At 41.9% G+C, this 70,937-nt stretch overlaps 3 protein-coding genes, 2 non-coding genes and 1 pseudogene across 9 annotated transcripts; 3 read left to right on the forward strand and 3 right to left on the reverse strand.

The window, feature by feature from the left end:
• Positions 1–5,370: 5,370 nt before the first annotated feature.
• On the reverse strand, positions 5,371–6,100 carry LOC141422687 (transcription factor Spi-C pseudogene; annotated as a pseudogene).
• Positions 6,101–7,972: 1,872 nt separating this feature from the next.
• On the forward strand, positions 7,973–8,075 carry LOC141422842 (U6 spliceosomal RNA). The gene has a single exon (XR_012447561.1). It is a non-coding gene; the product is annotated as a U6 spliceosomal RNA (small nuclear RNA).
• Positions 8,076–21,193: 13,118 nt separating this feature from the next.
• On the reverse strand, positions 21,194–21,265 carry Trnae-uuc (transfer RNA glutamic acid (anticodon UUC)). The gene has a single exon. It is a non-coding gene; the product is annotated as a tRNA-Glu (tRNA).
• A 1,045-nt stretch (positions 21,266–22,310) lies between these two features.
• Vma22 (vacuolar ATPase assembly factor VMA22) lies at positions 22,311–26,047 on the reverse strand. Of its 4 annotated transcripts, none has more exons than XM_074070434.1 (6): positions 25,798–26,047; positions 25,624–25,727; positions 25,454–25,536; positions 24,733–24,864; positions 24,214–24,335; positions 22,311–23,470 (listed from the first exon to the last, which is right to left on the reverse strand). In XM_074070434.1, the coding sequence occupies exons 1-6, from the start codon at positions 25,906–25,908 to the stop codon at positions 23,447–23,449; spliced, it is 576 nt and encodes a 191-aa protein (XP_073926535.1). In that variant the 5' UTR covers positions 25,909–26,047; the 3' UTR covers positions 22,311–23,446. The 4 variants fall into 4 exon arrangements, with proteins under 4 accessions (XP_073926535.1, XP_020012260.1, XP_073926536.1 ...); XM_074070435.1 differs by lacking the exon at positions 22,311–23,470 and adding an exon at positions 23,477–24,067; XM_020156671.2 differs by lacking the exon at positions 24,214–24,335.
• A 34-nt stretch (positions 26,048–26,081) lies between these two features.
• Imp4 (IMP U3 small nucleolar ribonucleoprotein 4) lies at positions 26,082–33,411 on the forward strand. The gene is made up of 9 exons (XM_074070433.1): positions 26,082–26,667; positions 26,766–26,874; positions 29,094–29,177; positions 29,742–29,851; positions 29,929–30,061; positions 30,143–30,297; positions 30,369–30,463; positions 30,579–30,652; positions 30,742–33,411. The coding sequence occupies exons 1-9, from the start codon at positions 26,665–26,667 to the stop codon at positions 30,852–30,854; spliced, it is 876 nt and encodes a 291-aa protein (XP_073926534.1). The 5' UTR covers positions 26,082–26,664; the 3' UTR covers positions 30,855–33,411.
• A 10,175-nt stretch (positions 33,412–43,586) lies between these two features.
• Ptpn18 (protein tyrosine phosphatase non-receptor type 18) lies at positions 43,587–56,015 on the forward strand. 2 transcript variants are annotated; one of them, XM_074070436.1, is made up of 16 exons: positions 43,591–43,720; positions 43,810–43,965; positions 45,616–45,724; positions 45,976–46,052; positions 46,138–46,233; positions 46,335–46,373; positions 51,750–51,818; positions 52,534–52,596; positions 52,895–53,037; positions 53,522–53,588; positions 53,665–53,742; positions 53,843–53,932; positions 54,147–54,235; positions 54,856–55,058; positions 55,524–55,598; positions 55,815–56,015. In XM_074070436.1, exons 1-16 carry the CDS (start codon positions 43,628–43,630, stop codon positions 55,880–55,882), a joined length of 1,515 nt encoding a protein of 504 aa, XP_073926537.1. In that variant the 5' UTR covers positions 43,591–43,627; the 3' UTR covers positions 55,883–56,015. The 2 variants fall into 2 exon arrangements, with proteins under 2 accessions (XP_073926539.1, XP_073926537.1); XM_074070438.1 differs by lacking the exon at positions 43,810–43,965 and having other exon boundaries at positions 43,587–43,720.
• Positions 56,016–70,937: the final 14,922 nt, after the last annotated feature.

The following is a 70,937-nucleotide window of genomic DNA, read 5'->3' on the forward strand; positions in this document are numbered from 1 at the left end:
TAGGAATTTAGTCTCCAGACTACAGTATCAACTCTTCTCTGAATTTCCAGCCTGCTGGTCCATCTATCCAGTTTCAGTCTTGCCACTGTCCATGATCACACTGAAAATGAACAGCTATTCTTACACCAAACCTCCACCAGAACTGGTAAGGAAATCAAGGCTGGTGGCACAGTAGATCAGATTAAAGTACCATCTCACAAAAACTCTGGCAGGCACTGCAGGTGTGGAATGATAGACACCAGCAGGCACAAAGTGAACAGACTCCAGAAGTGGGAATGTGGATCTTGGTGAGTGCAACTACAGTAGCTGAGATCTCCAACCCAACCTGGCCAGTCCTGTGGTGGAGACCTTCCAACCAATGGGACCACATCACCTGCATCACAGAAACCCCCCACAAAACCAGCACAGCTCTGCAGGAGCCACAGGTGTGTCTTAAAAACCTAATTATAGATGAAGTCAACAAATCCAGAGCCCAGCACTGGGTATCTAACCAGGGAAAGGTACATGCCTAGAGAACATCCCATGGAGTTTGTGAATCCATGGCAAAGAGTGGGACATCACAGTTTGGGGTGGGGGGGTATCTGGTATCTCAGACGTTAGGAACCTACACAACAGAAGTCAGCACAGGACTTTGCTATCAGAATTTAAGTGTAATTTTCTGTACTGGGGCACTGGGCCAGGGCTCTGAATGGCCACTCACCAACCAAGCTAAATGTACTTTTTTATGTCCACAATTAGAGAAGTTCTTTCTTATTTTCTTCTCTCTCTAGTCCTCATCCACAATCATTCTTTATTGTCATTATTTTATCAGACTGTTAGATTGTCAGATATTTTGCTTTTCTTTCTCCTTTTTTCTCACTATCCCTTTAGTTGAAACTTTTTTTATCTCTATCCACTTCTATTTTCTTTAGTCACATCCTCCTCCATCTGTATAGCACCATATAACTTTTATTATTCATTAGCGTTATCCATCCCATCCATCTTCTTTCCATTACAGTCACTACTACATCATGTTTTTTCTAGTTCATGAGATATTATGCTACTTTACTCCTCTAAAGATACTGAGTTGGTAACAGCAACTGTTCATAACTAAGGATTGCTGTATGCTGTATTCTCATAATGACTGTGTCTATAAACTGTGAATGCTTTGGCAGTTAATCTTCTTCCAGAGTGGACTATGGAACTGGATCCAGTGTTCTGACCACTGTGGGTAAATGTTTGACTATTGAGAAAACCCCACAGTCCAGTGATAAGAGGATGAAACACAACCTGGCCAATACTCTTTCCTGCCTAAACACTATGCATACTTCAAGTGAGATAGGGAAGATATCATCCATGATATGTTCTCAGTAGACCATGCGGGGAAGATCTGAGTCCCAAACATAGGCAAGCTGATTCTACAGGAAAGAATGACAGGACTTCCATAGGGGAGCAATGAGCCAATGAATGTATCAGTGACAACACTCACCCTTGACCCCTTGGCCGTACAGCACAAGATGTCAAAGAGCTCCTTCTGAGAGACACACATGTGAGGAGTGAAGCTAGAAGATTCAGAAGTTGGTCCTGAAGCAATAGCATTGGTTAATAACCCTCAGAGATGTCATAGCTACAATGGCAGAGAGACTTTGTATAGAATGAGGTACTTCACAAAGCCTTTTCATGCCCCCCAGAAGTGCATATATGCTATCCACATGCTTGAGGGATTTACAGACATCAAAGTGGCTGTGGTAAAGGCATCAGTTCAGAGGGAGTTGTGTTCTTGGTTTTTATGGGTAGAGGGATGTTTTCTAGAAGTACTTCATTCCAGTGGACAGCATCAGTTCAAAAGAGCAAATAAAAGATCCCTCAACTGGGATGGTGATGGCCTGGGGAATTCCATTTGAGAGTCACTGTTTCCATTCAGGCTATAATAGTCAATTAGTATTTTCTGCTGAGTAGTTAATAAATGAATTATTTTCCTTCTGAAAAAAATTGTTATAGTATAGCACCCCATAGCTAGGGTGTTAAAGGAAGGACTGGAAATGCTTCTGGGGATGCCCATGGAACAGGATTTCTGCAAAGAAAATATCATGCATGTCTACCTTGTGTTGCATAATGGCTCAGACACAGTTCTCTTATTGCCTGGTTCGGCACTTAATAGCTGTAATCTGGGGCAAGTTACATAAATTATACATGCTCAGTGTCATCTGTCAAATGGGAGCAATGATAGTACTTATTAAGGTTGTTGAATGAAATGAGTAATACTAGTGAAGTATTAAGAAGAATGTCTGGCACATAGCAAGCTCTTACTATGTTAAATACATGCTAATGTTATTACCTATTATGATTGTAATGGTCATCAGCATCTCTGAATGTTTACATTGGAAAGAATAAATAAGATGTAGTCAATCTGCTATTTTTCTAGTGCAAATGAGTGTTGACATGCTAATAAAGGTGCCCGAAATATAAAAAAAAAAAAAAAGAAAAGACACAAAAGACTAAAACCTCCAACCAAAAACATGGCATCAAATGTGTAAATCTCAATGTAGAAACACAAGTAATTTTAATAAGAAGTCTGGATGACTTTCTTGAAAGTCAACAATTCCACAATAAATGACTTGAATGACATGAAGTACATGAACTCCTTTGAGCTCAAACAATGAACTCAAAGAATGATTATAGGAATGATCAATGAAATAAAAGAGGACATATAAAACATGAAAATGAATTAAAACAGAATACAAATAAACAGCTGAATGAATGTAAAGAAAAATGAAATATATCTCTGAGTGAAATAAGAAAAGAAAAGCAGTATATGAAACATATAGAAATTCTGGAATAATCAAACTGAAATTCTGGAAATGAAATTTTCAGTAGCCCAAATAAAAAAAAGCTCAGTTAAATGTCTTGATAATAGAGTGCAGTATTGTGAAAACAGACTATCAGGGCTTCAAAATAAAGTAGAGGAATTAGCACACTGTGATAAAAACAAAAATACTAGGAAAGTACAAATGGAGCATGCAAGGTCTCTAAGACATCATCAAAAACTAACAAACTATGGGTACAGAAGAAGAAGACATACAAGTTAAAGACATTTACAACACATTCAATAAAATAATAGCACAAATTTTCTCCAATCTTAAGAAATAAAAGGTTATACAGGTACAGGATGCTTTTAAAATATCAAACAAACAAGATCAAAAAAGGAAGTTTCCCAAGACGTATTATTGTGAAAACATGAATATTCAGAATAAGGAAAGCATATTGAAAGCTACAATAGAGAAGCAACATTATCACAGAGATACAAACCCATCAGGATAACAGCAGATTTCTTAAGAGAAATTTTTAAAGCAAGGAGGGCAAGTAATGATACATTTTAAGTCCTGAAAGAAAATAATTGCCAAGTTAAATTACTGTATCTAGCAAAGCTATCTTCCTAATTGAAGGGGAAATAAGAACCTTATATTGTAAAGAAAAAATAAAGGAATTCATGTGCACTAAACCAGCACTGTACAAGATACTAAAGGAATCCTACACACAGAAGAAAAACATAAATGCAACCAGGAACATGCGGGAAAGAATAAATCCCACTAGATCAGTAGATTAAAAAATGAGGATTAGAAAAGAAGCAAACAACACAAAAGTAATAAACTGATGGGAAATGCCATGTACCTTTCTTTTTTCCAATTTTTAAAACTTTTATTAGCATATAATAGTTGCACAAGGGGAATATATTGTGATATTTACATATGTGTTTAAAATATATATTTACCCCCTCCATCATTCCCTTTCTTCCCCACTCTTTTTTTAATTAGAGTAAACTACTAATTTTACAAGGGGGTTTTATTGATATGTTTCCATTCATGAATATAATTATTAAACTCATCATCATCTCTATTACTCTTTTTAATCCATCCTCACCCCTTGAAAAAAAATTTAACAGGTTTCATTATTCTATTTTCATACATGCATAAAGTACTTTGATCATATTCACTCTCATCACCCTCTCCTTTTACCCTCTCAGTTGTTCCCCCCAGCCAGTACCCATTTTACACTCAAGTCATTCTTTTTTTTCTTAGATCTAGATTCCACATGAGAGATAACATATAATGTAGCTTTCTCAGTCTGGCTTATTTCACCTTGATGATATTCAGTTCCAACTATTTTCCTACACCTGTTTCATTTTTCTTAATGGCTAAATAATATTCCATTGTGTATACAGTACACATGCTGCATTTTCTTTATCCATCATCAGTTGATGGGCACCTAAGCTAATTCCATATTTTGTCTATTGTGAATATTGCTGCTATAAACATGGATGTGCTGGTATCTTTATTGTATGCTGATTTACATTCCTTTGGATGCATGTCAGGAGTGACAGGATCATATGGTAGGTCTGGTTTTACTTTCTATAGAACACTCCATATTGATTTTCATGTAAATTACACAAGTTTACATTCCCACCAGCAGTGTTTAAGGATTCCTTTCTCCCCCACATTCTCACTAATTGGTTTTCATGAATTTGTATGAAAATACCAACATCATTCTTCACAGGAATAGAAAAAAAAATCTAAAATATGTACAGAACCATAAAAGATCCTGAATGGCCAAAGAATTCTTGACCAAAAAGAACAAAACTGGAGGCAACATATTTGCCAGATTTCACAATATATTATAAAGGTACAGTAATCAAACCAAAATAATACTGACTTTAAAAAGACACGTTGAACAATAAAATAGAATGGAGATCCAAGACCAAATGTCAATATGCAAAAAAAAAAAATAAAGAGAGCTATGAAACAAATCCTCCTCTCTAAAGTCAATTGATTTTCAACAAAAGATGCCAAGAACAAAAAATAGGGGAAGAACAGTCTCTCCAATAAATTGGGTTGGGAAATCTGGATATCTACATACAGAAGAATGGAAATGGACCTTACCTCACCACTTATGCAAAAATCAACTCAAAAATGGACTTAAACATAAGCCGTGCATGGTGACTCATGCCTATAATCTTAGCTACTGGGGATGCAGAAATGAGGAGGAGCATGGTTGGAAACCAGCCCTGGTCTCAAAAATGCCCAAAATGAAAAAGGGATAGAGTGGTAGGGCACCTTCTTTACAAGTGTGAAGCCCTGAGTTCAAAGCTCAGTACCACCTCCAAAAAAATACTAATTCAAGGTAAATGATATCTAAATACTTGTCATACTACATCATTTGGGGAATAATGGCAAGAAAAAATGTCCATACATGGCCAGTACAGACACAATTATCTTTCAAATATTTTTGCTCTGTCATTAGCCCAATCCAATCCAGGGATATGGAATCTATTGGTAGAAGGCAAGGCTGTTTGCTTCAAAAGAAAAATCTTGAAACTTGTAGTGTAGAGTACATTTAATAATCAGAGTGGCTCAACTTATGGTAATTGGCATGCAGATTTTTGTTATAATTTGCATTCCAATTATTCAAACTGAGATATTCTTGATCAGGTTGCACATACTGTGAGAAAACAAGGTGGGGAGAGTCTTTGGAGAATGGCCTCACTGAATTGGCAGGTGAGCTTTTTCCTGATTTTGGTGATTTTCCTAGTCCTTGCATAATTCCTCAGGGCTCTGGCCATTTTCTGATAAATCATGATCTTCTGGTTGCCTTTTCTTTTTCCCCAAAATTCAGCAAGTTTTTCCTTGTTTTTTGTTACAAACTGAAACAGGCCTTTGTTTTTACCAACCCACTGGATAACAGCATGTCATCTCAGGATTGAACAGGGATTCCTAAAAGTATTAAAACAGTCACAGCTTCTTCTGGCTCTTTCTTCCCCTTTGGTGTAAACAGCAGATGGTAACAACTAGCTTTCAGTTATGTTCTGCAGAGACTGATGAATATTTCCTTCAACACAGAAGTCTGCATCACTGTTTATTACAGTTCTCTAATTACAGACTGGCTCCTCTACAGGGAAGATTCCTTAACAGTTGGAATTTCCTCTAATGTGGGAACAATAGTTAATGAAAGCCAAGCAAGTTCTGTAATCAGGAGAGTACTGAAGAGCCACAGTTGAATGTTGTCTCAGTACCTCAAAAGCATCCTCAAATGCTTGACCCAGCTTGTCTTGTCCAGTAGGACTCATGCTTCATTAATAAATTGGAATGTAGTGGTAGGGTTCTTGCCTAGCATACACAAGGCCCTAGGTTCAATCCTCAGTATTGTCTATCCAAGTCTAGTGTAGTGTCCACTTGTACAGGTGGAAATAAGGTCCCCTTTCTCTGACACAAAATGTGTCATTCCTCACATACCTTTCATTAATAACACTGAATGTAAATGGTTTCAATTCTCCAATCAAAAGATAAAGATTAGCGGGTTAGATCAAAAGATAAGGCCCAACCATTTGTTGTCTATAAGAAACACATTTCACTGGCAAAGACAACTATTATCTTAAAGGTTGAAAAAATATTTTCCAAGCAAATGGAGTCTGAAATCAAGCAAGGATAGCTATACTCATATCTGAAAAACAACTTCAAACCAAAATTAGTAAGACAAGACAAAAGTCACTGAATATTCATAAAGGGAACTATCCAGGAGAAAATAAAAATTAAATAAATATATGCACCAAACTTTGGTGCACCCAACTTCATTCAACAAACACTACTGGACATAGAAACACTGATAGACTGACAACAATAACATTGGGTAACCTCAGTATTCCATTCTCACCAATAAATTGGTCATCCAGAAAAAAAGTCTAAATAAATTTCAGAATTACATGAAAATATAGACTAGGTAGACTCAACAGACATCTACAGAATACTTCACCCAGCAGCTGTACCATAACACATATTTCTCACACCATGGAACTTTCTCCAAAATAGATCATATTTTAAGACACAATACAAGTCTTAATGAACACAAGACAAGTGAAATGAACTCCTATATTCTATTAGACCACAATGGAATTAAACTACATACAAATAATAAAAGAAACTACAGAAAATATTCAAACACATGACAATGTACTTGGACAATGCAGAAATAAAAGGGGAAATTCCTAGAATCAAATGAAAATGAAAACAATAATTATCTTTGAGATACAACAAAGGTGTGCTAAGAGGAAATTTTATAGCTAGGAGCACCTACATCAAAACAGGAAATTTCAATTAAATAACTTAATGATATACCTTAAGCTCTTAGAAAAACAAGTAAAAACCAAACCCAAAATTGGTAGGTAAAAAGAAATAATAAAGTGTAGGAAAGAAGGGAGAATAAAAAAGCATAAACCTGGCCCAAAAGACCAAAAATCTTATGTTCTCCCTCATATGCAGACATTAGATCAAGGGCAAACACAACAAGGGGATTGGTTGGACTTTGAGCACATGATAAAAGCGAGAGCACACAAAGGAGGGGTGAGGATAGGTAAGCCACCTAAAAAAGTTAGCTAGCATTTGTTGCCCTTAATGCAGAGAAACTAAAAGCAGATACCTTAAAAGCAACTGAGGCCAATAGGAAAAGGGGACCAGGAACTACAGAAAAGATTACATTAAAAAGAATTAACCTTGAATGTAACACACACACACAGGAAATTAATGTGAGTCAACTCCCTGTATAGCTATCATTATCTCAACCAGCAAAAACACTTGCTCTTTCCTATTATTGCTTATATTCTCTCTTCAACAAAATTAGAGATAAGGGCAAAATAGTTTCTGCTGGGTATTGAGGGGGTGGGGGGGAGAGTGAGGGGGTGGAGTGGGTGGTAAAGGAGGGGGTGGGGGCAAGGGGGAGAAATGACCCAAGCCTTGTATGCACATATGAATAATAAAACAATAAAAAATTTAAAAATTTTTTTAAAAAATCAATAAAACAGAAAGTTGATTGTTTGAAAAGATATGCAAATTACCCAACAGGAGGAAGAAAATCCAAGTGAATAAAATTAGAGAAGAAAACAATGAATACCAATGGAATTCAGAGGATCATTAAGCAATTCATCAAAATCATATTCAAATAGTGCTTTCTTCAGTAGTAGATATAGTAAAATTCTAATAACACAAAGAATATTAGCATCACCTCTGCACAGGAATGACATTCAAATTTGTGAAGGATTCCATATTTTTTTTAAAAAATCATATTCAAATAATCTTGAACATATGAAAGAAATGAGTAAATTTTTAGACGCATATGACCTAACAAAATTGAATCAAGAGGACACAAACCACTTATGCAGATCTGTAAGAGGCAAAGAAACTGAAGCAGTAATATAATCTTCAACAAAAGAGAGCCCTGGACCAGACAGGCTCACTATTGAATTTTATTAGGCCTTAAAGAAGAACACCAATGCATGCAAACTATTCCGTAAAATAGAAATGGAAGGAATGTTACCATATTTGGTAATACCAAATATTACCAAAAACAGATAAAGATTCACAAAAAAATAAAACTACAGACCAATTTCCCTGCTGAATATAGACACAAAAATTCTCAATTAAATACTTGCATAACAGGTATGCAACTGTTATGGAACTGGAGAACATCATTCTGAGCAAGGTTAGCCAGGCTTAGAAGACCAAAAATCATATGTTCTCCCTCATATGCAGACTTTAGACCAAGGGCAAATGAAGCAATGTGATTGGACTTGGATCACATGACAAGGGGAGAGCATACATGGGAGATACAGGAATAGGTAGAAAACCCAAAACATGAAAGAGTTTGATGTCCCCACTCCAGAGGAGTTAATACAGAAACCCTAAAGTGACAGAGGTTAACATGAGAAGGGAATCAGGAACCAGTGTAAAGGTCAGAGATGAATCAACTTGGGTTGCAATACAGGTGTACACGAAAGCAATGCTAGGAATATTTCTGTATAGCTATCCTTAACTCAACTAGCAAAAATGCTTTGTCTTCCTTATTATGCTTATGTCTTTTCTTCAACAAAATTAAAGATAAGGGCAGAACAGTTTCTGCCTGGAAGTGAGGGGGGAGGGGAGGAGGGGAGGGGAACGAGGGGGAGAAATGACCCAATGTATGCACATGTGAATAAATGAATAATTTTTTTAAAGTTGAAATAAATACTTGCATAATGAAAGTGCTAAAGAAACTAGGAATAGAAGGAACATACCCAAACATAATAAAAGTTATATAGTTTTGGGGACAAAACTATACCCCAAATCATAGTAAGGAAAAATTGAAATAATTTCCCCTAAAATTAGTAATAAGAATGTGTCTCCACAGTCTTCAGTATTATTCAATAGTGTATGAATACCTAGCCAGAGCAACAAAGCAAGAGAAAGAAATAAAATGGATTCAAATAAGAAAGGAAGAAGTCAAATTACGCACATCTGCAGATGATATGATCCTATATTTAAAAGACTCTAAAGATTCCACCAAAAAACTCCTAGATCTGATAAACACTTTCAGCAGTCGTAGAACACAACATCAACATACAAAAAAATCTATCTTTTCCATACACCACCAGTAAACAGACCTAGAAAGAAGTCAGGCAAACAATCCCATCTACAATATCCTGAAAAAAAAATCCTAGGAATAAACTTTACTTATTCAGCCACAAAGAAGAATGAAATTTTGTCATTTGCAGTTAAATAAATGGAACTGGAGAACATCATCTTAAATGAAGTTAGCCAGGTGCACAAGACCAAAAGTTGCATGTTTTCTCTCATATGTAGAATACACAGACCCAATACGAATACAGCAATACTATGAAAAATAAGTCATGCTAAGGGAGGGGAGGGTAAAAGAAGAAAGTTAAAAAGGTGAATATGATTGAGTATGAGGTGAACATATGAGAATAAATAATTTTTAAACCAGTTGAAACCACCATAAGAAAGAGATTAAAGTAAAAAGAAGAAAAATAGAGATATGAACCAAATTGGGCTTTAATACATATAAACAAGGAAGTGCCACAAGGAAACTCCCTGTGTAGCTGTCTTAAACAACTGCCATTTTTTCTTTCTCTTTTCCTATACAAAATTGGAGAACAGGAGGGCAGAACAAGTCCAGTCTGGTGCCTGGTGGGGTTGGTACCAATGGGGGACAGGGAAAGGTGGGGACATGGCAAAGAAGGGTGAATAGGGTGCAAATACTGTATACATATGTATGTAAATGGAAAAATTATATCTGTTGAAACTATTCCAGGAATGCGGAAAGGGAGGATGAAGGAGAATGGTGGAGGGAGTGAATTCAAGCACTATATATTTGATATATTGTAGTAGTGCAAGAACTTTTGTAAATGCCACAATGTACCCCCACTCAGCACAACAATAAAAAAAAGAAACAAAAGAATACAGAAAAAACAAGAAATTAAGAAAATAATTTCATTTACAATATACTCAAAAAAATCCTAGGAATAAATTTAAGTGGTAAAAAACCTCTACAATGAAAACTACAAAACACTGAAAAGAAGAAATCAAAGAAGACACTGCCAGTGTCTTTCTAGATGAAAAGACCTCCCACATTCATGGATTGGCAGAATCAATATTGTAAAATTGTCTACACTACTGAAAACAATCTACAGATTTAATGCAATTTCCATCAACATTCCAGTGTCTTCACAGAAACAGAAAAAAAACAGTCCCAAAATTCATATGGAAACATAAAAGACTCCAAATAAGAAAATTATACCTGAACAACAAGAGCAGTGCTGGAAATATCACAATACTGAACCTCAAATTATACTACATAGCCATGCTAACAATAACAGAATGGGGCTGTCGCAAAACAGACATGTAGACCAATAGAAAACCCATAAAACTATCACCATCTGATTTTTGACAAAGACAAAAACAAAAATTGAAGAAAAGATATCTTCAAATGGCACTGGGAAATTGAGTTAACCTTATGTAGAAGACTGAAACTGGACCCCTATCTCTCATCCTGTATAAAAATAAATTCAAGTTGGATCACATATTTTATTCCATGACCTGAAACTCTGAAACTACTACAGAAAAATGCAGTGAAAACACCAGAAGATACAGGCATAGGCAACAACTTTCTAAATAGAACTCTAATTGTTCAGGCAAAGATATCAAGAATGGATTAATGGGAGTGCATCAAATTTGAAAGCTTCTGCACATCAAAGGAAACAATTGCCAGAATGAAGAGACAAGACATAGAATGGGAGACTGTCTTTGGAAGTCACTCACTAGATAAAGGATTAACATCCAGAATAAACAAAGAACTCAAAAAAATTAAACACCCAAAAGAAATAATAATACAATTAAAAATGGGCAAATTATTGTTCTGACAGTTCTTTTAAAAAGTACAAATGGCTAAAAAACACATGAGGAAATGTTAAATATTACTGATTCCCCAGATTGTAGATAGTCTATTGTGGGATTTCTCAGCTCTCAAACCAGGTGAGCCAATTCCCCTGATGAACTACCTCTCATGTGTTCCTCTGTATGTATATCTATCAGTTTGTCTCTCTGGAGATCCCTGATGAAAACCCCACGTTTGTCACATTTTTTCCACTTAAAACTATATTGTCTTAGAAATCTGTTGCCTCTCAATATCATGAAAATATAATCCTTTCTAAAACTGAATGCATAAGTATTTTGGCATTATATTTAGAAATAGGATTCATTTTAAATTATTTTTGTATATTGTGAAATGAGGCATCTTGTTTTATTTTCCTTCATCTGGATATTCAACAGACCTAAAAACATTCATTGGACTTTTGATTTCCAACTATATTTCAGTAGAGACTATGTGATAAATAAAGCACCACTGCATGTGTGGATCTTTATTTCAAAACATTCATCTCTTATTTTATTCTATTACAAATTCAACAATGTCTTAACTATCCCAAACTTTATATTAAATCCTAATATCTGGTGGTATAAATTTATCATCTTTGTTATATAATATTGTTTTATGTATTCTAGGTCCTTGTAATTTCTACATACATTTTAGGATAAATGACTCAATTTCCTTAAATATTGTCAATAAAGACATCAAATGAAATTTTAGAAGATAAGTAAATCAATATAAAGACATTTCCTTATATGTCTAGTCTTGCCACATATTAACAGTATGTTAATCTTTCTTTTAGTTTTCCATATAAAATTTTGTTAGATTTTGTATCCTAACATATGCTATTTTTTAAACTAATGTAATTTTTAAATTCCTTTTCAATTTCTTTTTCTAGATTGTTATAGCAACTTTGCTACATTTCATAAGTATTATATTGAATCTGTATATCACTTTGGGTAATATTAAATTTTTAACATTGTCTTTCAGTCTATTAACATGATATATACTTCCATTTCTTTATTTCTGAAAAGTTTTATATTTCTTTCAGTAAAAATGTTTTCATATCCTTTGTTGACTTTAGTTCTAATAAACTTAACAATAATAATAATTTTATTCTCTTTGAAGACTTTGTACATATAATTGATTTCTTAATTTCCTTTTAGAAATATACTATGTAGAAATGTGATTTGTTTTTTATATTGTCTTATGTCCTGCTTCTTTACTGAATTCTGCTACTTCCAATAGTTTGGGGATGTATGTTTGCAATCTTTAGAATATGTTATATATGATTATATGCAGGTATTTTATGTGTTTATATATTATTAGCATCTGTGGACAGAGAAAATTTTACATTTCCAATTTGGATGACTTTTCTTTTTTTTCTTTCCTAATCGCTCTTTTCAGAATTTCAATAACTATATTGAATGGACTTGACAATGTGGGCACCCTTACCTTGTTCTTGATCTTTGAAGGTAAGTTTTCAGTCTTTCACCATTGAATAAAAGGTAATTCATGGGTAATTGAATAAAAGGTAATTCATTTTTATTAAACATGTTGAGGTAGTTTTCTTCTGATTCTGGTGTAGTATGTGCTGTTATCACATACTACACCAGTAGTAGTGCCAAAATTTTTTTTTAGTTAGCATATGTACTTGTATGAAGGGGTTTAATAGTGAAGCTTCCACACATGCATACAAAACACCTTGCTCCAATTCATGCCCTTTATCCCTCCCTTTTCCCCTCCTCCCCTGCTCTTAAAACAAGTTCAACAGGTTTCATGGTTCTATTTTCATACATAGGCATAAAGCATTCTGACCATATTCACCCCCCTTTGCCTTCCCCTTTTACCTTCCCTCCCTTCACTGATATCCACCTCCAAATAGGACCTGTTTTACATTCTTGTTATTCATTTTTAAAGATCTGATTCCATATATGAGGGAGAACATGTGATGTTTGTCTTTCTCTGTCTGGCTTATTTTGCTAACATGATGCTCTCTAGTTCCATCCATTTTCCTACAAAATGACACAATTTCATTCTTCTTTATGGCTGATTAATACTCCATTGTGTATACACACACATTTTCTTTATCCATTCATTCATTGATGCTAGGCTAATTCCATACTTCAGCTATTGTGAATAGTGCTCTATAAACATGGGTGTATTTTGATTGTATGTTGACTTTCATTCTTTTGGATATGTGCCCAGGAGTGGTATAGCAGGATTCTATGGTGGCTCTATCTCTAGTTTTTTAAGGAACCTCCATGTCAATTTCCATAGTGGCTGCACTAATTCACATTCCCACAACCAGTATATAAGGGTTCCTTTCTCCTGTATCCTCACCAACATTTGTTCCTTGTTTACTTGATGATTGCCATTCTGACTGGAATTTTAGTGTCATTTTGATTTGCATTTCCTTTATGGCTGAGGATGTTGTGCCTTTCTTCATATATTTATTATACATGTGTACTTACTCAGAAAACTCTGTGTTTGCCAGACATTAGTGACTCACACCTGTAATCCTAGCTACTTGGGAGGCTGAGATGGAAAGGATCGTGGTTTGAGGCCAGCCCCAGCAAATAGTTTGCAAGACCCCATCTCCAAAATAACCAGAGCAAAATGGATTGGAGGTATGGCTCAAGTGATAGAGCGACTGCTTTGTGAGTGCCTGGTTTGCCAGCTTGAAGCCTTCAGTTCAAACCCTAGTCTCACCAAAGAAGAAACTGTGTTCAATTCATTTGGCCATTTATTAACTGTGCTATTTGTTGTTTTGGTATTTAATTTTTGAGCTCTCTATATAGTCTGGATATTAACCCTTTATCAGGTGAAAAACTGGTGAAGATTTTCTCCCATTATGTTCGTTTTCTTTTTATTCTGGTAATTGTTTTCTTTGCTGTGTATAAGTTTTTTAATTTGATGCAATTCCCTGCTTGAATTTTTGTTCTTATTTTCTGAGCAATTGGGGTTATATTCAGAAAAACATTACTTATGCCTATATCTTCAAGATTTTCTCTATGCTTTCCTCTAGCAGTTTCAAAGTTACTTGTCTTACATTAAGATATTTGATACATTTGAAGTTGATTTTTGTACAGTGTGAAGGATTGGGTCTAATTTAAAAAATGAATAAAGCTTGCAAAACTGGAAGTTGCTCTGGTTGAATCAGTCAGTGGTGAGTGACATTACTGTAGATTTTAAAAACACTGTGCCCTTTATCTACACCAAATTTAGTGTTTTAATTAATCATAAATTAACCTTAGCTTACTGTCATTTTTTTTACTTTCATCAACTTTTAAAACTTACACTCTTGCAGCACAAAATATTTTATTTCTTTATAACTTTATTATATGAATATTTTCTATTTTCTTAAGAGGTTTTTTACTTTTTAAACTTTTTGTTAAAAAAGAAGACAAAAATGCACACATTAGCCTAGGCCTACACAATATCATGGCTATCAATATCACTGTTGTCCATTCCAAATTAGTCTCACTGGAAGGTTTTCGTGAGCAGAAACATGCAAGTATCTGTCATCTCCTAGGATAATGCCTTTCTGGATCCCTCTGAAGCACCTGACTGAGACTTCTGTTGAGGAGGTAGATATCACTCTTGTTAGAACTATGTTCCTGGTGATGTGCTGCTTCATTGTCATTGCTGTATTGCTTTTTCATCATAGATTTGCTTTAAGTTGATAATGCACCACAAACATTCCTCTCATAATAATTTTTTTGTGTGTTGGGATCCATGTTTTCAATTTTTTAGAGTTTTAAGGTCAGCAAAACCTTCTGACAAACCTTTCACTATGAATTTCTTGTGAGTTGTTTATCTTCTGCAGTTACCATTTCTATTGCTTCTTCTTCAGCTATGCATTGCTGTTTCAGTCAACCTTCATTAGTTAATTCCTCAAAATGAATCATCTCAAGGTTTTCCCCAATGTTATCTTTATCCACACCCAGGATAAAGCTGCTTGCCATCTCAAGCACAGCTTTGATGAATTTGCAACCTCCTCATCCTTGGAAAAGCACTTTAAGACATGGTTGAACCTCTTGAGTATCATTTACTAGATGCTACTTATGCGTCCCTTGGTGTCATCACCCCAACCTCAAGTAAGGCTCTTGATGTAGTCACGGAAGTTGCAATCCTTCCAGAATTGCTCCATGTCTTCCTCAGTTGCAGCAAAAGACAAGGCAAAGATCATTCTATAGTAGTGAGCCTTAAAAAGTCTATAAGTCTTTGATGCTTTGGTTCAATCAAAGAGGTGGTGTTTGGAGTGGGAAATACCACTCTGATATTTGGATGAAGAACACCAGAAGGAGGATGTGCAGTAGTATTATCAACAATAAGCAAAATCTCAGGCTGGTGGAGTGGCTCAACTGGTAGAGTGACGCACTGATTTCAAACCCCACTACTGCCAAAAAAAATCAATAAGCAAAATCTTGAAAGTGTTATTATTCTCCAAACTGTACTTGTCCATTTTGGTGGTGTGGAATTTGAGGAGGATATCTGGAAGAGAACCTCAGTCATACATGACTGCTAATTATTCCTTTAGTACACTGGCATTGTGTTTATTGATATTATTGACTTTCCTGGTGTTCTTTCTGTGCCAGATCACAAAGGGTTTCAATTTGTAGGCTGTAATGCTGTCCTTGAACAGAGTTGTTACCTCGTTGTTAAAAGCCTTGATTTGACCTACTTGTGAATGAAAGTGCTTTCAGGCATCCATGTTCAGAATTGGCAGTTTTCATCCATATGAAAGATTGGTTCTGGCAAAGAATTTTCCTCCACACTTAGCTTATTCATAGTTTCCAAAATTTTTTCAGTTGCCTTCACATCAGCTCTCAGATTCACAATTCACTTTCACATTATGTAATAAGTATTGATTTCCATGCTGCTTAGCCCACCAGAGTTAACAGTAAATTCATCACAGTAGATCCAAAGTTTTCTTTCAATATTTCTAAGAAACATTTTATTCTGGCCATGATCTTGGTGCTTGGAGGGATGCACTTCTAGTCACCAATTGAGACCATTAAGAAATTTAACCACATTTGATATATGCCCTTTTCAAAACTGCATCAGTCTCATTACCTTCACTAGAAAAGATTTGTTAACAGCTCTGTCACTTAGTTCTTCTTCTTCAAAATTATGGCATGCTTAAATGGCAAGCCATAAACATCAGTGATTTCCATCTTTGTAATCCTTAATCACTTTTAATGTCATTTCCAGATCATTCACTTGGCCTGGCCTCCTCCTAGTGTATTACAAGTGCATTTTATATGGCTAGGAGCCATGATGAACAAAACAACATTAGATCAAATCAAACACAAGGGAAAATCATGTAATTAGCAGCATCAGTAAACAGGAGATTGCCGCCAACATAAGCTGCTGTTCAGTTTTATAGAAAACTTTAAAAAATAGTTACAAGGAGAACCTGTTAAAATAAAGATAAAATGTATCATATACCAAATTCATAAGCCATTAACATAGTCATTATCAAATATTACATACTATATATGTGTGTTGCTATACTTTTATATTAGGTTTTCTTACACCAGCATCATTACAAACAAGTGAGTAATGTGTTACATTGGATGTTATGACAGCTGCGCTGCAACTAGGAGGTAGAAAATTTTCAACTCCATCATAGATTTATGGAGCCACCATTATGCCACTGACCAAAATATTGTTATGGGTACATGCCTATATTCTAAGACAGACAAAGGAATCCTAAAACCTAACACAAAAACCCTAAAATTAATTATCTTTCATACAATATTCAGATCTATAGGATATATTACGGAAGTTAGCTTTATATAATTTTCTTACAACTAGAGCAAGAATACTAACATTAATCTCTTAAATATTTTCACATTACAGTTATTTGTTTGCTATAGTTTTCAGTCTTTTTTCATTCACTACTTGACTTTAAATTATTCAACTTGTATATATACTTGTTTATGGTCAATACCAACTGATTTTTATTAGGAACTTCAGAATGGCAGGAAAGGGTCTGTCTACTTTATATTTGATGTTCTGGAATAGGACTTTACATATCTCAAAATCATAGAAATATCACTTCATAAAACATGGTGTTTTCTTTTGATAAACATCCACAATAACGAAACTCTGCTCAAAGCATCTGCCTTACTATATAAAACCACTTCTAATACAGAATTCTGCTACAATTGCAACTTTAAAAACAAAAACTGTCCTGTAATTGTTCTAGATCCAAGAGTAAATACATCTTTTTAGGTTTCTTTTGTACTCAGGAAATTAGATGCTACCCTTTTCAATACTCTCGGGAACATCATCCTGATGGTAATGGAAATCTGCATATTATCAGTGATGTGAGTAGGGACTATAGACTTTACACTCTGATTGCCTTCCTTCTGACCATTTGTTCCTCCTGCCCTTAATATGCTGGAAACTTTCTCTCTGGAATGAATGCTATCTCTTCATCTGGCTGCATCCTCATATTATACTTCTTTTTCATGGGTACCACTGACATCTTCTCTTCCATGACCACTGACAGGTGCCTTGCTATCTTTCATACGCTGATGCACCCCACCATCATGACAATTTCACTCTGTATCAGAATGAGGAGCTGCTACACGTTGTGTGGCTTTTTAACCTCCTCTGGTCTGCTCACCTAATCTTTCAACTCCCATTTTGTTATCCCAATAAGACTGATCACCCCTCATAAAAACTGTCCTGTAGGCCTTCTCTGTCCACTGTAATCATCTGTGCCATGTACAACTCAGCCCTCATTTTCCCAACCTTCCTCTTTATCACCAGCTCTTGGGCCTCAGTGATTAGAGCTGTGTTCAGGGTCTCCTCAGCAGAATGTCAGAGAAGACAGGAGAAGAAAGGATACCGAGGAGTAAAGGGATTAGAGTACAGTACATATATGTATAAGACAGTGTAAAGAAACTCACCATACACTGTTTGAAAAGTGGGGAATGGGACCGTGGTAGAGGGGCTGAACTTGTTGAATGTGCATTGTATATAAAACATGTCAGAATTATCACAGCGAAGCCCATTGTATTATCAATTACATTAATTCAAAAACAAAATTAAACATGTGTTCAAACCCCAGTCCCACTAAAAAAATTTTAATTTTAAAAAGACACATCCAGGAAGCAAAAACAATATGAGTACTTCCCTTTCACTCCCCAAATGTGCTTAAGACAAAGCCTTCTTTTCTGAACTCCCTAATAGTATGTGGGGGAGGGGGAATAATAGACATTAAGCATCTTGATTTTTGTATATAACTCTTTAAGTAAAAATAGGCAGTAGTTTCTACATAATTATTTTTCAAATGCTGTGTTTTTACACCTTTGCTCTACTCCTAAAACATTGTTATGGTGAATTCTGTTAAAGCCAACCAAACATCTGATAGCCAGAAATAAGATTGTCATTTTGGAGCTAATGTTTTGGGGGAGGCAAGAATTTGAGAGATAATTCAATGAACAGCCCCAGTTCTCTAAGATACAATGCAGCTGTAAGTAAAAGAGAATTATAAATGTAAGTATCAAGTGCCACTATTCTGTATTTTTTTTTTCTTTTTGGAGGCACTGGAGTTTGAAGTCAGCGCCTTGTGCTTGGTAGGAAGGTGGTCTATCACTTGAGCCAAGTCACCAGGCCTTTTTGCCTTAGATGTGTTTTGAATAGGGTCTTATGTTTATGCCTAGGTTGACCTGGACTGTGATCCTCCCATTTACTCTTCTTGAATAGCTGAAATGACAGGTATGTGCCACAACAGCCCAATTTTTTATTAGATGATACAAGCTCTCTGAAATTTTTTGCCTAGATTGGCCTCAAAGAACCTAAATCTACCCAGTCTCTACCTCCTGAGTAGCTAGGATTATAAATAAGAGCCACTGTGCTCAGCCAAGTGTCAGTATTCTTTGTCAATGTTGACATAACAATAGATGATAGATAGAAAGTCAGTTTTTCCTATCTGAAGAGACCTTAGCTAAATACCACAGAGCTCAAATATTTGGAAAGATTTTTTTGGTTTGGTTCTTTTTTGGTACTAGGGCTTGAACTTAGGGCCTCATGTTTGCTAGGCAGGTGCACTACCACATGAGCCACTCCACCAGCCCTTTGTTTTTGTTTTCATTTGGGTAGTGTAAGTTTAGGCTCAAATGGGTCCCATATCAAATAAGTAACAACTGCCTAGCCTTGAGACAATTCATGATTAATTGATCCTAGAAAAATATGTGCCCCTTGATCTGGCCTCTAACCTTTATGGGATTAATTGAACAAACAGTCCCCAGAAGGACAAAGGAATAATAAGTACATGAAGAAATGTTCAACATCCTTAGTCATAAAGGAAATGCAAATCAAAACTACACTGAAATTCTACCTAACTCCAAGTCAGATTGACTATCATCAGGAAAAAAAAAAATCAAATGCTGGTGGAATTGTGTGAGTAAAAGGACCCCTCATACACTGTTGGTAGAAATGTAAATTAGTGCAATCACTGTGGAAATCAGTATGGAAGTTCATCAAAAAACTAAAAATAGACCTAGCTTATGACCCTACTACAGTCTTAGGCGTAATATACAAAGAAGTGTAAGCCAACCTACAAAGTACAACTGTACACCCATGTGTATCACAGCACTATTCATAATAGCCAAACAATGGGACAAGACTAGGTGTCCATCAACTGATGAATGAATAAAGAAAATGTGTTATTTATACCTTCCGCCATAAAGATGAATGAAATGATGTTGTTTTGCAGGAAAATGTATGGAACTAGAGATCATCAAGTTGAGCAAGATAAGTCAAGCTCAAGAAGCTAAATATCAAATACTTTTGCACATATACAGAATGTAGACCAAAAATGATAATAAAAAACAATAATAATGGGTCACAATATAAGAGGAGACTTGCCTGAGTTTGGGGGTCAGCAGGAAAGGGGACTGGGAAAGGCAAGAGTCTGGGGAAGGAACAGATCAAGTACATTACATAGATATGAACGGATGAAGATAGCATAATGAAACCCACTAAATACTGTTCAAAAACGAGGAGAAGGAGGGTTAAGGGAGCATAATAGAGGGAGTGCAATTGATCATGAATACATTGTACCCATCTATGGAAACAACACAATGAAACCCCCTTTGTATAATCACTGTACTCTAATAAAAATAATCTTCCTGGATTATCAAAAGGAACTAGCAAACGAAAAGGGATAGAAAACTGAGGAAGGCACTTGCTAACTGGATGTTTGTAGGTTTGGTTCTTTGTTTGATAGAAAGTGTGTATTTACTGGCCCCAGAGAGTGCCCTATACAAGTTTGAGTTTTGGCTCACATCTGTAATCCCAGCACTTGGGAGGCAGTGGCAGGAGGTTCCTGAGTTCAAAATCAGCTTGGGAGGCATAGGGAAAACCTGTCTCAAAAAAAAGAAAGAAGTTTGAAGTTGGTTGGTTCTGGGCTTGAGCCCAGAATGATACGATGAGGAAAAAAGATCCCTATCACTGGGCCAAACAAGACCAACAAAACGTCAACAAGGTTAACTCTTGCTGTTGCAGGCTCAGTTTCTCCCTCTGAGCAGTTCTTTCCTATGGAGGCACCAACTGCCAGGCCTCCGCTATTACCCCTCCCACTCCCCTCCCTCCCACCCTGTCTTGCACCCCTCATCTCTGCTCCCCCTCCACTCCCCCACCCACGTTTTCATTCTCTTCCTTTATCTACTCAAGGAGGAGCAGGGGACAGAGCCGGCGGGAGAACCCTGCTCTCCACTAAGGAAATTGACAATAACTTTGAAACTTTTAAATATTACTTAATAGTTCCATATTTATAGTATTTAATGGTCACTTCTATCAAAACACAGAACCATAGGGACCAAAGTTCTCTGTTTCAGTTTCTCCAGATTTAAATAGAAAAGGAGAGGATATTACCAATTTGAGCTGAAGTATTATAATGGCAAAAAGCCAAAATTCTGGCTAATATTTCCTACTAGAAAAAGACACATTCCCATACCGGGAGTCGAACCCGGGCCGCCTGGGTGAAAACCAGGAATCCTAACCGCTAGACCATATGGGAACAGTCTTAAAGCCCTTTCTCTTTTTTGTATTCGTGACATGAGTCAGCCCATCCGGCAGCCCCACCCCCAAACAGGATGAACTGATGTTAGCCCCACCCTCTGTCCTGACTGCGGCTGCGCCAGCTTTCGTGGGCCAACCCCTTCCTGCGTGCTCTGGGCGGGGAATGGAACGGCATCTTCCGGGAGTGTCGGGGTACTGCACTGGAGCAGAAGTTAATGGCGCTTCGCTGAGCGTTTTTTGTCTTCACCACTTCCGTAAGCAGAGAAATGCAGTGTCACCCACCTCTGCGGAGTACATCACCCCTAAAAACCGACTGCACAGTAAACGAACGCCTTTGCCGGTCTGACCTGCGACTTCCAACTGGTAAAATACACAGCTGGGATTGGAGGTCCACATAATCTCTCTTCCTCTAGGAATAATTTGTGGTCAAAGCAATAACCGGGTGCTTTCTTCCTCTTACTGACTTCATTTCACTTTGATGGTAGGATTTTAAGAAACCCAACCTTTAAAGAGCGGGGCGGGAGGGCAAATCCTTTTCCTCTGGTCTCAGGGTTATTCCACAGGCTAGTGACTGGGAAATGAATCTAAACATGGCCAAAAAGCGACCTTCACCCCTCACCCCTACCCCACCTCACCCACAAAACAAGGACAAATCTGTCCTACCGGCATTAAAGCAAAATGGCTCGACTTAAAATGTATGATGCCAGTGTACTGAAGGCAATAAGACACTTGGAATATGCGAAAGAAAAAGTTGACAGAATCCGGAGTAGAGTGGAGTGCCCTACACTGAACGTGGACACAAATAGAAAGCCCTGGTGCAGGACTCCATACCCCACCTGAAACCACAGAAGTTCGTGAAAGCGCTGGAAAATTCCCTTGTCATTGTCAATTACAACACCAACTCCTAAAGTCATGTAACAGCTGATAAACGCAACTGTACTTAAAATTTAAAAAACACGAGCTGTGGGATGGTTAAGGGAGGGGGCGGGGGGGAGGGGGCGGGGGGAGGGGGTAGAAATAAAAAACAAAGAACACGAGCTTGGTTATGATTACTATAGCTTTCACTTTATTAACTATTCAATTCTGTGTCACTCAATTGTTTTATAATAAAAACTTTGAAAACAACACCATTAAAAGACAAACTGGGAAGAAATACATCTCATAAACAAAGGATTACATTCCACCAAACAGAAAGAGCCCCTAGAAATTGCTAACAAGGCAACAACCCAGTAGAAAAGTGAAACAAGGTCAGAGGTCTTAAAATAGAAATACAACTAATCCTTCAACAAATGAAGAAGCTGAGCCTTACCTCTGATATAATAAAGGCAGCTTTTTGAAACCTGGAAGGTCCCTTAGAAATCCCCTGAAAACCCAGGTCATATTTTTTACTTCCTGGCTTAGACCTAAAGGCTTCCATCTACTCAGGTGTTTTATTGGTGGTGGTTTGGGGGTTTTAATTTTGTTTTTGTTTTTTTGGTTTTGCCTTTTTTTTTTTTTAGACACTATGTTGCCCACCTAGGGGGTTTGACCTCCCTCATGCCCAAGTTCACCCTCTCAAGTGATGCTCATGCTTTAGCAGCCCAGATAGCTGGGACTACAGGCATAAACTACCACACCCAACAAGGTATATTTTTATTGATTAAAATCATACTGTCCTTATCTTTCAGCATGGCCTTTTCTTTTATCCACATTAGTTTCAAGGATCTGGTGACCCTGTAGCTCTCCCTCTTGTCCTGTCCTGCCACTGTTCATCCAATGTTCATCATCCAGGAACACCACAGTTGACTAATACGAGTTTTTTTCAATTGTTCATTAACATGAACAGCCCCGTACCTGTCCCAAGGGAGGAGATCCTATGAGAAAACGGGCATAGAAAAGTTTCACAGAAGTGGCTTTCAACGTTACTCAGTTTACCTCTTCAAACTTCATACCTCACAAAGCCAGAAACTTGCAGACCAAGAATATTTTAAGGAGGAAGTATTAGATGGGCCAGGAGTAGGGGGAGGGGCTGTTTGTGAAGGAAGAAGTCCTGGTATAAGGCTGTCACATTTGAGAACAGATGTGTCGGTGCCCTCCTCTGTGGATACAGATCACACAGCCCCATGCTCAAGCCGCTTAAGTTTTTCCTGGAGTCCCCGGAGCTGGCTTCGACCCTGGTCAATGCGGGTCTGGAGGCTGGCTATATCTGCTGCCAGCTGCAGGCCTGGGGCAAAGACAGAGAATGTCACCATGGTATTATGTTGTGACACATCACCCAGGAGGCCATGGACCCCTTAAGAAGTTTCCAGGGGCGCTAGACCTCTCTGACCTCCATACTCTTCCTAAAATGTTCCAGGGATGGCCATGCATTGACTGCACCCACACCTTCTTCAGGTCTTTGCCTCCTCAGATTTCCTTGACTACCTTTATCACCCATGAGGGATCATAGATCATAACACCATCTCATGGCCTCATTTCCTTCCTCCTTCCATCATTACCCTCCTTTTCACTTTTACTGTTTTTACCTGCTCCCCCTCTACCTTTTACCTTTGCTCCTAAGAGTGATCCACATTCTGGATCCATCTCTAGGTGACTTTTTCCAATACTCTGCCATCCATTCCTCCACATCACACAGTCCTCAGTCTTCAGCCTCCCACGCCACAGCTGGACTAATCACGTATCTCATTACTCCCTATAGGAAACACTTTCTTCCCTGGTTTCTGGAACACCCCCAACCTGTGAGTGCTGTTCCTCAGTCTCCTCTCCAGCACCTCCTGTCCATTCCCACAGGACCTCTGCTGGTCTCATCTCAGCTTTAATCCTGCATGTGTTAACAACTTGGAAAATTAAACTCCAGTACTCTGCAGTGGACTCCCAAATCTTTCTCTAGTCCAGGCCTCTCCCAAACTCCAGAGGCATGTGCCTGACCACCCAGACACACAAGAAGTCATCCACACCCACACTCACCTTCCAACTTCTCCTTAGCTGCTCCCCTGCAGCCTGTCCATTCCAAGTGAGGGCAGCTCCATCCTCCCAAGATGGAGTTCCATGGACACATGGGCTTCCCTGGACTCCTTCTTCCCTTAACCCTGCATTCAAGCTGTTAGCAAATGCTAGGGCTTCCACTTCCAAAACATATGCAAGTTCCCACTGTTTACCTCACCTCCACTTCTTCTACTTGCATCTCACACCTAACTGCTCCCGGCATCCAATTCCTCCCTCTGCCTTCCAGTCCGTTTTCTCCAGAAAATAAACATTCCACGAAGGGAATGTATGTTTTCTGCTGTATCCCTGACAGCTAGCATGAAGGTAGAATGCTGTCAAAAGCCAGTATATGCTTTTGGAAAAAAACAAGGTATGCAACAAAAGGTTAAATGGAGAAAACTTGCAAAACCCTAATGTGGTGTAAGTGCTTAAGTGCTCTTCACAGGTGGAGGGCTGGAATTTAGCCCAAGGTTACATGGTCAACTGGCAGAGTTCGCTCACCATCTCGGAAGCTGGCTTGGGCCTGCCGTAGACTATGAGGAACCAGGATTCCAAACCAGTGCAGGGGGTCCTGTGGGACTGCAGAGGACTCTGGCTCTGGGGTCTTCATGGGGCCTTTACGCCTGCGTAGAGCTGGGAAGAAAGGTTAGTGGAAACTGGGATCTTACTATCCAACGTTTTACTGTCTTGATGACAATGTTGTGCTTAATTTGAGCTCACCATTCTGGAAAACACTTAAGGTTAGAAAATCTCCCAACTTTTATGTTTGTGGAAATAGCACCACCCTTGCCCTTACAGTTCAAATGACACTCTTCCTTCTGACTCCCACAAGGCCCACAGATGACACTGTTTGACCCTAACAAGGCCACACCCTGACCGTGCCAATTTTGCCAGAAGATGCTGAAAGACCTAACACGGATCTTCAAACTCTCTGCTCTTTAAGGAATGATTAACTGATATTAGAATATTCCTCCAAAATTGCTAGACACAGAGATGAACGTTTTCTTTTTAGCTTACTGAGAAGGCCCTTCATTTCAAAAGCATCCCACCGTAAAGCAACCCCCTGTAACTTCTCTAATCCTCCCTAAAGTCTTAACATTCTGCTCTTCAACTTAGGGGTGCTCTATTGCCCCAGCCCGAATACAATCATCTCAACTATTCTGTGTGCTCTGTCTTTGACATTGGGATGGGATGGGGTTCTGACACAGGAAGGGATTCTCACCTGCCTCGCGGGGCCCCACCTCCTCTGGGGTCTGGGCATCAGCTCTGACAACCCTGAACGTCTGGATTCCGTCCTGGGCCTCGCTGAAGGACAAGAAGGTACGATGGCCCTTTTACTGCCCGGGCCTGGGCCCCGCCCGCCCACCCGCTACACCATTGCAGGTTCCTCACCTGGCGCGCACGCAGACCTGGGGCTCCATGTGGGAGGCATACTGCAGGGGCCCTACCGACTTGGCACCCATGGCGTAGCGGGCCTTGGCGAGCGAGAGCCATCCCTGAGAAGAGAGCACAGGGTTGAGATTCAGCTTACATCTGGGTGCCCTCCCTCCCGCCCCAGGCGCCCACCTCCTCCACTCGGGCGTTCAGTGCCGCCCGTTTCGCCTCCAGCTCCTCCAGGTCCCCGAGAAGCTGCAGAAATAGCGAGTCCAGCTCCGCCCGCAGGTCCGGTGCTGCCATCTGCCAGCCACACTTGGGTGTCAGTTGGGCCCAGACCCCGGCCTAGGACGACTCCTTCCAAGTCGCCCAATCACCACTAGGCGCGCCTGCATAACAGCCAATCGGTGCCCGAGACTCGCCTTTAAGGGGCGTTCTTAATCGTGGTCCAACGGTTTCAAGGGCACTACTGAGTGAATCAGTTAACCGGCAGTCCCCTGCTGGAGTCAGTGGCGAAAAATTGGTGTCTCCGATTAGCACTAGAGGATCAGCCTGGTTCCGCATTGCTTCCAGAAGCGGATGAATTCTAGAAGTCGGCTACCACTGTGACAATGTAGGTATAGCAAGGCTGTATGGCAACCATTTTGATTAAGGAGTGGCGACTTTAAACTTAACTCTAGAAGGAGCCGGAAGGCAACCAATCATTCGTTGTGCTGCTTTTACGTTTGACCGCTTGGAGCAATTGTAGCTGTTTCAGCTGCTCACCACCTTAAAATCAAAATCCTACGCTGGGATAACTTGAAGCCCTAGGCGAACTCCTTATTAACGTCTGCTGAAAGCCACGTGACATTCTCAATCTTGTTTACTGGTCGTAAAATCAAGAACCGGTAGCCTTGCGACGCCCTCCGCTGTTCGCCATCTTAACATCGGGCACTGTTGTCAGCAATCGACTGTAGTGAAGCCTCTGGCGGCCTTCTTGGTTGAGGGCGGAAGCGAGGAATCTGTTGGGCCAGCGCGGTCCGCCTGGCTTCGTACACTCACGTGGAAGCGGTGCTCGTAATGGTAGGAAGGGTGTCGGAGCTCCTGCTGTAGGGGTGGGATGGCGGAGGGTTGTGGTCCCAGGGGCTCAAGGCCAGGTAGTGATGTGGCCTGTGTCCCAGCTTCGCCGGGAGGCGCGCCTGCGGCGCGAGTACCTGTACCGAAAGGCCCGCGAGGAGGCGCAGCGATCCGCCCACGAGAGGAAGGAGAAGGTTCGGCGCGCTCTAGAAGGTACGGCTGCTGGGCCCGCGTGTGTGTGCGTGGGGTCCTACTGGATTGCGAATGTGCCTTCTATTTGATGACATTAATTACTTGTCACTTATGCTTCCCTCTCCAAGTTTTACAGCTTGCCGGTTGACTTGATAGTATGTCTAGTTCTTAACAAGTTTTAAGACTTAGTGTCTTACAGAGGACCCCCCCCCCGCCCCCGTTCCTGCGCACGCGCCCTTGGTGCGTGTTTTTCGAATGGCCTTCCGAGCAGTTACAAAAAATCCTCGATCTTTTAAGCACTATTATTTGTGTGCCCCAGCGTTTTTAAACGTTGTTGTGTGTAGAACTTAATTTTATTTACGCCATGAGCTTTGAATCCAATTTTTTACTCCGTACTTCCATTTGCCACATTAATGAAGATCCTGTGACACAAGCCTGATTGAAAATTTCGTATTATCCTTATTTTGTTTGTTTTTGAGTCCTTGGAGCTTTGTGATTAGATTCACTTTGATGTTCCTAAGTGAACATCATATTTTGTAAAGTATGTGCGGTGTTTGTAGGAGTTAAGAAGCATGTTAAGAGTCTTGAACCAACCTCTTACCTTAAGAAATTAAAAATAATACATTTAAAAAATGAACCATTTGTTTGCCATTCTTTATGTACGTATTACACCTGCTTGTATCCCTAAATCACAATGGTCAAGTTTTAGTTCTAAAGGTAGAATTAGGTAGTATATGTTTATTTTGCAGCTGTTTTTTCTTCAGCATCGTGTATAAGATCATTCAAGCCTAGTGGGAAGCCCCTTTGAGTGATGTGTCCCAAGGTCTCCCTATTTTCCTATGGAATGATGAGCTTATTTTCAGTTGGTGGTACTGTAAGCCTGCCTTCGATTTATTACACGTGGTTTGGATTAAGCATGTTCAAAAAAATTTTTTTTAAATCAAAAGAAATTTCAAAAAATGTTTAATTTAGCATGCATCACACAGCTCAGTGGATGCCGAGAAGCTCTCATTCAGTCCCGCATTGTCATCAGTTGTGTTGAAGGCATTACGTGATCAGCTGAGTGTTTCTGTTCTTTTAATTTTGTGTAAACCAGCCTCCCAGAAAGCAAATGGTACCCAAGAAGAAATTAAAAGTTATGGTAATCCTCCTAAGCAAAAAAAAGGCACATAATGTGCTTAATTTAAGAGATAAAGCAAAAATTTTAGGTTTATAGAAAGGTGGCATGTCTTCAACAAAAGTTGGATGCAATATGGGAAAAATGAATCAAGCATCTGCAATACAGTGATGAGCTCTGTGCATCCTAAGCATTCACTTTTTCTCAATAATAGGCACCTTGGAACCAATCATACACCAATGAAAACAAACACAAGGTGTTTACTGTAGTTAGGAAGAGTGCTGCTGTAAACCTTTTCCATAAGTTCTACTTAGACAGCAAGACAGGGCCCCCTGGGCTGCTCAGGTTGAGTTACATACTCCACAGTGGCCCTACCACAGTCGACTAAGGCCAAGCACTTGAAACTTCTGTGAGTCTTCATTAGCAGTTTTCTTGTCTGAAGACAAGGTGGCAATTCTACCGTTCTACAGCAGTCTGGTTTTTCTTTTGTTTTGTTTTGTTTTTTTAAATAAAAATGTTTCTTTTATGATGCTGCAGATGAAAATCAGGGCTTCACACGTGCTAGGCAAGCATTCCACGATTGAACTATATCCCAAACCTAAATTTTTTTTTTTTAATTTAATACATACTAGCCTGGGCACCGGTAGCTCACACTTGTATTCCTAGCTACTCAGGAGGTAGAGGTCAGGAGGATCCAGCCTCAGCAAATAGTTCCTGAGATCCTGTCTCAAAAATTCCAAATACAAGGGGTGACAGAGTAATTCAGGCAGTAGAGTGTATACCTAGCAAGACTGATGCCCTGAGTTCAAACCCCTGTACCACCTAAGCAAAAATATTAGTAATACATATATGTGGTAAAGTATTTTAGAAAATGAAGTCCACAGCAAAAGGTTGGCAGGTCAATAGGAAGAAGCCGTGATACATTCCTGTATACACTTGGAGGAGGCTGAAGCAGGAGAATCTTGAGACCCCATCTAAAAAATAATTAAATAATGAAATTGGTTTGTCATTTCCCTCCCTCTATTGCCTCTGCTCAGAAAGTTGTCTTTCCATTACATTTGTACAGGCTTATAAGCTACAGAATGTTATATAAATTGAAAGCTACTCTGTCTTCCACCTACAGAAAACCGTCTGATTCCCACCGAGTTACGCCGAGAAGCTTTGGCCTTACAGGGGTCCCTGGAATTCGATGATGCCGGTGGTGAAGGTACCCATGTAGTCTTCCCAACACTGAAGTGACTTCTCTGACACCTAGTCTCCATGTTCTTCTCACACACAACTGGCACTTTTCCAACCGAGGGAAGTATTCACAACTACTCTTAGAACTGTTCCAGCCTCATGTCTGCATAGATGCCACCAGAAGGACCTCCTTGGGTCACACAGATCCAATTACACAACAATAGTGTTCTACTTATTCTCTGGTTTGTTTCTTCATTAATTGTCTCCCGCAGTGGGACGTCTGCCACTACAGTACAGTATTCCTAACACTTAGCACATCACTGGCACCAAAATGTCTCATTTGTTACATTATTTAACAAATGGGAAAGGAGTTTATCACCTGTGGTCTTAGATCAGACTTTTGAAAACATAGAAATTACATTCCTCACTTCCACCTATGCTTGGTAGATAGTGGGCTGGTGGCTGCCCTCTCAGCTATTGTGGGTGTGGTGCATTTCTGTCATTAAGGTTTCCTCAGGCCAACTTGGTTGCTCTCGGTTAGCATTTAACTCATAAGACAATGTCACCTTCTTGTTTCTCATGCTCCTGACAGGTGTAACAAGCCACGTAGATGATGAATATCGATGGGCAGGGGTGGAGGATCCCAAGGTCATGATCACTACCTCCCGAGACCCCAGTTCCCGCCTGAAGATGTTTGCAAAGGTACCAGTGGGCAGGGAGTGGGAGGTGCCCAAGATCAGTGTCCCCAGTCCTGATTGTACACTATGTTCCATGTGCAGGAGCTGAAGCTGGTGTTCCCAGGTGCCCAGCGCATGAACCGAGGCCATCATGAGGTGGGGGCCTTAGTGCGAGCTTGCAAAGCCAATGGGGTCACCGACCTCTTGGTTGTCCATGAGCATCGAGGCACACCTGGTGAGGCTAGTGGGAGGAAGAAGGGGCCAGGGATGGACTGAAGGCAGACTGGGTGTCTGACAACCTGCCTGGTTCCCACAGTGGGGCTTATTGTCAGCCACCTGCCCTTTGGCCCTACTGCTTACTTCACACTCTGCAACGTGGTCATGCGGCACGATATCCCCAACCTGGGCACCATGTCTGAGGCTAAGCCTCACCTCATCACACATGGCTTTTCCTCGAGGCTGGGCAAGCGGGTAAGTGTAGAGTCCTTCGGGAGAGGGCTGGAGGCCATGTCACGCCTTCGACACTCCCCTTTGTTTCCCAGGTCTCTGATATCCTCCGATACCTGTTCCCTGTGCCCAAAGATGATAGTCACCGAGTCATCACATTTGCAAACCAGGATGACTACATCTCATTCCGGTGGGTCCATGGGTTAGGCTTGGGATGGTGTCATGACATTTGTGTCCCATGTACTGCTGTGGTTGACCCACAGCTGCTCCTAACTCACATCCCTGTCTTGGTTCCCTCTCCCCAGGCATCATGTCTACAAAAAAACAGACCACCGAAATGTGGAGCTGACCGAGGTCGGGCCTCGCTTTGAACTGAAGTGTGAGTTTGAGGCTTTATCCCATCCCTGGGAGAGGTAAAAGATGGGAGACTGCTGTGTAGGTGACGACATCCCTGTCTCCTGTCCCCAGTGTACATGATTCGCCTGGGCACACTGGAACAAGAGGCCACAGCAGATGTGGAATGGCGTTGGCACCCATATACCAACACTGCACGCAAGAGGGTCTTCCTGAGTGCTGAGTGAACCTGCTGGCCAGTCAAAATGTAAATGTGAAACCTGGCAGTATCAGAGAGAGAACCATCAAGTCTGGACTGGAGGTCCCCAAATAAATCCTCTGTATCACCTACCTGCCTCTGACTGGTCAGAATGGACCCATTGTTTGGTCAAGCCTGAAGGACAAAGCCCATAGAGTCTCCTTCAGTGGAGGGACATAGTGATTGTGGAACATTCAAGCCTGGTGTTGACGGAGAGGTTAATATAATTCCTTCTGAATCTGGGCATGATGGTATCTGCCTATAATCCCAGCATTCTGGAAGCTGAGACAGGAGGATTGTGAGTTCCAGCCTGGCTACATAGCAAGACCCTCCTTGTCTCAAAAAAAAAAAACTAACACCCCCCCCCCAAAAGATATGATGCAAATGTTCCCCTTAAGAGTCAAGCTGTATGAGTTCTTATTGGGGGTAAATGCAGTCAGGCTGTGACAGCTATGCTGTGCCAATCCCATAAGCAGACCCCATAAGTAAGCATGAGCCTGAGTTGTCCAGTCTGGCTTGGTAGTCAACAGTATCCCTCCCCTGGCCTACGCAAAAAGGTGCAGCTTCCCTCCTTTCACTAGAGACTGAACTGATGGGCCACCCACGATGAGTGGGTTATTCACATCAAACGGAGTGCAGCCCAAAGACGTGGAGTCTCCCTCTACCCCCAGCCCTCAGGCAACCTCAGCCCCTCTCTCCCCACATCCCCTGTGTGTCCCCTGGTTTTATGCAGAGTGGCTGTCAAGGCCCTAAGGACACTCATGTTTACAGAGGGGAGTGGTGACAAAAAGTCCATCACAGGTAGGAGGAGGCATGTGAGGAAATAGAGCAGGACAGGCCTCTGCATGGTGTCCTGAAAGTTGAGTGATGGTATGAGGTAGCAGAAGCTATCAGGATGACTCCTACAAAGGCTCTGAAACCAGTGAGAGAGGACTTGAGAAAAGGGGAGCAGGGGACCCACTTAGGCCTGTTTTGGAAAGACTGAAACAGAACTTGTGACTTTTAGCCACATCAATGTGAATCTAGTTCTTTTTGCAGGTCCTTTGTTGTGTGTGTAAATTACAGACATTTAAAAACATAGAAACATAGAATAGAATAGTGTCCTCTGTTCATTTCCTGTGGTTGCCATAATGAATACCACAAACCAAGAGGTTTAAAAGAAATTTATTAGAGGTGCCAGCTCACTCCCAAGGCTGGGGATGGGGATCCGTTACTTGTTTGCTCCAAGCAATCTTCTGCCTCAGCCTCCAGGTAGCTGGGGCTACAGGTGTGTATCACTAGGCCTGGCTGTTGCTTTGCTTTTTATAATTTGAGCACTGAAGATTCACTTAGAGTGGGGTTTGGCACTGAGGGACCACTTCAGCCAGGGACTGACAAGAAGTAAGCAAGATGGGAACAGATGACATTTATTGGCCTCCACTGTGTAAAAGAAGCCTTTAGACTCCTCAGTAACTGAACATGCTTATATTCACCAGCTGTGGAAGAATTTAAAGGCCATTAGAAACACTTGATTGAATGTGTTGAGCCCCAGAGGGTTGTGATGAGGTGGGTCTGATCATGGTGATTCTTAGGGATATTTGGCCCCTCATGCTGCACTGGTGGGCAGACCCCTGGATAAAGGTTTTGCTGAAGGCAGTTTGGTAGGAGTTTTTAGTATTTAAAATGTGTCTACCTTTCCAACTCTGCAAAGAATTGAGAGACAAGACCAATTATTACCAGTACACTTAAAACCAAGTCATTATAGTGTTTAATGGATATTCTTAATTTTTTTGTGAGAGATGACCTCTTCCAGCTCCATGAAACAAAAATGCATTTGCAGTTTCAGTTGAAAATGAATAAAGGAGCTGAGTGGATTTGCTCCTGCCTGTAATCCCAGCTATTTGAGAGGTGGAGGCATAAATAGGAGCATCAGGTTTCATGCTGGCCTAGGCCAAAAAAAACCCTACCTGGGAAATAACTGAGGCAAAAAGGGCTGGGGACATGTCTCAAGTAGAGTATCTACCCAGGCTCCCAGTACTCTCAAAAAGGAAATAAACAGAGATGAGAAAAAACAGCAGTCAGTGATTTGGTCAGATGGGTTTTTTGTTGTAGGAGCACTTAATTCCTACTGTATCTTGTGTAGTATGTAAGGACAAAACAGTTACATTTTATAGTAATTCAAAACCAAGGTTGCTAGCAGCATTTTTCTGTTGTGCCATTAATATAAAGTCCCATTAAATGTAGTTAACACAGAAAATACCAAACAGGAAGCTGTTGGAAAAGAGCCATGTTTCACCTCTTGGCTTGACCACTGTCACCCTGGCTAGACATTGTGGGTTTTAAGACCTTAACTGCTGGGCACTTGGCTTGGCCTCTTGGATTCCTGACATCTAGCATATGACTCTCTCTTCAGTACCATTTGTTTGTCTCAGAAATAACAGAGAAGAATGTTTAATCACTGAACACAAGGAACTGTTGACATTTTGGTGTATAACATGCCAGGTTTTATATGCATGTGTATACTTTTAATTTGTATTTTTATCAAAAATGAAGCCATCTTCTGTCTACTACTTGAATCAGCTTGTTCCATAACACAAGTTTTTTTGTGCCATTAAATATTGCCCTTCTTAAAAAAAAATAAAGTGTAGCTCTGTAGTGGCTCATACCTGTGACCCAGCTTTGGCCAGCCCCAGACGAAAGGAGATAACCCGGTTTGAAAAATATACTGAAGCAAAAAGGGTTAGGGATATGGCTTGTCTGGAAGGCCCTGAGTTCAAAATCCAGTATTAGATAAAAACTTAAATGTGGCGCTCAGTGGTAGAGCATTTACCTAGCATGCATGAGGCCTCCAGGTTCCATCCCCAGCACCAAAATAATAAAATGTTCTACTTGGGTCTCAGCCCTAAGATCAGTTACTAAGATGCAGCTGGGGACAGTTTGGAAATATTTAACCTAAATGTGTGTGTGTAGGGGCATTTAGCAAGGCTGAGAAGTAATAGTAGTTGAAACAGGCAGGTTGGGGTGGAAAGAAGGTGTCCATAAGCTTTGCAGGCACAGCTCCAGTGAGAATCAGGTTTTGGATGATCCAGCTGAAGGGATGCTTTGTTACTATTAGGCAAACAGTACTTGAATGGCTCAGAAATGTGAAGAACAGAGGAGGAAATAAGAAAAGACCCCAAGGAGAATGCCCTTGTGCACTGTGTGGCTAATTCTTAAGTGTCGGGATTCTTCTCAATTTCAGGAAAATTGTCAAAGGGAACATCCAAGCAGGGAGCAGTGGAATAAATTATATAAATTACTAAAGTTATAAAAAAAGGGCTAACTAAAGTTATGGCTTTACTGGGGGATTTTTTTTCAGAGACAAATGCTGAAGTATTTGGGAAACACAAGTCTGGTACTTCAGAGAGAAAAATATAGCTAAAGCAAAACACTGTCAAATCTAGGCAATACAGGGGTTGTGTGTGTTGTACACTATTCATAAAAAGGAAGTAAGAGTGATTCAATGTGCCTTTCCTTAGTAAAATGACATTTTTTGCTTCAAATAAAAATAATCAACTAGAAAGTTCTAGGTGAAGACATGGTAACCTGTTAGTGGTAGGTAGAAGTCACCTAAGAGTTAAGGCCAGGTAGTGATGGGATGTTTATTTCATGTCTAGTGTGTGAAAGTTTTAGGGATGATAAAATGCTAATTTGTGACCTATCTCCTAAAAAGGTAAAGATTGAAACACAATGTGAAGTGCATTAGGCAGAGGTATATGTCTCACTAAGATGGCCATAGTAAGTACCTTTCCTTCCATTCTGTTTTTTTTCCTAGGGGACATTGCTAGAAGTGGAATTTCTGGTCCAAGGAGATATTTAAGACTTTTAATACTTAATATCTGAATGTTTATGACCTGAGACATTTTCTCCATGAGATTGTCAAAGATGAAAAAGTTGAACCTTGGTTAGTAATGGTGTGGGGGGACTGAGCTTTGTAACAGGTGCAGAACTTTAGAGGAAAATAAAACAACAGTTCTCTAAAAGTTCTTCCTCACATCTACTCTGATTCATTGGACAGACTGCTAGGATTGGGCCTGAGGGTCTCACTTCAGCAGCATTGTGTAGCAGCAAAAGAAGAGAAACAGCAAGACTGCAGTTGCACAGATCATGGTATGCCCCAGAGTAGGAAACTATACTGCTGATGAATTAATCTATGTATATTATTTTTACATATTTATAAATATAAAAAGTTGTATATCCTAATGTATACAACTTGATGAGTTTAGAAATAAGTGTACATTCCTGAAATCATCATCACAACCTATGCCACTATCATCTCCTAATGTTTCCTCCCATCTGTTTATTATTTTATATGATATGAATACTTAAACTCTACCCTTGACTTTTTTTTTTTTTTTTTTTTTGGTGGCACTGGGGCTTGGACTCAGGGCCTCACCCTGGCTAGGTAGACACTCTTAACACTTGAGCCACTCCACCAGCCCTCTTTTGTGATGGGTTTTATTAAGATAGGATCTCGAGAACTATTTGCTCAGGGCTTGCCAAACCGTGATCCTTCTGATCGCTGCCTCCTGAGTAGCTGGGATTACAGGCATGAGCCACTGGTGCCCAGCCTTGGCATATTTTTAAGTATACAATACAGTATTATTAACTATAAGTGCCATGCTTTACAGTATACTTAGGACTCTAAGGACTTATGTTGCACATCTGAAACATTGTACCATTTGACCAACAGCTCCTGTTTTCCCTCCCCCCAGACCTCTATCAACCACTAAGTGTGACTGTTTATATTATTCATATGAGTGATGTTATGAACTATTTTCCTGTGTTTGGCTTATTCCCCTTAGTATAATATCCTCAAGGTTCATCAGTGTTACAAATGATGGGTGCTTTTATTTTTTAAAAATGTGGTTTGTATATTTAAATTTTTTTTATCCATTATTCATCACTGGACTCTTTTAAGTTGTTTCATTATCTTGGTTATTGTGGCCAATGCTACAGTGAGCATAAGATTATAACCATCTCTTCAAGATAGGGATTTCATTATCCTTGACTGTATACCCAGAAGTGAGATTGCCAGATTATATGGTAGTTCTATTTTTAATTTTTTGAGAAACCATCCTGTTTTCCATACAGGCTCTACTAATTTCCATTTCCACCAACAGTGAACAAGAGTTCCTTTTTCTCCACATGCTTGTCAACATTTTTTATCTTTTTTTCTTTAGATAATAACCATCCTAACAGATGTGAGATATCTAATTATGCCTTAGATTTGCATTTCCCTGATGATGGTGATGTTGAACATCTTTTCATAAACCTGTGGACCATTTATATGTTTTCTTTGGAGAAATGTCTGTTCAAGTCCTTTGCCCATTTTTTAAATCAAGTGTTTGTTTCTCTGGTGTTCAGTTGTTTGTGGTTTTGTTTTTTTTTTTTTTTTAAATAGTTCTGTGGTTTGAATGTTTGTATCCCTCTCAAGTTCATGTGTTGAAACCCAACCACCAAGGTCATGGGGCCCTGGGAAGGTGAGTAGATTGCAAGAGCTCTGTACTCATGAACAGGATTAGTCCCCTTAAGGAAAGAGGCCTGAAATAGCACACTCCCATGTTGCACCCAATGAGGGCACAACTAGAAAGCGCCATCCATGAACTAGGAAGCGCCATCCATGAACTAGGAAGCGCCATCCATGAACTAGGAAGTGGTCACTCACCAGACAATCTGCTAGCACCTTGATCTTGGACTTCCCAGCCTGTAGAACTGTGAACAGTAATTTTCCACTGTTTATAATCAGAAAATGGTATCATAGCAGCACAAACCTGATTTTTTTCCCATTTGGTACATGAGGCATTGAGATGGTCTTTGACATAGATGTTAAATAAAAGAAGCATGATGTGTAAAAAGCTCCCAGTGCAGAGGTGTGGGGAGGGCCTGACACTCTTGTATGAACCACATTATCTCCAGATGGAGGGATACCTAGCTGGTATACTGGGAATGCAGTGAGGAGGGAAACTCTTAAATGTTACTGTGGATAAACATTTCACTTACCACAGTAAGCTGCCTTCTGGGTTCTTTACTTCACTTTTGTTGGAGTATGGGGTGCACTTGGATTTTTTTCTCTTTATACTAAAGTAAGTGTAAAGTAACACATCCTCATGTTCAAAAATCTGTGCACAGTGAAAAATAAATCACTTTCACGTATCATATACATCATTCTCCACTCACCCACTGGACATACATTGCAAGACACCCAGTGAATGCCTGAAACCGCAGATAATACTGAACTGTCTATTTCTTCCTATGCTTCTAAAGTTTTATTTATAAATTATAAATTAGGCACAATAAGAAACTAATAATAAATGTCATAATAATTATGTAAATACGGTTTTACTCTTCAAATATCTCAGTATTGTACTCACCCTTCTTCACTGAGGATAACAAACTACAGGTGTATGGGCTACTGCTCGGGTATTTGTTATAGCAGTTAAACTTTTTCAATAGGAGAGGTACGGTGTTATACACACCCTTCTGGACTTGCCATCTTTTTCTTTAATGATAACTTTAGGATACCTTGCATAGACTCCAGGACGTGGATCTGCCTCCCATCATGACTGCACGATCAGATGGTTTCCTGTTCTTATTACTACAAACATTGTTTCAAGAACATCATTGAACATACCTCTGCATTCTTATGTATCTGATGAGTAAAACCTACAAGTGGAATTATGTCTGTAAAGAGATAGGAGAGGTTGTGTCTGTTTCCAGGGCCTTTATCAGATGTGAATGTTGCTTCCATGTCAATACTGGGCATTATCAGACTTACTAGCCTTTGCCAACCTCTAGGTACCAAGTGTTTCCCCAGATGAGTTTGTGTTTCTTTAATTATGCAGAGGTTGTGCATCTTTTCAAATGTTTATTGATCACTTTTTGTGTGTTGGTTTGCATGTCTTCGTGACTACTCACTTTCTGTATAGAAACGTTTGTTTGCCTATGCATTCACTGATGGCTTTAACTATATTAGTTGTGGGACATTCCAAACATAAGAGTAGAGAAGCAGTTCTCAGTTGAGCCTGACCTACTCCCTACATCCACTCTATCACTTCATCCATAAATATTTCCATTTTTATCTCTAAAAGATAAGTGCTTTAAAAAAAACAAATCATCACACCTAGAATTACCAAGTTGTTCCTTTAAATTATCAAGTATCCAGTTAGTGTTCACTATTCCCCCTTCCCCCATTTTTGGCATTACTGAGGTTTAAACTTGGGACTTCACAAATGCTAGCTAGCCACCCTTCCCCTTGACCCAAGCCTCCAACCCTCCTTACTCATTATTATACTCTGATTGAAATAAGATCCAAATTAGGTCCATCCATTGCAAGTGGTTAGCAAGATTTTTGGTTTTCTTGGTTCTGGTGGTACTGAGGTTTGGACTCAGGGCCTCATGCTTGCTAGGCAGGCACATTACCACTTCAGCCACTGCACCAACTCTTTTTTTATGTGTGTTGGGTATTTCTGAGATAGGGTCTATTTGCCCCAAAATGACCTTGAACCTCAATCCTTCTAATCTCTGCCTCCCAAGTAGCTAGGATTACAGGTGTGAGCCCTGGGGCCCAGCTAGGTTTTTTGTTTTGTTTTAATACACCTTTATTGGTGAAATTCACTCATTTAAACTACACAAGTTGGAGCTAGAATGGTGTTACACCCCAGTAATCCCAGATATGGGGGAGGCAGGTAGATGAGGTAGGAGGATCTTGAGTTGGAGCCCAGCCTGGGCAACATAGGAAGAGCCCATCTCAAAAAAAAAAAAAAAGTATATGATTCAGTGGGTTTTTTTAGTCATATAGGGTTGTGCAAACTTTCACCACAATCTAATTTTTGTCCATTTCTCCCCACACCAAGAGAAACCTGATACCCACCAGTTGTCACTCCCCAGCCTCCTCCAAAATAGCCATAGCCTCTAGCAACCACTGTTCTACCTTTGGTCTCCACAGGCTTGCCTTTTTTGGACATTTCATATAAGTGCAATCATCCAATGAGGGTTCCCTCCCCACGCTAGTACTGGGGTTTAAATTCAAGGCCTCTTGCTTGCTAGGCAGGCGCTCTACCACTTAAACCTTGCCCAGCCCTTTTTGCTTTAGTTATTTATTGGATAGGGTCTAGACCACAAACTACGATCCTCTTACCCATGTCTCCCTGGTAGGTGAGATTACAAGTGTGTATCATGTCTGACTTCACAATGTTGTCTTTTCTGACTAGCTTCTTTCACCTAGCACAGTGTTTTCAAAGTCAGTTTTGTAACTTGTGCCATTACTTCATTTCTTTTTATTGCCCAATAATATTCCATTATATGTATGTATGTGTATATATATATATATATATATATATAATACAGTTCATGAAATTTGCCTTTTTTTCTTTGCAATTTATTCAATTGGGAATCTAGTTTATTTTCCACAGTCTAGATGTTTCTGATCTTATCACAGTATGTTACTTAATATTTTCATGTTATTTATATTTTTTCTGAATTAAAGTTTAGATCTAGAGCCTCAATCCGGTACACATTAATTTTGGGGATGGGGACGTGTGCTTGAATACTTGATGAGGTATTGTGTTCTTTCACCAGAAATGTCTAGGTATTATTTTTGTGATGTTAGCAGGTAATATCATTACTTAGCTCTATTAATTCATTATGGGTTTCACACTCCATGCCTACTTCTCTAGAAATGAATTGCATTATAGTTTCAAAACCATGACTGCTTCTTTGTAAAAATGATGCATATATGCAAGTGTGTGTGTCTTTCAACTAGCTGCCTCATTACATTTTTGCTAAAATCCTTACAGGATTTTTTTCATATGATTTTCTAGAAGTTTTTAGATGATAATGTCATATGCCAGTTGGTGTTTCTGACAGACGCGTTCACTTTTCTGGTCAGTAGGAGCTGGGAAAGTGCCTCATTACAGGAATCTTCCTTGGACATTTACACTTACCCAAGTTTGGAGATCCACTGTTTCTCTCTGGTGTTACAGTTGAGCGGCAGATGCCACAAGACAGATTTGGGCCTCCCTTTGGTTGTCCATGACACTGCAGGCTTTGCATTTAGGGACCACAGAAAGCCCTTAGGTTTGCAGGACCCTAATCAGCCTCAGTTAAAAATAATACAACTAGCTAGTGTTTTCTAAATAAAGCACCACACAGAGGAAGTGTGCTGAGGCTGGGGTAAAATCAGGTGTAATTGCTTCAGGCCAAGGAAGCAGATGCCTGACCGTCTTTGTCATTCAGAGCCCCCCACATTTTGCCAAGGAGTTTATGGGAGCACTTGTCTGCCTCCAAGGGAAATGTCACACTGGTACTCCACCCTGGAAAGGTGGCCAATGTAGGGAGGAAGTTGGTATGTGTATTTTAAAGACGCCATTTTTTTTTAAGATGGGGGAAAGGACATACCCCTCTCTTCCCAAGATTTCCCCTTCCTGAAGCAGAATTGCAGGGCAGGTATTAAGGGCAGAAACCTGACCTCCACAGAATGGGGCTTTGAAGACTAGCAAGGAGCCAAAAAGGTAGGGTATCTTTCTCCCTAAGTTGTGTTCCCACAATCCTGAGCTGCTGATCCTTTCCTGAGGAGGGCCCAAAGGGATCCTGATTCTGAACACTAAAACCTGGAACCCCTGAAAACCCCAGCAAAAATGTCTAAGAGGCACTAAGCTCACAAGACACTGCTAAACGAAAGCTCCTGCTTGCAGCTAGAAAGGACCATTCTTTTGCTTGGTGAATGTCAGACTTGTGAATGGACAAATGGGACAGCTCACTCAGCCTGAAGGTTTTTAACAGTGAAGCAATGGGGGGAAATTAGCATTTCTTCTTTTTTTGGACTAGCAAGAGGGAAGCGAGATCAGTACTATACACCAGGGAGGTCAGTAATCTCAATCTCGCCACAAGTTTCCTGGGTTAAGGTGGTGTCTGCCAAGTTTTTCCATTGTATTTTCCTTTTGCAACATTAGCACAAGATGGGTTCCTGTGCAAGCATCCCCAGGCACCCAGTCACTAGCTGCTGAGCAGCCCATGCAGCAAGCTCTGAATTAAGGGTGCCAGCTGCTCATTGCAGGGGACCACTGCCACCAGGAGCAATTTCCATTCCAAGAACACAGTTTGCATTCCTGGAAGAAGGGAGAGGGGGCAGGCCAGGACCACTGCCAGAGCTTTCTGGAATCTTCCTATCTTCAACCCACCCTGAACTGAGCAGGCCAGGAGCACTAAGATTTTTGGGGAGATGTGGAAGGACAGGCAGACTGATGGGTCTAACAATGAGAAGGGTCATGGAGTAAGGATTGATGTGTGTACAGAAAGACATAACTGGTAGCATGAATTGTGGATATAATTTCAGCCACTGAATGTTCAAAGGCCACAAGGTAGTATCTGGCCAGTTCCCACACAGGCAAGCAGAAAGGCATCTCCCAATAGATTGTTCCCTCAGCCAACCAACCAGATAGATTTCAGGGAAATGGACTGGATAGCCAAACAAAGAAAAATTCTTGGACAAATGGGAAAACCCCAGCCTGACATCCAGATAGGCCTGTGGCCAGAAGGAAATACATAGTGCACCCCCTTCCAGCTGACTGTAAAATGGACCCCAGCCAAGCATAAGACAGAGCCCCTACCCCCAAATAGACATTACCCAGTTGGCTTTCAGCTGGACAGACAGACCTCAACCTATGAGAAAGATCCCTTAGCAGCATCCTGCCTTCTGGACAGACATCCTGCCAAGCCTCCCCAGTTGGAGAGACAGATTCTCTTCTCTACTTGGACAGATCTCTAGCTAGCAAGACAGAGAGACCCAATCACTGGGTCAGCCTTACTTCCCCTGTTTGGCATCATAGCTGGCCCATTGACCCTCAGTGCCACCACTGCTTATAGGTGCTACTCAATCTCCAGTGACATCTACCACCCACAGAGACCCTTCATGATCCTTTGGTGACTCCCATTTGCTCTGGCAAATTCTCTATCTGGGAATGACTGCCATTAGCAAACAAGCATTCAGAGAGCCTTTTTGATTCCCCCAACAAACCTGTGTTTTCAACAAGTTCATAAACCCTTCTGTGTCCTGCCTCCCTGGGTCTCCAACAACCTATTCCCATCCACAAAACATTAGAATAGAATTCAGTTCAATTCATTCCAGTGGAATTCACTGCCCAACATTGACTAGGAGCTCTCAATCTTAACTTCTGACTTAGTAACTAATACTACAAATTCCAGTGGTCCTTTGAGTACTTTCACCATCTTTGACTGACACCTTGTCCCAAATAAACCACTAATCCCCAGTGAATTCACTATTACTGTCTATTGTCAGAGATCACTACTGGATTCCTTTAGAACACTCAAAAGGTGAAACTGATAAACATTAAGTCCCTCTTGACCCACAATATGTGAAACACCTCCCAACTGTTTGATTCATACTGATTTTGATCATTTAAGCCAAGGTCAGCAAACTCTAGTGTATGCAGACCACAAACAAAAATTTATATGAAATTCAAGGTTCAGTGTCCACAAAGTTTTATTGGAATATAGCCACATTCCTTTGTTTATATATTGTCTATTTTGTGCTGCCAAAAAATAGGTGGGACAGAGGTCAAAGAGGGTCATGCCAAAACCTCTTGCTGTCTGGCTTGTAAGAGTTTTCTCATCCCTGACTTAAACACGCTGATGACCCATAATGAGTTAAACTGACAACCTGTTACCAGTGACCCTGTTGATCTTTCAGTGACACCTGTAGTCCCCAACTTCCCCTTTCCACACTCAATAACCTCAAACTGATCTCCACTGAGCCTCCTCCAATAACACCCTCCATGACCCGGGTAAAAATAGTTAACCCATCTGCCCGGACCTGTCCACTCTCTCTATCCTCCCCTGCAGGACCCCAGGAACTGGAACACCAGCTGTCCTCCAGCCACAGGCATGTTTTCGATGTGAGGAAAGGAAAACAACAAAAAAAAGTTCTTTAAAAGCGGTGAGACACCTCTTCCCCTTGAACACATTTTTAGTTCCTCAGTTTTCAAGTTTCCCAGCACGTGTATGTGGGTTCTGAGCCTCAAGTTAGGACTGGATCCTGGAGTCCCCGGCTCCTCCCAGAGGGTCCCAGCAAAAGAAGGAACCTCAGGAAAGCCGCAGAGAAGCTTCCACTTCCACTCGGTCTTTTCTGAAGCACGAGTGGCCGGGTATCATTTTTTCTCCCGACCACCCGGACTCCAACTTCTTCCAAACCCAGCTGCAACACACAGCCCCAGACACCCTCAACGAGGTTGACCCCATGAGGGGACCCCGGGCAGGAGCCGCCTCTACTGAGGACTGCTGCACCACCCTGGTCTGACACCAATGCAGCCTGGCTCCCAGGAGACACCTGGCCTGGTAGGTTCCAGTGAGGGCGTACGGCCATCTACCCACAGTGGTAGCCTGGAGGTCAGCCCGGGATAAAGATCACTGATTAGGGTCAGTGGGAAGTAGTATCTGTACGACTGAGTACTCAGCCAGTGGGCGTAGCAGCCAAAAGAAAAACTTCCCTAGTCCAGCGCGCGAGCACCCACCGCTCCTGCTGCGGCTCGAGCGCCTGTGGGCGGGGCAGGCCAAGGTCTGGATGCCATTGGACAAGGAGTGCGCCCTGCCAGCCCCAACCCGCTTCCATTGGCTGGTCGGGATAAAGGCGGAGCCTCTACGCCTGCCTCCTCCTCCCGCAGTGTCCACACTAGCTAAAAACGCGGAGAGCCGCGACAGGACGGAGCCTCGAAGCCTGGCGGCGCCATGAGCCGCAGCTTGGACGCCGCGCGCGGCTTCCTGGAGCAGCTGGAGGCGCAGCGCGGCCGAGAAGAAGCGGTCCTCGCCCGCGAGTTCAGCGTGAGTGGGCGAATGTGGACAGTTTGGCGGCGCGCTTCGGCTCCTCCGCCCGAACAATCTGGACACCTGTCCTCCTGTGTAACTTGCAGGCTCTGCCTCTTTCTCTCGGTGTCTTGGCGAATCTTCCCTCCGCGAGGGCTCTTGTTTTCCTCTCCCAGAACCTCTGTCGCTCACTCGCGCTGTCTCGGGCTGCACCACTGCCTGCAGGTTCTGAGGGCGAAGTCCAAGGCCGGCTGGGAGGGACGGTACGCTCGGGTCCCGGCGTCTTCGTCGCGCTCTCCAGGGCGAAACAGGACAGGTGCCCTGGGGAGGACCGCAGCACACCTGCGCTGTGCGTCCCCCCGCCCAGGCCGCTTCTGGCGACCTGGGTCACCCTGTGAACCCAAGGAAGAAGGGGGCGGGGAGCAGCAGTTTGGGAACCCGTGTCCGTACCTTTCTGGGTTGTGACCCTGAGCGTTGTACGTGGTCCCTCTGGCCTCAATTTCTCCTCTGTTGAAATGGGAACCAGAGTGACCAAACTTCCTGACAGTTTAATGATGTGCTTAAAAGTAGTTTGCATATCTTGGGTGCTTACTTCTTGAGTGCCTTTGTCACTACTTAAAAAGATTCTAAACATTACAACAGGAGTAGTGTAACCCAAGCTTAAGGAATGCTAATGTAGTGGCCGTCTAGGCATGGCATGCTACAGTAATAAAATGTTTAAAGTGTAACTTACGTTCTAAATATGTAAGCAGGGTGTACGGTGACATATCAAATTTAGAAATGTGCTATATATATTATGCACATATAAAAATAAATGGTTTTAAATCACAATTGACACCAGCACATAACCTCATAAAACAACGGTACAATTGATATAAATAGAATAAACAAAGACTGAAGTTATATAATAAGTTTGAAAGTAAACGTAAAATATGTATCATACGTCAGCATAAGTCTAAATCTAAATAATTTGCACATATAAAATCTTGTGATACATAAGAAACTGAGAAATGCATAGTAAGTATGAACTATACAATTTGTAAGTATGAACATGTACATAAACGTAAGAAGATATCCATATGGTATATGGCGAGTGAGTGAAGTGAGTACTGAGGACGCGAAAGAGGGAAGGCTGGGTGATGAGGGCGCCCCCTGCTGCCAAGCCTGTCTCCTGCATTCCCCGGACTAGGTTTTTCATCTCTGCAATATAAATACCAATAGCGGTGCCTACTACAGAAGGTTGTCATGGGAGTTTAAATGACCCGATGGTCATAAGTAAAGCACTTGGAATGGTGGTCCCATAGAATGCTGGTTTAGCGGGTGTTACTTATTATCATTGTGATTATGAATACCTGATGATGAAGGTAATACACTATTCACTAATTATAATTACCTGTAATAAAAAAGCTATAGTATCTTCTAACATAAGTAATATGTTAACACATTGTAATTCATGTACATTGTGTATTGTAATATATGTTTCATTGTATTAAATAATACAAAATAGGTTTTATTGCAGTTAATGCTTACAATATTGTATAGCATGGATTGAGTGTGCAGGTCTGTGTTCAACCTTCATTGTGCCTTCTGGTGAGACCTTTGCAGATCGCTCACCCACGTGGTGTATCAGCTTTCTCACCTGCGCAATGAGGACGGCAATAGCAGTACCCACTTCATAGGGACCTCATAATGACTAAATGCCCTTAGCACAGTACCTGGTATAGAGAAGGCGCCCTTGGCTGCTGTTACTGTATCACTGTTACACAGGACCTGTGTCACTGGAGATCTGCACTCATCTCCCCTGAGATTATTTGCCTTATATTCGATGAATGCCTCCGTGTCCCAGGACTTCTGACCTGGCTCCTTTCCTCCTCTCTTCTGCCTTCTTGGTTGGCTCACGGTACTCCCGCTAGGACATCCGGGCCTGCTCGGCTTCCTGGAAGACTGACAGTGTGTGCTCCACCGAGGCCGGCAGCCAGCCTGGAAATATAAGGAAGAACCGCTACAAAGACGTGGTACCATGTAAGTCAGGGGGCTTCCTCACGGAGCTAGTGTTGCTCTGCACACACTCTCAGGAGACAGTGCAGGTTTCACTGTGCACCCTGCGGAGCCACTCTATTCCCTGAGGGTCTGCGCCTCCTTATTCCCCACAGCCCCACCCACAAAGCAGTTGTCTGGGATGTGCTGTCTCCCTGCTAGCTTTCACCCAAGGGACTGTCAAACCCTTCATGCGCCTGTCACCCCTAAATTCCATGCCTCTCATCCACTGGCAGATGATCAAACGCGAGTGATTCTCTCCCTGCTTCAAGAGGAGGGACTCAGCGACTACATCAATGCCAGCTTCATCCGGGTCAGGCTGATGGTCGGGAGAAGGGGAAGGCTGGAGTTGGCAAGGGTAGGAAGTGGGATCTAATTAGTGAATGGACCTTTCCCAGGGTGCAGATGGACGTCAGGCCTACATTGCCACGCAAGGACCCCTGCCTCACACCCTACTAGATTTCTGGCGCCTGGTCTGGGAGTTTGGGGTCAAGGTCAGCTTTGAGGGACCCGGAGGGAGGTAAGGTTTTGAGTCCCTCCTCCCTGTTTTTCCCCAATGCATATCACCTCCCTCTTCCTTTGCCCCTCTGTCTAGGTGATACTGATGGCCTGTCGCGAGATAGAGAATGGGCGGGTATGTGTCCTCAACCCTCCAGAATGCAAGACCTATGCGGGGAGGAGGGAGAAGGAAACTTGCTAACTCCTTCCTGATCCTAGATCTTGGGGGCCCAGTTCCTGACTGACCCCTCTGTGGTTCTGCAAGAAGCCACTATTCCTCTCTAATTTTACCTTGATCTTTTTTCTTTTGTTCATGAAGCCCATTCCCACCGTGTTGGGCTTCCCCCTTATGCAGCATCATAGAGCTAAGACCCTATTCTGACCAGTTCCCTACACAGCTCTTATCTCTCTTTCAGTCTCTCTCCCCATTATTCTCACTCCCCTGACCTGTGCTGGCCTCCGCTATTCCTCAGATGCACCAGGAGGGTTCTGCCACAGGTTCTATGCCCTGACTGCTTCCTCTCGCGGAGGACATTTTCCCATCACTCTCTCTAGTACCTTCTTTATGCCTTGATGCCTTCTGAACTTTCATATAATTTCACACTCCAAGCATCCCACTCTCATTCCCTTGTCCTACTTTTCCATTTTGCTTCACACTTCTTACTGACTTCTACCACACTAGCTAATTTTAAACATAAACTATAGTCCATGATGCTATTATTGCTTTCAGTTATCTTTTTAAAACAGCTTTATTGAGATACATCTCACTTGTTTAGCCAGGTGTGGTGGTATGCAACTGTAATCCCAGGTACTGTAGAGGCTGAGGTTTGTGGGTCATGAGTTCGAGGCCAGTGTAGGCAACTCGGTGAGACCCTATCTCTAAAACAATAACAAACAATTCACCTACTTACAGTATCCAATTTGATTGTTTTTAGTATATCCTTGAGTTATACAACCATTCCCACCAGCAATTTTAGAACATTTTCATCACCCCGTTAGGAATCTCTTCCTATTTCCCAGCAACATCTAAGTCCTAGGTAGCTCCTAATCTACTTTTGATATGTATAGATTTGCCTTCTCTGAATGTTTCATTTAAGTAAAGTAATAATATGTAGGTTTTTGTGACTAGTTTCATTCACTTAGTGTTTTGAAGGTCTGTGCATATTGTCAATACTTCCCTCCTTTTTATCGCTGAATAAAATCCCATTGAATGTATCTACCATGTCTTTTCCATTAAGCAGTTTATAGAACTTAGGGGTATTTCCTCTTTTTTTTTTTAGCTATTATGAAAAAATGCTCCTGTGAACATTTGTGTACAAGTCTTCCGTAGACATATACTTTCATTTCTCTTGAGTATGTATCAAGCAGTAGAACTGCTGGGTCATAGAACTCTACTTTTAACATTTTGAGGAAATGATAAACTGTTTCCCATAGTAGCTACATCATGTTACATTCCCACCAACAATATGTGACAGCTCCAGTCTCTTCACATGCTCACCAACATTTGTAACTCTATATTTTTTATTATAGCCATCCTTGGGAATGGGAGTGATATCCACTGGGTCTTTGTAAAAATCATGGTAAAACACAAGTAACATGAAAGTTGTCTTTTAACCATTTTAAGTGTACAACATAGTGGCAGTAAGCACATTCATGTTGTTGTGCAACCATCACACTATCCATTTCCAGAATGTGTTCATCACCCCAAAATAAACTCTGTACCTATTAAACAATTCCTTCTCATCCCTCCCCGCAGATCTTGGTCCCACCTATTCTTCTGCCTCTATTAATTTGCTCAGCTAGGTAATCATACAATACTTACGCTTTTGTCTCTGGTTTCTTTCACTTAGTGTAATGTTTTTCAAGGTTCATCCATGTTGTAGCATCTATCAGAATTCCACTCTTTCTAAGACTGAATAATATTTTGTTGTATGTATGTAGCATTTTGTTTACCAATTGATCAATTGATGGATATTTGTTTCTACCTTTTCACTACTGTGAATATTGCTGCTTATTCACATTGGTAAACAGGTATCCATATGAGTTTCTATTTACAATTCTTTGAGTATACACCTAGACTAGAATTGCTGGATATATGACAATTTTTTTTTTTTTGTAACAGGAGGGCCTCGTGCTTGCTAGGCTGGCACTATACCACTTGAACCACTCCACCAGCCCAATATATAACAATTCTATGTTTCATTGTTTTGTTTGTTTTCCACAGTGGCTGTGCCATTTTACATTCCCATTAGCAATTCACAAGAGGTTGCAAATACCCCACATGCTCACCTACTCTTGCTATTTTACACTTCCCAGTCATTAGGAAAACCATTCATTATCATTTTGGTTTTCAAGTTCTTCTTTGTTCATTTGTGTATCTTCTCTATGTAAATATCTATTCAGAGCATTTGGCCATTTTTAAATTGGGTTATTTGGGGCTGTCTTTATTACTGAGTTGCAAGTGTTCTGTATACAAGTGCCTCACCAGCACAAATGATTTACAAATATCTTTCCCACTCTATGGGTTGTCATTTCACTTTTTTGATATCTTGTTAGTGTCTTTTTTTTTTTTTTGCAGTACTGAGACTTGAACTCAAGCCCTACACCTTGAGCCACTCAAGCCCTTTTTTTTGTGATGGGCTTTACGAGATAGGGTCTTGTGAACTATTTGCCTGGACTGGCTTTGAACGAGTTCCTCCTGATCTCTGCTTCCTGAGAAGCTAAGATTATAGGCGTGAGCCACCAGCACCCACTTAATAGTGACCTTTGAAGCTGTAAATTTTGATGAATTCCAATCTATCCTTTTTCTTGGGCTTTTGGTTTTACATCTAAGAAATCATTGTCTAACCAAAGCATAAAGATTTACTGCTACATTCTCTTCTGTGTTTTGTGCTTTTATCTCCTACATTTAGTTCTCTGATTTTTACTTTTTTTTTATTTGGTGTGAGACGGGTCCAAATCCACTCTCTTGTACATCGATGTCCAGTTGTTCCAGTACTATCTGTTGAAAACTGCTTATTTCAAGCTCTTGGCATTCTTGCTGAAAACTGATTGACCATAAATATAAGGATTTATTTCTGAACTCTCAACTTTATTCATATTGTGCTAATATGACAGTTTTGATTATTGTTCTTTTATAATAAGTTTTGAAATCAGTATGTGTGAAAGATTGTTTTGGCTAGATCCCTTGTAATGCAGAGAAGAGTTCACAAGGCAGGCAAACTGCTCATGTGTGAAAAGTCTTTCCTGTAAGGCTGGCTCTTGAGTGAACTCTAGGAACTTGGATTTCTTAGAAGAGTGGCTCACTATGCAGTGTGTGTGTGTGTGTGTGTGTGTGTGTGTGTGTGTGTGTGGACACAAACAATATGGTGTGTGCTCAACACCTGCTATCCTTCTGGGAGTCTGACATTTTAGAACATGCTAGGCAGCGAATCCTTACATGCTATGCAGAAAGTGCCCAATAAAAACCATAGGCACTGAATCCCATCACATTTCACACATTTTGCCACAAGTCATTACTGGAAAAATCAAGCACTTCCTGTGTGATTCTACTGGGAGAGTACCTTTGGAAGCTCAAGCCCCATTTCCTGCATACCTCTGCACGCCTCCCCTTTTGCTGATTTTATTCTGAATCTTCTCACTAAAACAAATCATATCTATGAGTATGACTATATGTTGAGCCATTAATGTCCTGCAGGTGAATCATGATAGTTTCTTTTCCATATTCATTTTTAAGATCAGCTTCTCAATGTCTTCAAGAAAACTTCTGGATCAAATTGGAAGATAATTATCTTCAAATTCATTTACCTGAATCCTCCTTAATTTCCTTCAGCAATGCTTGGTAGTGATTAGTTTTTAAAAATTTGCACTTTTGTTAAATTTATTTCTATGTTTCTTATACTTTTTGATATTATGGTAAATATGTTTGTATATTACAAATGGAATACTTTACATGACATAGAGATACAGAATTCATTTTCCTCCTTCAATCTTGTATCCTGCAATCCTCCCGAATTTGTTTACTAGCTTTGCGTGTGTATGGTAAGTGTATTCTTTAATATGTTCTCTCTACAAAAGCAATCTACAAGTCAAATAGTTTTGTTTCTTCCTTTTCAATCTGAGTGTCTGCCCTTCCTTCATCTCTTCTTCTCCACTCCCACCTCCTTTTGTTTCTTTCCCTTTACCCTCAATTTTTCCTAATTGTGCTGGCTCCAGTATTCAGTACAAATTTGGAATTAAAGCAGCAAGTGCTACCTGTCTTGTTCTTATGTTTTAGACTTTTGCCATTAACTATGATGTTATCTGTGGGAGTTTTATATTTATCATGTTGAGGTATTTCCTTTTTATTCCTGATGCCTCTCATGTCTTATCATGAAATAGTGATTAGTTTTATCAAGATTTTTTTTCTGCCCCTATTCAAATGATCATGTTTTGATTTCTAATCTATTAATATGGATTTGATGGATTTTCATGTGTTGAACTAATATTGCATTCCTGGAATTATGTTGCTAGCGTTTCATTGAAAATGTGTGTGTCTATTTCATGAGACTACACAGTAGTTTTTTTCTTTTCTTGTTAATATCTTAGTCTGGTTTTGTTATCAGGTTGATACTTGGTCTCATACAATAAGCTGGGTAATGTTCTCTTTTCTTCAGTTTTATTTTGAGGGGGCAAGAGTGTGTTTGCAAGGTTGGTATTAACTCTTATTTGTTTAGTTTTTTTTTTTTTTTTTTGCAGTACCGGGGTTTGAACTCAGAGCCACTCCACCATCCCTTTTCTGTGATGGGTTTTTTCTGAGATAGGGTCATGTGAACTATATGCCTGGGCTGGCTTTGAACCACAGTCCTCCTGACCTCTGCCTCCTGAGTAGCTTAGCTAGGATTACAGGCATGAGCCACCGGTGCCTGGCTTACTTAATTATTCTTTCATAGGAGTTATTTTTGCCTGGTCTCATAGAGTTTCATGCTGTGTGCACTCAGATTATTATTCTGTCAGAGACTTGGGGTTTATGGAAAAGACCTCTATGCGTATTTCTGGAGTTGTTGCCTTTTGGAGGAAGAAAGAGCTTTTGTTTGCATAGCTCTTCCTTTCTAGGACTCTGCCCTCTGCTCTGCAAATTCTTGCTGCATTGTCTTCTTTAAGCCCTGATCTCTGCCTCTTCATCTCAGTGGGATCACTGGGCTCCTCATGTGCCCAGCTTGGGTACCTAGATACCTCCAGGCAGTAAACCAGGTGGTCTGTTTAGTGACCATAGTCCTTTGCTGCATGAGTCAGTGATGGAAAGTAGTGGCTCATGCACTTTGTCCAGCTTTTTAGCTGCTTGCGGTAGGAGGATATCCTGGACTGTCTTCCTCCTGCATGGTCAACAGCTCACCTTCATGGAGTTGCTTTGCAGCTGGCCTCCATTACAGCCACAGCTGTTGCTACTTCCACCAGCAGTACCTGGAGTATATTGTGGGATCACAACTCTGAAAGTGAGTCTTCACTCCCTTTATTTTTTCTGTCTCTGCAGAAGAAGTGTGAGCGTTACTGGGCCCAGAAGCAGGAGCCACTGCAGACTGGGTTTTTCTGCATCACCCTGGTGAGATGGGAACATGGTTCTGGAGGTTGTGGGTACTTTAGAAGATTTCAAGGAAGATGCCCAAGGTGGAAAGACTTTGAGCTGGCCTGGAAAGATGAACCACTTTCCCACAGTCCCCTCACACTGTGGGAAACTCAGAGAATGCCCTGATGTTAGCGTGCAAATAGTCAGAATGCAATATAAGTATTACCTTAGTTTGTTGTTGTTGTTTTGTGCTGGGGATAGAACCCAGGCCTCTAGTCAAGTGCTCTACCACTGAACTGTACTCCCAATCCCTAGCATTTTTATCATTTATCTTCGTAATGTAAATGTGCTTGTTTAGGTTTCTGAAAAACCATTTTCAAGGAAATTGAGGAACTCTCTCCTCATATATGTAGTTAATACTCAATGAAACTGTTTTTAAAACAAAAGGACTTTCTTATTTTCATTGTCAATGGACTTGTTTGGGTTTGTATAGCAGTTCCTCTTGCTCCCATGTTTCCTTCATGAAAGTCTGGGAGCTGCTTGGGTCAAATGAATTTTTTTAATATGTTTTTGGTATTTTCTTCTGAGGAGACTGAGACAGGAGAATTCTATTCAAGGCCAGCCTGAGCTATATAGAGAGATCCTGCCTTAAAAAAAAAAAAATGTTTTGCTTTCTATAAATGTGTCTTTGGGCATGTGTTTTTCCCCCTTTCCCTTGTTTTTCCTCTTCTTACTTGCCCCGTGTATTCAGACAAAGGAGACCCGGCTGAATGCAGACATCATTCTCAGGACCCTCCATGTCACATTCAAGAAGGTACTGAAAGGGCTCTTGCATGAGAAAGCTAGTTCTTCCTCTGTTTCTGCCTCTGTAAAGTGGTCATTCACAATAATAGTCACCTCTGTAGTTACTATCTAGTAGATTTTTTTTTCCTTTCTGGTGCTGGAGATCAAACCCAGGACCTGTACATGCTGGCAAGTGCTTGCTGTACCACTGAGCTACCCCCCAGCCCTATCTGGTGGATTTAAATGGAGGATGCTTAGAACTGGGTATGTTATATAGCAGGAGCTCAGTAAATGCATTTCTTTTCTATTCTTTTCTCCTCTGTATCAAGGAGTCCCGTTCTGTGCACCAGTTGCAGTATATGTCCTGGCCAGACCGTGGTGTTCCCAGCAATCCTGACCACATGCTCACCATGGTGGAAGAAGCCCGCCGCCTCCAAGGATCTGGCCCTGGACCCCTATGTGTCCACTGCAGGTTTAGAGAACAGGCTTTATGAAGATTGGGTGAGGGAGACAGGGAGGGGAGAGCAGGGTTTGGAACCAGTCTTACCTTCTGAGTGCCTGTTTTGAGAAACCTGAGGTCATACATGCTCATGCTTCATGGACAGAAATTTTCAGCATTTGTTGAGCCTACTGAGGAGCAACCACATAGCTGGTTTTCAACAAAACCAAAAAGGTTTTCCTTTGAAATTATAATCTGGGAATTCTGCAAATCAGGAGGTCCTGCAGGGAACCCCCACCCCCACCCATCACAAATGCCTCATTTAAAAGGGATGTGGCACTGTGTGTGGTGGTACAGGCCTGCAATCCCAGTCCTTAGGAAGCAGAGGCAGAAATATCTCAGTTCAAGGCCAGTCTGGGCTACAGGCAGACCCTGTTAAAAGGGAAAGAAAAGGAAAAGAAAAAATGAGGGTTCTGGGTATGTCCTGACCAAGCCTGCTCTGATTCTCACTTGTCAGTGCTGGCTGCGGGCGAACAGGAGTCCTGTGTACTATTGATTACGTGAGGCAGTTGCTCCTAACCCAGGTATGATGAGGCATCTGTGTGTGCACTGTGTTCCGTGTCCATGGGATCCTGCTCATGCCCCACCTCTTTGCCCCAGACCATCCCGACTAACTTCAGCCTCTTTGACGTGGTGCTTGAGATGCGGAAGCAGCGGCCTGCAGTAGTGCAGACAGAGGTGTGCACCTGCCTGGGTCTCATCATTCCCAACTACACAGGTAGGGCTTCCATCCCTCCTTCCCTTGTCTTTATTTCTCAATGACTGCTCTCCTCAACAGGAGCAGTACAAGTTCCTGTACCATACGGTGGCTCAGCTATTCTACTCAGCCCTCCAGAACACCAGCTCCCACTACCAGAACCTCAAGGAGGTACAGAGACCCCCTGCTCAGTCTTCCTGACATCATGAACATCCTCAAGCCCCCAAAATCCTTAGAACAGGCTCTGACTCATTGTGATGGCCATCTTGACCTCCCTTATCATGCTGTCCCTTCTAGGGCTTACCTTTAAATCTTGGTGACCTGCATCAGTGGCCTGGCCAGTTTCCTCCAAAGCTTCATTACCCTCTCTCCTGTTTTCCCCCAGAATTGTGCCCCACTCTACGATGATACCAGCTCCCTCCCGACTTCCCCAACCCTTCTTGCCATACCCCGCCCACCAGGTGGGGTTCTCAGGTACTGACTCCATCCCCTTACCTTTCAGTTTCTCAGGCTAGCCTTTCCTGCCTCACCCTTGAAACACCACCCTCTTCCTTGCTGTTTAGTTCACCATCGATTCTCTGGCCCTTCCTTTGAACTGGTCCCTGCCTCTGCCTCAAAATCTCGCCCTACAGTCAGCTGTTCGCTTTTTCCTTGCTCCTCCAATCAGTAATTAATTCGGCAAGTATTTCTTAACGTGGTTCTCTTGCCAGGTAATGCTGCCACAGTTGATTCTCCTCATCCTTAAGCCAGCTCTCTACTTTGAGGCTGTCTTTCCCCTCCTTGCATGCCACTTCCTTATTCTTTTACTCAAAAACATTTACACAGAAATGACCACTCATCGATACCAATACCCTGACCCAATAACCTGCCAGGCTGGCCTGTCTCAGTTATATTCATCTAACTGCGGAACACTTAACACATACAGAAACGAGCCACCCCCACCTCCTCCATTACCCAGAGACCCCGCCCCTTCCCTCCTTTCCTGCTCACCCCCTGGGGCGGAAAGGAAGCCTGTGGTTTGAGCTGAGCTAGCCCCCACCCCCACCCTACGGGGAGCTGCCCTTTCACTTCCTCTGCGCGCTCCCTGCCGGCAGGAGCATCTCAGTACCTGGGGCCCCAACCTTCCCCATGGCCGACACATATGCGGTGGTGCAGAAGCGTGGGGCTCCAGCAGGCCCCGCACCCAGTGCACAGGCTCATAGCACCTTGGAAACACCACTGTACAGCCAGGTGACACCACGCGCTCTGCGACCTGTGGCGCATGCGGAGGATGCGCGAGGGGCGCTACCTGGCCGTGGTGAGTGGAGGCTACTCCAGGGCAGAAGGCAGGGAGGGCTGGCACTCACCTGCTCCTTCTAGGGACCCCATCCTGCTGGGCCCTTGGGAGGAGAGCTGGCAGCCAGGAGGACATCCGCCCAGTAGCCGGGCCTGACCACGCCTCTGAGGCTGGCGTCCAGCTTCCTTGGCCACGCCTCCTGGGGACTCCTGCCTGGCCTTAAGTCGTGGAAGTGCCCACCAGGCCAGAGAGCAGTCAGGAAACTGAGTCCCAGTTCAATCCCTGGCAGTGCCACCTTTTTTATCTAGGGCTTGACCTGAAGGCGGATGTCCCCGACTTGGCCACGCCTATGGCGCACGCCTCCTCCTCCACCTTTCACCTACTAGGGTCCCTGGAAGCCAGGAGAGGTGGAGTTGGGGCGGGGGGTGCTGTGTGGAACTCCCTGAGCTGATCCGTGGTGTGGGTGGGGGGGTCTCTTGCCCACAGTTCCTGTTAACCAAAGCCCTCCTGGATCTGACGCCTATGAGGAAGTGACAGATGGAGCTCAGACTGGTGGGCTAGGTAAGTCAGAGCAGGATCGCTGGGACTACAGCTTTGGGTGAACCCCAGGAACCTGGTATTTAGGGCTGGGGCTTGAGGTTCAGGTTCTGGGAGTTCAGTGAGTATGGCTGTGGAAAACCAAGAGGACCTTGAGGCGTGGGAATGGCCTTTGCAAGTTGCCTACCTCTTCATGCCTCAGCTTCTCCATATGACCCCATAGCACCCTTCCTCTCCTAGGCTTCAACTTGCGCATTGGAAGGCCGAAGGGGCCGCGGGATCCCCCTGCTGAGTGGACCCGAGTGTGATTACTACAGTTGTGCCTCCCGGTCGTCGCACATGGGTGTTTGGACTGCTGCTACCACCACTCTGCGGGTGTGATGTGTTGGGAATGGAAACGCTGGATCTGGATCAAAATAAAAGTTTCTCAGGCTGGAAAAAGTGGGGACCTCCAGTGATTGTAGCAGTCAAGGCTGGAGGAAGTAAATGGGAGATAATAGCTGATGAGGCCAGATCCTGAGCAGATTCAAGAAAGAATATCAGGAGTGGGCATTGACTCCACCTTCTAAATAGGAGGACCTCAACAGCTTAACAGACCAGCCAACAGCCTGACAGATCATTCCCAGCCATAGAGACCACCAAATAAAGCCAGATGGACTTCTAGATGGGCAGAATTTCAGACAAACAGATCCCCACTGTATAGACATACAGACATCTCAGCTAGAAAGGCCCCACCCTAACCCCCAAGTGGGCAAACTTATGGACATTCCATCTTACCAGACTCCTGTCTAGCCAGATGAATTCCCAACCAGATAGACCACAGCTACACAGAATCCTGACTGCACTGAGCAGTCTTGGCAGATCTTTTAGGTAGACTGCCTCCCTGGTAGTAGACAGGTAAATTCTCAGACCTCAGATGGATATGTCCCCCATTTAATCAATGGATTAAATTGATTTAGACAGACAGAGACATACTACCTTCAGCCAGAGTTAGATAGACCCAAGCTGATTGGCCAGCTAGACAGATGCAGCCAGATGGAAACATAGACCCCAAGTGATCAGACAGATCATTCCGCAGATGAATAGTCAAGTTTCCCAAATAGGTAGGAACACTCTCCAGCTGTTCACACAGATGGACCCCAAGCAAATTAGACCCTATCCAGACAGACCCCAGAGAGGCAGAAAGAACCCCCAACCAGACTGACCCATTTCATACAGACCCCCTGGCCAGACAGACTCAGCCCTTGAGCTGGACAGACATGCATACTGCCACTTGGAAGACATACCCATAGCACCTGCCAAACCCCAGAATGATGGGCATACTGAGAAGCCCTAAGATTGATTTCACTAAAAAAACAGATCATAGACACACTAACTCCTAGCTTGACAAAACCTTCAGATAGACTACTGGCTGGGCAGATATACCAGATATTCCCCAGCAAGAAATACAACAATCAGCCAGACCCCTAGGGAGACACCCTAGGAGCCAAAAAGATCTCCAGCTGGACAAACAGTCCCCTATCCAACAAACAGAACTTCAAGCCAGACACCCCTATGTAGACAGCAAGTCAAGAATAAGTTTATGCATGTTTAAAAGCCCTGATCCTGCTCTGCTCTTCCCTCCTAATCTGATCTTCCCAAACAGGCCAGTGTCTATCTGACAACATCAGGTTCATCTAGGTAGACTCCCAGCCATACCTCCTGATACAGTGCCCTCCCCAGACTGTGGGAAAGCTGTTCTGTGTCCATGATGTGCACAGACCACCAAAAGGCACCTAACAAGCACCTACCCAGCCAGACGCACATCCTTCATTGTTACTGTAGGAATTCAGTGAAAGCAAGTAAGTCAAGTGCTCCATTCAGGATATTTCCACTGTGCTCAGTAAATGTCAGACTGTTAACACAAAGGTGTCTCCAGAAGATCTTGTTCTTCGCACTCTGGTATGGAAGAATCCAAGTAAAACAAGTGGGTGTAGTGTGGAAGATACCAGAGTTTTATTATAGGAAAGGGGGAAAGGAATTACAGGTGAGGTCTCTGCCACGTGGCATGGAGGTGCCATGTGCAGAAGAAAAAAAGGGAAGGATTCCATTTTAGGTTGTTTTTATATCATCCTTAACTTGAAGAAATCCTTGTTAACTCCCACCTGCAATGGCCTTCAGGCCAGGGGGAGTTGCTGGGTGGGCGGACTCATGCATAAACCTATGCTAATTCTCAGCTACCCCAAGTCCATGCAGAGGAAATTTCCACTCTAGTTTAACAAAGGATTTGCAATTGAAATGGGACTTGAGTCAGGGAGGGGGAGCAGTCCCAGATTTTTCCTAATTCTAGCCTGCCTCAACTTTACAATCCCAGGTTTATAGAGTTGAGGCTCCCAGTTTGACACTGGTCCTGAGACAAGTTTTGGTTGTTGGTAAAAGGAGCATGAAACGTGCCTTCCATGGTCACAATGCTTGCTGGCTGTGTCAATTGCTGTGAAGTCTCTGCACAGACACCAGGGATTGCAGAGAAACCTTGGGGTCTTCCAGCATCAGCACCTATATGGGTTCAAACTCTCAGATGAAAGTTGAGGATGATCATTGTTGATAGCTGCAAGGAAAGAGGCCCTGGGGTTTCACTTAAAGCATGGATGAATCTCAAAGCTAGAAATACTAAATTCATTGACCCCCCGCCCCAGAGACCAGAGGGTCAAAACAGTAGTGACCTGGAGGGGAAGGGTTGTGACAGAAAAGAGGAGGCATGCTCTTTCTGAAAGAGAAACCAATGCCAGTTGGAGCTGTCTCCTCAGGACTGTCCTGGAGGCCTGAAAGCACAACAATGGAGTCACAGTTGATAGGGCTCCACTAACATTTGGTGGGGGATAGGGGTGGATTAAGTCTGACCTGTTTGTGGTTCTTAGCTGCCCATTCCAGATGGAAAGAGTAACTGCTGAAATCGAAGAAATCTGTGCCCCTGTGACCACCTGAGTGGGAATACACCCACCAATTGTGTGTGTACGGTGCTGGGGATCAAACTCAGGTCCTTGAGCATGCTATGCAAGTGTTACACAACAGCTGTACCCCCAGCCTAAAACAAGATTTTTGATGGGTGCTGTCACTATGTTCATATTACAGGTGAAAATAAGGCTCAGGGATTCAAACCCAAGTATAGATAACACCAAGGTCAGTGATTTTATAAGACCATGATGGTCTCAGTGTTTGGTATAGAAATATTGTGGCAGTGGGGAAAGCAAAGCCCTAATTTTAAGATGAATACTAATAGTGACTGAATGCCTGGTATGTAATGGACATGGCCCCCATGATAGAGGCATCATTAAACATTTCTTTAAACTATGAAAGGCCATGTATCAAAGCAGTTAGTAGCTTGGACTCAGCCACTTACTGGTTGGTTGACCTTGAGCAAGTATTTTAATTTCTGTCTGGCTCAATTTCCTAGTCAGTAAAATGGGGACACTAAAGTTACCCTTATTCATACGGCTGCTACAAATGTGGTTGTTCACACCAAGAGCGAATCTGGATACTTGGAATAGATGAAGAAAGATCTTTTTTATTTTATTTTATTCCCAGAACAAAATAGAATTGTATATAGTTGGAATAGAATATTCAAAGCTCTACCTCAAAATAAGTAAATGAAAGTAAACTTGATTATGCATTCCTCTGTTTAAAGTCCAGTGGGTCTAGTATTTATAATTGCTTCATTTTAAATCACTGAATGAAAAAATATGGTTCATCAAACATAGTAATTGCAGTAGGTAGTCATTTAGAAAAAAAGTTTGAGCTGTCCATCATACCTTGCAGGCAGAGCAAATTCCAAATTCATCAAATATTAAATGTAAAATATTAAACCATAAAGTATTAGATGAAATTATAGAAAAAGTTCAAATCTTGGACTGCAATAGTCTTTATGGAAAATGAAGTCAGAAGCCCAAAAGAAATATAGGTAAATTTTAATTCATAAAAACATTCTGGCTTCATAGTAAGAAAATTAAGTACTATCTTGAAAAGATGAATTACAGTCTTGAAAAAACTTTACAACTGAAGTCAAAAATTTCCAATATGTGAAAAGCTCTTATGAATCAATAAGCAAAGGCCAAAATCTCATTAAAAATATGCCAAGATGCTCTGCCATGCACAGCAAGAAGCATGAAAAATAGAATTCTATTAGCAATGATCAAAAAATTAAGAACACAATGTGTTGCCTAAGACATGAAGGAAATGATGTTCACATAGGTTCAGCAGGTATACATGCATACAGCCTCTATGGTTGAGAGCACTTTAACAGTGTCTAGGAACATGTAAATGCATCTACTTTTGGAGCAAGAAATCTCATTTCTGGGAATTTATTTCCCATGGAATATTCACAAAACTTCAAGATGACTACAGAATGATTATATTAGGTTATTCACAGCAACTCTGTCTGTGGCCCAGAAGATTGGGAACACTTTATTTATTTGCCAATATGATGAAGTCTTTTACTACAGACAAAAACCTATTAAAATAAACTTTAGCTAAGATTACTGTTTTTTAATTTCATGGGAATATTTTGAATATGCTAGAAATAAATGGGACTTGAATGTCATTTGAGAGAAATGAAAACAGCATTCTGTACATTTTGCTTTGGACTACTGATTAATCACTGCTTTGAAACTTGAGGTATTGCTAGGTGAATGGCACTGAAATAAAATTTGGAGCAGTGTTTTCAGACAAGCATCCATAATGAGAAACAAAGACAAAGGGTTCATGAAAACAGGATCCTACTGAAGGACTAAAGAATGGACTGCAGGAGGTCCCAAAAGGTGATAAGTGAACAAGGAGACACCTCTCCTTCCCAGGAAACCTCTGTCTGCACCTGAGAAACATCTCTGCCCCCAGGCAATGCAAAAAAAGGCTATAAAACCCAATCCCTAACCTGACCCATGGGATCAGTGGTTTCCAGGTCCCCCTGCATTCCCCAATATGCAGCCTTTCTCTTCTCTTTTCTCCAACTAAAGTCTCTACAAATAAAATCTTTCCATCCTCTGCTGTTGGAGTCCGCTTGTGCTTTCATCCTCAGATCAGGCTCAAGAGCCCTGAGAACCTGAAATTCCTGCGCATGTCATCCATGCATCATACTTGGCTACGCATGAAGGGACCAGCCGTCACCTGAGGTCAGTATATTTTGTGCCAAACTGGAAAAGACTGCCTAGGAATGTAACCGTGAGCTAGCTTCTGGCACTCTGGTGGAGTCTGTTTTCCAGGAGAGACCTCCCACCACGGCCTAGCTATGGTGGAACTCTCAGGTCGAACTTTTCCCTCTCTGTCTCTCTCTCTCTCTCTCTCTCTCTCTCTCTCTCTCTCTCTGGTTAAGGAGGATTTCTCCCTTGGGAATCTGAAGGAAAGGTCCAGGCCCACTACTGCTGTACGGCAGGCAATCTGAGGAAACTCGGACACCGGGTGGGGGATTATGCCACACAGCCAATGCTACGTGGGTGGAACTTGACTTCAGTGCACTGAGGCTTTTTCTTTCTCCCTCTCTTTAAATGCTAACACTCTCTTTCAAGATCTGACCAGCTTAAGGGGAGGTCCAAAAACAGCCGGTGGAAAGGAAAGTTTGTCTTCAAGCCACAAAAGGTGTTCTGGCCGGGGCTATCCCTGGTGTCACCCAAAGGCTGGAGATGCAACTTCCTGACCTGCCCTGAAGCCCCAAAGTTGGTTAAGTCTCAGACCTCTCCAGCCATGTCCACGGCAAACAGACAACCAGATCTCTTACACTTCCTTCATGGTTTCTGTGGCCCAAGAGTAGAGGTCACCTCTTGCTTCCAGTGCTCCAGTACTGCCTTTGGGCAGGATCAACCTGGACAGCAGTGATGACCAATAATCCATCATGAGTTGAGCCTGGAAAATCTCTTTTCCCCTGACCCTCAGCCTCTCCTTCCCCTTTCCCAGGCAGTTCAGGGTAAGTGTCCCCCTCACCACTTTCCTCTATTAGCAGTGAGCTTCTTTCTTTAGGGAGTTTGGGAAAAATCCTTACAGGCACCAGAAAGTGCTAGTCTCCAATTTAGGTTTAACTGTCTTTGTCAAGCATCAGGTTAACTGGTTGAACAGGTTCCACAGCCTGCCCTGGGGTGGGAGTGGGGGGAACAATTAAAAGACAAAAACCACAGGTCTCCATTTTTGCCCCTTACCTGAGCAAAAGCCTCCAGATGCATTCACTCTCTCTCTCCCTCTTTTCATACAAAGCATATATGCCTCACAGAATATATACGGGGGACAAAAGACTACTACATCAGGAGTCCCCATCCATGCCTCTAAAGTGGTCCTCCTTCTGGCCATGCAAGCCCTCTTGGTTACTTTGATAGAGTTATTTTTTAATTACAAGTGCTCAGCTGATAGAGGAGAACTAGGCCTACCTGAGTCGCAGGGCAAACAGGCAAGTCAAAATAGATGAGAGATTGGTCAAAGATCATCTCAGGGGGGTGGGTGCAACTGAGGTATCTGTAAATCCTCCACAACTCTACCCACGAGTGGCAGTGGAAGGAGCAAGGGAGAGCAAGACGCCCTCTCCCACTAGAGTTTCTCCTCATCTGGGGATGCTTAGATAAAAGGAGAAACCTCTGTTAAGGTGACCAATTTTCCTTGTTTCCCATTTTAGATGGGAAATCAAGCCTCAAGGATCCAGGAAGGATCCCTCCTTGCCTGCTTATTAAAACCTTGGAAAGATCTTGATCCAGAAAGCCTTCAGCAAAAGTGACTCAAATTTTACTGCACCCAGGCTTGGCCACAGTATCCTCTGGGAGATGAGGAAAGATGGCCAGAAGGAGGGAGCATTAATTATAATACCATTCTTCAATTAGATATGTTCTGTATAAAGGAGGGAAAGTGGACCAAAGTTCCGTATGTTCAATTGTTCTTTTTTCCTAAGAGACCACCCAGAATGGCTAAACAAATGCAGGCTAGATACCCAGATCATGGTAACCCTTTGCAAAAAGCCCCCAAACTCCCTTGAATGAAAGAACCCATCTAATTCTCCATCAGCTCCCCCTCTCCCCCCTTACCCAGCTACCTCACACACTAGATGCTGTCCCACAGGACTCTACCCACTCCAGTTAATTCCTGGAGAGGACAGAGCTCATGTTCCTTTTAGAGTGAGTGAACTTAAGGAAATAAAAAAGGATTTAGGAAATTACACAGAAAACCCAGATCAGTACATCCAGGCATTTAAAGAAGTCAGCCAAAACTTTGAACTGAGCTGAAAAGATGTAATGCTATTGCTATCTCAGACCCTCACTTCTCTAGAGAAACAGTGGGTACTAGAGCAGGCAGTCACAGCAGGAGACAATTATCACTTAGATAAAAGCAGCCCTACTACAGCCCTGTCTGGGCCCTCACAGGAGGAGGAGGGGGAGGGAGAAGAAGGACAAAGACATTGGATACCTAAAAGGGAACCTCAATTCCCAATTCCAACAGAAGATCAGGCAGTGCCTAGGTATGACTCTAAGTGGGACCCTGAAAATGACAAGGATGAATGGAATCATAAACATTTCATCCGCTGCATTCTTGAGGGTCTAAGGAGAGCCAAGGTAAAACCTCTTAATTACTCCCAAGTCACAGCTGTACAGCAAAGACCCTTAGAAACTCCAATAGCTTTCCTACAGAGATTTAAGGATGCTTTACAAAAGCATACCAACATTATACCAGAGTCACAGGAAGAGGAAAATCATCCTTAAACATAAATTTCTAACACAGTCAGCTCCAGATATCCATTAAAAGCTTCAGAAATTGGTGGCTGAAGGGAGCAGAGATCTGGACCAATTAGTCCGTGTAGCCACATCTATATACTATAACAAGGACTTAGAAAAAGAAAGGAAAGACCTGGAAAAGGAAAAGAGAAAGGATAAGTGGCAGGAGGCTCTGATCACAGCGCTCAGAGAGGCTCCCCTCTCTGAGCAAAGTCCAAACCCAAGGACATGATTTCCATGTGGACAGGCAGGCCATTTTAGGAGGGAGTGCCCCTGGAGAAAGCTACCTCCGGGACACTGCCCCATTTGTCTGGGAAAACATTGGAAGGCACACTGTCCCAGGTTCCCCTGGGAACTGAGGCCAGAGCCTCCCACCCAACAATGGGTCCCTGGGCCTCTCATCCAGGCTCTGTAACCACCATAAAAGCAGGGAAGCCCCAGGTTAAGCACAAGGTCAGCCTCCTTATCAATACTGGAGTCAGCATCTCAGCTATTCCTTTCTCCCTTGGACCCAGGTCCTCCAAGAAAATTACTGTTTGAGGCATATCAGGCCAGCCTCTAGAGCGTTATTTCACTCAGCCTTTAGTGTGCTCCTGGGGAGATTTCCATTTCTGTCACTCCTTTTTAATTGTCCCAGAAACCCCTACTCTTCTGCTAGGGTGAGATCTTCTATCCAAATTGGGAGTACAGCTACTTTTACCCCCACGAGAGTACTTTTTCTTGCCCCTAATAGAGGAACAAGCAGACACCACAGTGTGGATGGATGGACACACTGTGGGACAGGCACAAACAGCTGCCCCAGTCCTAATTCATCTCAAGGATCTCCTGGTTTCCCCATCAAAAACAATATACTTTAAAGCCAGAAGTGAAGGAGCAGCTAATTCCCATAATTAAAGACTTAAAGAGACAGGGACTGCTAATAGAATGCTCCAGCCCATATAATACTCCTATTCTCAGTGTCAGGAAGGGACCTAACAAATGGAGGCTAGTCCAGGATCTCCACGTGATCAACAAAGCAGTAGTGCCTCTCCACCCTGTAATTCCAAATCCCTATATGCTTTTAGCCCAAATACCTCCAGGTACCACTTACTACTCTGTCCTGGATTTAAAAGATGCCTTTTTTTGCATTCCCTTACACCCTAAAAGTCAACCTGTCTTTGCCTTCGAAAACCCCACAAGAAAGTCTGGACATGTCACTTGGACTGTCCTCTCCCATGGATTCAGAGACAGCCCCTACGTCTTTGGGTTAGCTCTAACCCAAGACTTGGCAGAATGGCAATATCCACAAGCTACTCTGCTACAATATGTAGATGATCTCCTACCCTGTGGACCAAATGACCCTGTCATTTCACGAGCCACTGAATCCTTACTAAACTTCTTAGCAGATAGAGGTTATAAAATTGCTAAAGAAAAAGCCTAGGGTTACATATTTAGGTCTTATCCTGGAAAAAGAAATGATGTCTCTAGGAGAAGATAGAATCCATCCAATCCTGACATTTCCTCTACCTAAAACTCTAAAGCAATTGAGGGCCTTTCTGGGGGTCACAGGATACTGTAGAATTTGGATCCTGGGATATGCAGACCTAGCCAGGCCCTTATATCAAATCCTTAAGGAAGCACAGAAGGATACCCAGCCCTTTATTGAGTGTGATGACAAGTCAGAAAATCCATTCCACAGGTTAAAAAAGGCTCTTATGACAGATCCTGCCCTGGGTCTGCCAGTACAAGGCAAGCTTCAATTATATGTCTATGAAAAGGGAGGACTGGCCTTGGGCGTGGTGACTCAGCTCCGGGGCATCACTCCCCAGCCAGCAGGTTACTTAAGCAAAGAGTTAGATCAGGTAGCCAAGGGATGGCCAGGATGCCTCAGAGCAATGGCCACAGTAAGCCTTCTAGTACTTGAAGCTCAGAAACATATCCTAAACCATCCCCTAACAGTTTACACCCCACATGACCTAGGGGGAATTTTAAACTCAAAAGGAGAACTTTGGCTATCTGACAGCCATCTACTTAAATATCAGGCTCAGCTTCTGGGAGGGACAGAAATAACTTTAAGGACCTGTCAGAGCCTAAATCCTGCATCCCTTCTACCAGAGATAGAGGGAAATCCTGAGCTCTCATGTGAGGAGTTACTTATGGAAAATTATGCTGCCTGACCTGACTTAACTGATTGGCTCTTAAAAAACCCAGATCTAAAATTATACACTGATGGCAGTTCCTTTGTCAAGAATGGTGTCAGACATGCAGGGTTTGCAGTTGTGACAGAATTTGCATCCTCAAATCAGGTCCTCTTCCTCCTAATACAAGTGCTTAATTGGCAGAATTAGTGGCCCTAACAGAAGCCCTAAGACTGTCAAAAGAACAGAGAGTAAACATCTATACAGATTCTAAGTATACCTTCCTGATCCTGCATGCTCATGCAGCCATCTGGAAGGAAAGGGGAATGCTAACTACAACAGGCTCTCCCATTAAACATGCTCGTGTCATACTAGCCCTCCTAAATGCTGTTCTGTTGCCTAAAGAGGTCTCAGTGACTCATTGTAAAGGTCACCAAAAAGGGGAAGATAAGATAGCAAAGGGAAACAAAGCAGCCAATGAGGCAACTAAGTGGCAGCCATGCAGGAATATACAGCTGGCCCTGTCCTCTGGGAGAGGACTCTCCTTCCCCCAGGGAGACCACATTATCGGTCAGAGGAAAATAAGCAAGCCTCAGACCAAGGGTACCAATTAGATCACCAAGGCTGGTGGGTGTCACCCGGAGGAAAGTTATGGCTCCCTGAGGCACTCCAATGGAAAATTCTTAAGACTCTCCACCAACTCTACCTTTGGGGCTTAGATGATACTTTGGTTTTGGTCAACAAAATGTTTGGAGGAACTAAATAAAGGGACACTGCCCAACAAATTGTACAGGGATGTGAAACATGTCAAAAAAATAATCCCAATAATAAAAGAGTCCAGGTGCCAGGAACACAGAAACAGGGATCCTATCCTGGGAAAGACTGGCAACTAGACTTTACCCATATGCCAGGGGGACAAAGTCAAAACTACTGTTAGTATTTGTGGATATGTTCACTGGATGGATGAAGGCTTTTCCTTGCAGTACAGAACATGCTAGGCAGGTGGTCTGAGTTCTAATCACAGAAATAATCCCTCACTTTCGCCCTCCCCCCCCAAAAGCCTTCAAAGTGATAATGGGCCTGCATTTAAGGCAGAAGTAACTCAGGGACTCTCTAGAGCACTAGGCATAGAATACCACCTCCACTGTGCCTGGCGTCTACAGTCATCTGGAAAGGTAGAAAAAACAAATGAACTTTTAAAAAGACACCTGGCTAAATTGGCCCAAGAAACCCACTCCCCCTGGGCCAAGCTCCTCCCTATTGCTCTCATCAGGCTCAGAAACACTCCAGGCAAGCAGGGACTGACCCCATTCAAATCTCTCTATATATGGCAGGCCCTTCCTAAGCAATGACCTCCTTCTTGACCAAGAGACAGCTCAGTTAGTTTCCCATGTCACTCAACTTTCTAAATACCAACAAGCACTCTCGGAGATCGAACAAGCCACCCCCAGAGAGGATATAAGAGGACCCCCTCTATTTTGCCCTGGTGACCTAGTCCTAAGTCTCCAAATCCAATCCGGGATTTAAACATCCCGCTCTACAATTAGGCAAGAAGAAGGAATAAAAGGAATACAAATAGGTAAAGAAACTGTCAAAATATCCCTATTTGCAGACGACATGATCCTATACCTTAAAGACCCAAAAAACTCTACTCAGAAGCTTCTAGACATCATCAATAGCTATAGCAAGGTAGCAGGATATAAAATCAACATAGAAAAATCATTAGCATTTCTATACACTAACAATGAGCAAACGGAAAAAGAATGTATGAAAACAATTCCATTTACAATAGCCTCAAAAAAAATCAAATACCTAGGTGTAAACCTAACAAAAGATGTGAAAGACCTCTACAAGGAAAACTATACACTTCTGAAGAAAGAGATTGAGGAAGACTATAGAAAGTGGAGAGATCTCCCATGCTCATGGATTGGTAGAATCAACATAGTAAAAATGTCTATACTCCCAAAAGTAATCTACATGTTTAATGCAATTCCCATCAAAATTCCAATGACATTCATCAAAGAGATTGAAAAATCTACTGTTAAATTTATATGGAAACACAAGAGGCCACGAATAGCCAAGGCAATACTCAGTCAAAAGAACAATGCAGGAAGTATCACAATACCTGACTTCAAACTATATTACAAAGCAATAATAATAAAAACAGCATGGTACTGGCACAAAAACAGACATGAAGACCAGTGGAACAGAATAGAGGATCCAGATATGAAGCCACACAACTATAAGCAACTTATCTTTGACAAAGGAGCTAAAAATATACGATGGAGAAATAGCAGCCTCTTCAACAAAAACTGCTGGGAAAACTGGTTAGCAGTCTGCAAAAAACTGAAACTAGATCCATGTATATCACCCTATACCAAGATTAACTCAAAATGGATCAAGGATCTTAATATCAGACCCCAAACTCTTAAGTTGATACAAGAAAGAGTAGGAAATACTCTGGAGTTAGTAGGTATAGGTAAGAACTTTCTCAATGAAACCCCAGTAGCACAGCAACTAAGAGATAGCATAGATAAATGGGACCTCATAAAACTAAAAAGCTTCTGTTCATCAAAAGAAATGGTCTCTAAACTGAAGAGAACACCCACAGAGTGGGAGAAAATATTTGCCAACTATACATCAGACAAAGGACTGATAACCAGAATATACAGGGAACTTAAAAAACTAAATTCTCCCAAAACTAATGAACCAATAAAGAAATGGGCAGGTGAACTAAACAGAACTTTCTCAAAAGAAGAAATTCAAATGGCCAGAAAACACATGAAAAAATGCTCACCATCTCTAGCAATAAAGGAAATGCAAATTAAAACCACACTAAGATTCCACCTCACCCCTGTTAGAATAGCCATCATCAGCAACACCACCAACAACAGGTGTTGGCGAGGATGCGGGGAAAAAGGAACCCTCTTACACTGTTGGTGGGAATGTAGACTAGTACAACCACTCTGGAAAAAAATTTGGAGGCTACTTAAAAAGCTGGACATCGATCTACCATTTGATCCAGCAATACCACTCTTGGGGATATACCCAAAAGACTGTTACTCCAGAGGCACCTGCACATCCATGTTTATTGCGGCACTATTCACAATAGCCAAGTTATGGAAACAGCCAAGATGCCCCACCACTGACGAATGGATTAAGAAAATGTGGTATCTATACACAATGGAATTTTATGCAGCCATGAAGAAGAACGAAATGTTATCATTCGCTGGTAAATGGATGGAATTGGAGAACATCATTCTGAGTGAGGTTAGCCTGGCTCAAAAGACCAAAAATTGTATGTTCTCCCTCATATGTGGACATTAGATCAAGGGCAAACACAACAAGGGGATTGGACTATGAGCACATGATAAAAGCGAGAGCACACAAGGGAGGGGTGAGGATAGGTAAGACACCTAAAAAACTAGCTAGCATTTGTTGCCCTTAATGCAGAGAAACTAAAACAGATACCTTAAAGCAACTGAGGCCAATAGGAAAAGGGGACCAGGAACTAGAGAAAAGGTTAGATTAAAAAGAATTAACCTAGAAGGTAACACCCACGCACAGGAAATCAATGTGAGTCAATGCCCTGTATAGCTATCCTTATCTCAACCAGCAAAACCCCTTGTTCCTTCCTATTATTGCTTATACTCTCTCTACAACAAAATTAGAGATAAGGGCAAAATAGTTTCTGCTGGGTATTGAGGGGGGGAGCGGGAGGGGGTGGAGTGGGTGGTAAGGGAGGGGGTGGAGTGGGTGGTAAGGGAGGGGGTGGGGGCAGGGGGGAGAAATAAACCAAGCCTTGTATGCACATATGAATAATAAAAGAAAAATGAAAAAAAAAAAAAAAAAAAGACCACACACTGGGAGGCGGGCCCAGTGAGAGGCGTTTGGGTCACAAAGGCAGAAAAAAAAAAAAAAAAAAAATCCCGCTCTAGGAGGGGCCATATCCAGTCATTCTGTCTACTCGGATGGCAGTGCGAGTGTCTGGCCTGGATTCCTGGATCTATCACTCAAGAGTCAAGAGCTGGAATTCCTCTGGGAACATCACATCTCCACCGCCACACCCAGAATTGGAGCCTGCCTCCTTCTCATGTGAACCTTTGAATGGTTCACATGAGAACCATTCAAAAAGCAAACACTTACAGATACAGATAAGTCATTTTCATAAGCCTTCCTTATCCAAACCTCCTAATCAGTCTATTCATTCTGCTTGTAATCACTTTAAAAATAGGGCTAGCTGCTATAGCTCCCTCTGGTTAAAATAGAACCCCAAAAGACAGCATCAGCATGTTCCTTTCATTTGCTAACTATATTGCTATAGGGTTTTGTCTTCTGGGAACACTAGCACCCCCATATGGGAGGAGCTATAGCCCTTCATGGAAAACCAACGGGTTCTTAAATCTCTCTTGAGCATTTACCCTTCCAAAATCTCCACTAAAGCACTCCTGGGTTTTCTCTGAGAGACCGACAGCCACTCACCTGCCAACATGGGTCCTATTAAATTTCACTCAGGGTCCCTTCCCTTCGTTAATATTCAGGCCAGATAATTTCTCCTATGCCATGGTTCCTCTTACAGGGGTCCCACGGAAGAACCAGCCTACTGTGTCTTACTCTTGGCTTGGGTTCATTTCTCAGACAATGAATTTGGATGTTTAACTTTTCTGTCCCAGATAACTATATACCGGTTTGTCATTTGTCAATAAAAGACTAAGGGCCTACATCCCAAAAAGACATTTTTGACTTCACCACCCTTAAAGGTGATTATCATCTCACAGCCAGCTGGTGCTGTGTGAATAATTCAAGAGCCCCACTTGTATGAGTCCCAATATGCTTAGGGCTAATGCTTGTAATAGGAGCCTTGTCTCCAAGCTAAATGAGTCCTCAAACCTCACTGGTAAAAACTCTTATTGCACACTTATGACTGGCCATCACGGATGTATCTTAACAGAATATATGACAGGATTAGGAGAACCGTATAACTCTACCTTTCCACCCCCTGTGTCTCCATCTTTTACCAGCAGCCTTAATGTCTCTGACTACCTGTTTCCAGGAGACACCTCCCAGGCCCAGGCTAACAACACCCAAGGTATTTTATACCTTGAGGAAGGATGTCTCTTTGTAGGAAGGTCATGGAAAAAGGACCAGGTATGGGGGCTGCCATGTCTACACCCAAACCATACTAGAGGAAATTAAGCAATTGCCCAACTTATACCCAATCCTGAACATATCTGTTTTTGGAATAATACTATAATACAACAAACTGAATTTTCCCAATGAACAGGAACAGCTTCCCATAGGGATAAAAGAGAGATTACTTTAATAATTTTAGGGATAACAGCATTAGTTGCAGCCCTTGCTGGAATCAGTTATGGGGTGATTGCCAATCATGTAGCTGCAAAAAACCTAACCAAAGTGGTAGAGGACACCTCAGACCAGGTAGGCCTTGCTATTAAGGACATGCAAAGGTCTTTGTCATCCCTTGCCTGTATGGTAATGGACCACCATTTGGCCCTAGATTTTCTTTTGGC

Source organism: Castor canadensis, chromosome 4 (assembly GCF_047511655.1).
Source record: "Castor canadensis chromosome 4, mCasCan1.hap1v2, whole genome shotgun sequence".
In the NCBI taxonomy this organism is placed as follows: Eukaryota; Metazoa; Chordata; class Mammalia; order Rodentia; family Castoridae; genus Castor; species Castor canadensis.

Excerpts from the sequence above, each read along its gene's own strand:
- Ptpn18 (XM_074070436.1), top strand. The coding sequence starts at position 43,628 with ATGAGCCGCAGCTTGGACGCCGCGCGCGGCTTCCTGGAGCAGCTGGAG. Across the intron at positions 43,966-45,615 it reads AAGGCCGGCTGGGAGGGACG|GACATCCGGGCCTGCTCGGC; the intron begins GTACGCTCGGGT and ends TACTCCCGCTAG. Across the intron at positions 53,933-54,146 it reads ACTACCAGAACCTCAAGGAG|AATTGTGCCCCACTCTACGA; the intron begins GTACAGAGACCC and ends GTTTTCCCCCAG.
- Imp4 (XM_074070433.1), top strand. Across the intron at positions 30,062-30,142 it reads TGAGCATCGAGGCACACCTG|TGGGGCTTATTGTCAGCCAC; the intron begins GTGAGGCTAGTG and ends TGGTTCCCACAG. Across the intron at positions 30,298-30,368 it reads CCTCGAGGCTGGGCAAGCGG|GTCTCTGATATCCTCCGATA; the intron begins GTAAGTGTAGAG and ends TTTGTTTCCCAG.
- Vma22 (XM_074070434.1), bottom strand. The coding sequence starts at position 25,908 with ATGGCAGCACCGGACCTGCGGGCGGAGCTGGACTCGCTATTTCTGCAG. Across the intron at positions 25,537-25,623 it reads CAGGTCTGCGTGCGCGCCAG|CGAGGCCCAGGACGGAATCC; the intron begins GTGAGGAACCTG and ends CTTGTCCTTCAG. Across the intron at positions 24,336-24,732 it reads CCAAGCCAGCTTCCGAGATG|GGTTAAGGGAAGAAGGAGTC; the intron begins GTGAGCGAACTC and ends GCTTGAATGCAG.